This window comes from Tamandua tetradactyla, chromosome X (assembly GCF_023851605.1).
Source record: "Tamandua tetradactyla isolate mTamTet1 chromosome X, mTamTet1.pri, whole genome shotgun sequence".
Classification (NCBI taxonomy): domain Eukaryota; kingdom Metazoa; phylum Chordata; class Mammalia; order Pilosa; family Myrmecophagidae; genus Tamandua; species Tamandua tetradactyla.
This window is the reverse complement of record NC_135353.1, coordinates 161,174,307-161,246,395: the sequence shown is the minus strand read 5'-3', so window position 1 is coordinate 161,246,395 and position 72,089 is coordinate 161,174,307. Positions and strand designations below refer to the sequence as shown.

General features: G+C 42.2%; 1 protein-coding gene across 1 annotated transcript; it reads right to left on the bottom strand.

The window, feature by feature from the left end:
• Positions 1 to 12,028: 12,028 nt before the first annotated feature.
• GEMIN8 (gem nuclear organelle associated protein 8) lies at positions 12,029 to 30,412 on the bottom strand. Its single transcript, XM_077146829.1, has 4 exons — positions 30,221 to 30,412; positions 22,993 to 23,037; positions 21,925 to 22,360; positions 12,029 to 12,620 (listed from the first exon to the last, which is right to left on the bottom strand). Exons 2-4 carry the CDS (start codon positions 23,002 to 23,004, stop codon positions 12,364 to 12,366), a joined length of 705 nt encoding a protein of 234 aa, XP_077002944.1. The 5' UTR covers positions 23,005 to 23,037; positions 30,221 to 30,412; the 3' UTR covers positions 12,029 to 12,363.
• Positions 30,413 to 72,089: the final 41,677 nt, after the last annotated feature.

Here is a 72,089-nt window from a genome sequence, read left to right as displayed (position 1 = left end):
CTTTCCTATCTTTATTCATCACTTATATTTATTTTTCTATCTCTTGTAATGTAATGTTTGTTGTAATATCTATTTTGTGACGGCTGGCTACAGCGGTTTTACTTGTAATTGCAAATATTATTTTAGCTTATTTCCATTCCTTTACTTGCTATCTTATGTTAACTGAGCGATTTACAACACTGCTGTAACCAAAGGCTTGCCCATTTGTTTAGATAGCTGTTATCTTATGTTAACTGAGCAATTTACAACACTGCTGTAACCAGATGCCCTCATTTACAGCCCTCTTTTATAGCCACTTTGTGCTTCCCCCAGCTGGCTTTTGTCAGTTTTCAAGGGCTTCTCTGGCCTGTGCTTGCATGCTCCCTATTAATTGTAACCAAAATAGAACTAATCAACATCTGCCAACTTAAATGACATCACAATCGCTACCTCCCTTTTGGTTGAATCCCATAAAAACCCTCAACTCTTTAGACCTGGAGAGACAGATTAGGGCGGGGTCTCCTGTCTCCATTCCTGTGGACCTCACATTAAAGCTCTGTTTTCTCGAAATCCCCATTTCATGGCATTGACTTCTGTGCAAGTCGGGCAGCGAGCCCTTGCTCAGTAACAGTTGCTGATCAATTTTATATCTCCCAGTGACCTAGAAAATGGTGGAAGTTTAATAAATGTTCATTATAAAAGAAGGATTCATGCAGCCTAAGAGAGAAGTCACTTTTTATGGAAGCCACATGGGTGGCCATTGTGGAGCATGTAGCCAAATAAGGCCCCTATGTGGTTCTCCTTGTTAAAATGAGGCATTATTCAATGAAAATGTGTTTCACTGAAATACACTGAAAATGTGTATTCAGTGAAAAAGTGTTTCTCAAACTGGGTTCCAAGGAGTACTACTGCTCTTCCATATATTAATGCCTATTCTGTGGGAAAATTGTTCTTCAGCCAAAAAAGAAAATTGGGAATTGCTACACACCTCATGAATTCTGCATACCATGCCATGTTTTCCTGCTCTCCTTAACCATGTGTTCTCAGCCTTTTTCACAGCTACTTTTCTTTCTACTTATGCTTCAGATATTGGGTTCTGTCAATGGTAGAACTTTGCTCTCTTTCCTTTTAACCTTTATAGTCTCCCTAAGAGGTTCACTCCATTCTCATGGAATCCACTCGCATGAGTAGACCCATCATTGGTAAATTTCTGCCTCTGGTTCAAACCTCTCCCCTGCTCTAGAACTGTGTACTTATGTGCCCTCTGGACCACCCTGGTTCTACCCCCTACAACCACAGGGAAACCCCTTTTTCCCTTTCCTCTTCTTGAATTCACTCGCTCAGTCAAGGATGACATTTTCACCAATTTCTCGAGCCAGGAACCTGGGTTCACCCATCTTGTCCTTCCTCACCTTCCATAGATGTTATGAGTAGAGCATAGAGGCCATGAGCTTGGAAAGATTCGAAGTTGGGGTTCAAATCTTCACTCTTCACACTTAGCTTTATGGCTTTGGGCAAGTTACTTAATCTAAGTTTGCTTCTCTGTCTGGAAAATGAGAAATTGACCTCTTGGTGTCATGAGGGGATTGAAGCAGGCATTGTATGTGAAGTGCTCAGCATGTAGCAAGCATATATTAGGACACTGTTACTACCAAGCGCATATTTCCCATTAGTGGGAGTTGCCTTTTGCTGCTGTAACAAATTAAGACAAAACAACACAAATCTATTGTCTCACAGTTCTGGAACTTAAAGTCTGCAATGGGTCAGCTGGGCTGCCTTCCTTGGAAGCACTAGGGTGGAAACCATTCCTTGCCTTTTCCAGCTTCTAGAGGCCACCTGCATTCCTTGGCTTGTGCCCGCATCACTCTGAGCTCTCCTTCCCTCATCACATCTTCTTCTCTGACTCTGAGCCTCCTGCTTCCCTCTTATAAAGACCTTTGTGATCACATTGGTTCCAGCCATATATAGCCCAGGATAATCTCCCCATTGCAAGATCCTTAACTTCTTCACATCTGAAACATCCGTTTTGTCATGTCATGTAAGCTTACATAGTCACGGTTTGGGGAACTGGGATGTGGACAGCTTTGTGGGGCCATTATTCTCCCTCCAAACCATCTCTAGGACTTACCTCCATATCCATGCCTTCCCCAGTCATTTTCTATCTGACTTCCCATTCTGCTCAAGGCTAATGCTAAACTCAATTAAATCTAGAGGAGGAAGGGCACCATTTGAAGATCTACATATTAGTAAATATACAACATCTGCACCCTATGTCCAGGCCTCTCACTTCAGTGTCTAGGGCTAACCTTCTCCAGCTTCCCCCCTTCCCATATTATTTCCTGCCCTTAGCTGGAAATAAAATAAAAACAGAAATTAAAACCTCTTACCCAACCTAAGCTTCTGCTAACATCCTGCGTATTTAACTCACTTTGAATAAAATCCTAAAAGCTCTAGATTTGTGCAGGAGCACTTGGCTCTCTGCCCCAGGCCCTGAACCTCTGATTATTCTCTGGGTTGAGAAATGAGTCACTTCTAAAGGACAGGAGGGGCACCAAAATTCACTGTTCGGGTGCAACCCTGGGCCTACCCAGGCAATTTAACCGATTGACCCCGCATTAGGGTAAAATGATAACATGTAAAGTACATATAAATTTTCCTTCTCTCTACCCCTGTAAAAACACAAAAGGCAAAATGTGCAAATATCGTCTTAAAGTTGCTAGAGCTTCCTAGTGACCTCTTCTTCCCCAAGAGTCCAGTGTATCTCATAATATAGCTAAGATTAAATGGGGTTTATATTGAATAAGTGTTTGAAAAGGCTTCAAAATCCATAGAAGCCTTTGTATAGAGATAAGAAACAACCTAAGTGTGTATTGACGAGGAAACCAAGTTTCACAAGTCTCAGTACCACATTCTGAAGGACTGAAAAAAATGTAGTGTGTCCAGAGAAGTTTGATAAGACGGGGGACTCCATGAATTCTATGAAATGGGAACAATGAAAGACATTGGGAATCTTTAACCTGGAAAAGAGAAACCTTAAAACCAACTGTTTTCAAGGATTTGAAAACGTCTGTTGCATAGGTGAGTCCTTGGACTTACTCTGGGTCATTCAAAAGAAAATCAAAACAAGATGGTCCTCATCCTAAATTTGCTACAGAGAGCCCCCTGTTGAGTGGGATATTGAATTAGCTGGTCATAAAAATTCCTACCAAGTCTGTGATTCCAAAAGTCAGACCACCAGGGCAACTGGTATATCCTGAGTCACACAGGTGGTCAGGGGAAGAACTAACACTAGAATCTTAATCCTATGCTCTAGCAGTAAAATTCTGTATGTTAGAGTGTGGAGAACAACAACAACAGAAAAAGGGTATGGTAGATTGCTTACAAAAATGGTAGCAAATTAATTTCTCCCATCCTTGCAGTCATACCCCCTTGCAATGTGACTTTGCAGCTCCTCCCTTCAAGAAGTGGGGTTTGTTTTTCCACCCTTTGAATCTGGGCTTCACTATGTGACTTACGTCAACCAATGTGAAGAAAGCAGTGTGTTGAAAAGTGGTTGAACACTGGGGCTTGCTCTCTTTTGATGCTCTGGGGAACTTCGTGCCTACCACCATGTGAATAAGCCCAGGCTAGCCTGTCAAAGACATGTAGCTGGATTATTCCCATTATGTTAGCAGATAACCAAATGACAGCCAGCTTCAAACCCCAGGCATATGAGTGAGGCCATCCTCGATCTACCAGGCCCCAGCAAACCCATCAGCAGACTGTGGCTACATGAGAGCCCAGGCTAGACCCACCCAGCTGAGTCCAGCCCAAGCTGCTGATGTGCAGACTCATGAGCTAATAAATGTTTGGCTTAAGCCACTAAGTTGTGGGGTGGGTGATATAATGGGTAGCTTTTCTGTTAAAAGGATCACAAAAAGCAGGCATTTCAAGGATCCTGGAGATAAGCAGCAAATTAATAGTCATGATACATATTTAAAGTCAGAGGAAACTTGGCCACTATGAAGAAAAAGCCATGCTTCAGCTCGTGACCCTCAACATGTGGTTTATTTTTACAGTGAATGAATTTGCTCATCAGAAAATTGGAGATCATGCTTCCTAAGGCTGCTATGAGAAACAAAGTAGGTACAGTGTGTGAATGGCCTGGCACTGTAAACAACACACATTAGGTACCTTATAAAAGTGGGACCCCTACTGCACTTTCCCTTTAATCTCTTCATTCTGGTACATTGATGTCAGATCCTATAGCACTCAAGAAAAGAAAAAAGCTTTAGAAAACCTTTCTTGAGAAAAATAAAATAGATCCTCCCCTTTTGAAAAGTGGAACTGATTCAAATACAATTTGCATAAATCAGTATTAATTTCTACTTTAATAAACTTTTTATTTTGGAATTATTTTAGATTTACAGAAAAGTTACAAAATAGGACAGTGAGTTCCCACTCGTAACCACTGTAAGAGACTAACATCGGTGCATCACTGTTAACACTACAGACTTCTCTGGATTTTCCCCATTTTTCGACTAATGTTCTTTCTTGTTCCAGAATCCCACATTGCATTTGGCTGTCAGGTCTCCTTAGTCTCCACTGTGACAGTTCCTCAGCCTTTCCTTGGTTTTCATGACCTCTTGAGAGTGTTGAAGTGTACCGGTTAGGCATTTGTAGAATGTCCCTTAATTTGGGTCTGTCTGACATTTTCCTCATAATTAGACTGGGATGATGAGTTTCCAGAAAACCACAGAAGTGAGGTCCCCTTCTTGTCACATCACATCAGGAATACAGAATATCGACATGACTTCTCCAGGCCATGTCAAACTTTGCTTGCGTGGCTACAGCGGTGTCGGTGGGTCTTTCTGCTGTTGAGCAGCATTTTTCCCCTTTCTCCGCTCTGTTCCTTGGAAGCCAGTCACCAGTCCAGCCCACACTCAGGTTGGGGAGGGGAAGTATCTACATATATTACCTGGACTTTTTCAATAAGGAAGATTGGTCTCTTCTCCCCATTTATTTCTTAATTATTGACTTACTTGTTTACATCACTATGGACATGTATGTATATTTTATAGTTTGGGTACAATCCATTCCAATGCCATGTTACCCACTTTGCCATTCACGTTGTTCCACTTTGCTATGGGGAGGAGCTCTTTCGGATTGGTGTCTGTGTCCCTTTCACATGGCCCCATCCTTTCGTTTTCTTTCTTGTTTCCCTTTTTTGAGTATATAGCTCTTGACATGCACTTTGGTTTTCTTCCTTTCCTGGCCACTGCTTTTTTTTTTTGTTTACATGGGCAGGCACCGGCATGGCAGGCAAGAACTCTGCTTGCTGAGCTACCGTGGCCTGCCCTCCTAGCCACTGCTTTAAGATCCTTTAGATTGTCGTGGTTTCTAGATCATCAGGCCAAAGTCATTTTTTCTGTTCTTACTTTACCAGACCTTTCTGTGATGCTTAACACTTTTCCTCTCTTTCCTTCAAATTATATTTCCTTAAAATATGTATGATGTAATTTTCAAACAAAAACAAAGCTAGAGAGACTAACCTAATGAATTTCCATGTATCCATCCCCCAGCTTTGACAATCTTCTTCCAACTATTCTTCCCCTGGAGTACTTGAAAGCAAATCCCAGGAATCATGTCAGTTTCACTGTAAATACTTTAGTATCTATAAGAGATAAGGACTTTTTTTAAACATAACCACAAAACAATTATTATACCTAACAAATTAATAATTCCTTAATATGCTCCAACACTCAGCCTATGTTCAAATTTATCCAATTATCTAAAATAATGTCTTTTATATATAGTTCATTTGTTCTAGTTACAATCCATACAAAGTACACACATCACTTCTTCTAACAGTCTTCCCCCCTTCTTCCCCAACCCCAACACAGTTTTAAAAAGTCCTTTTGTTGAAGAAACTGGGTCAACTCTCCTTGAGAATTTCTCACATTCAGGATTTGGCTGATGGCATCTTCAAAGTGTCTTTTAACATGTTAGTCTACCCCCGAACTTCCTGTGAATTGGTAATTAGATCTAGAGTCTTGATTACATTTCATTCCCTTTTCTTTCCTTGCAGAAATACTTCATTGGTATCATTATATAGATAGTCTGGAACACAATGTCTCTGCTCCCAATATGTGTAGAAATATGAGCACCTCAGAGAGAATCATTTCCCATCAGTAATTTCTGCTTTGATTTCCTCTTTGAATTATCGGTTATTTAGAAGTATAAGGTTAAAATTTCAGGATGTTAGAGATTGTCTAGTTACATATTTTTATTTATTTATATCATATTCAAAGAACATATTCTGAATAATTTCAATATTTTGATTAAAGTTCTATATATCTCAGCATATGGTTAATTTCAGTAAATATTCCTTATGAATCTGAGATTGCTAGGTCACATGTTCTATAAATGCAAATTAATCAATTTGTTAAATTCATTGTTCAGATCGTCTATATTTTTACTAATTTGTCTTCTTTTTCTAGTTACTGAGTAATTTGGTGTAAAAATCTCCCAATAAAAATATGATTAAAAAAAAAAAGAAATACTTCATTAGTGCTGATAACTTCCTAGCACAGCCCAACAGAAGCCACAAGATCTGGTTGTCCCACTTAAGAGTTTTTGCCTTTGAGACCCCTCTACCTGGTTTTCCTCTTCTTTGTCTTTGCCATTTCTTCTCAGTTGCCTTCCCAGGCTCCTCTTTACCTTGTTTTAAAATCAATGTACTCCAGGGCTCCACTCTCACTGGCCCATTCCTCAGTCTGTGCACCATCCCCTCCTTTCCCACGTTCATAATGCAGAGGACAGAGAAAGCTGTATTTGTACTGCAGACCTTCTCCGCGGAATTCCAAAGCCACATACCCAGTGACTTACAGGGGGTCATTGGACTTCCCACAAGTTCTTCACCTTCATTGTGTACCAATCTGAATTAATTATCTGTCCTCCCAAGCCTGTTTCTCTTTGCTTTCTCTACCACAATGAATAGAACCACACCCTAGACATACTCTAGAACCATCCTAGACTGTTTCATCATCAGCCCCAAATCACCAAGCCATGGAAGGCCTATTCCTCAATATCTCTTGAATGACACTCTCTTCTTATCACTGCCAAAGCCTCCATTCTAAAATTCAGATGAAGGGTGCATGTGCATCATCCAGAGTGTCAGGTGTTCACTGGTGGAGCCAGGACTAGAACCTAACTCTAAGCTCCTGCACAAGAGGCACTCAAATCCCGCTAAGCATAAGTTTGTTCCAGATCCTTCACTGCGCTGTGAACACATCATGCTGTCCACATCGTGAGCCAGAGTGCAGCAGGGAGTAGCAGCTAAAGGCAGGGAGTTTGAAAGTCAAGATATCAGAGTTTGAAATCTACCTCCACCACTTGACGCCACTTTGGTTAAGTTGGTTAATTGGTTAAGTTGGTTAATTTCTCCACGCTTCCGTTTCCTCAACTGTCAAATGGGGATAATATCCATTCACCAGATTTGTGATGTCCTAAGCTCTGGAAACTGGAAGCTGTTTTGTAATGTTTTGGCAGCGAAACCTGACTTGACCATAAAGATTTGGTGACAAAACCTGACCTGAACAGAATTGAGGAGATTTATGGTGTTTATTTATCCCACTTGGAATATTCTCCCATTTCACTGCACAATCATGTCTCTGCTGACAGGCCTGGATGCTGCCTGTGTGGATGAGTTTTGTAATGTGCTGTTTTGTGTTTCAAAAGTGCCAACAAATGAATTCTAAAACTCACTGGACCCAAGGTTTGGGGGAGCAGGTTGTATAGCTGTGATAGCTATCTCATGGGTTTCCCATAGGTACTCAAGCAATTAATACCTGTAAAGAAGTTGGAACAGCCCTACATATAAACGTCTCTTGTAAAATGGTTAACCTGGGAATGAAGTGAGAGAAAATCCACTTTGTGTCTATATAGAGTTTGATGAATTTGGGGCCTCCATCATCTTATGCTGTGTCTCTATTATGGTTTTTCTGTTCTGAAAACACCCCCTTCAATGGCTGCTCTACCCCTCTTGCTGCTCAGAGGTAACTACTGTTCTGAAATTGATGTGAGTCATTTTCCTAGATTTTAGTAGATACATGTGTCCATAAATATGCATTTTCATAGCTCTGTACAAATGCCAGCATGTGGTATGGTAGCCCATGACAAACTGTGGGATCTGTCCTGTAACTACTTGTTGAAGAGTGCTTTGAAAACTATTGCTTTTTTCTTTGTTTGCTTTGTATACATGTTATATTATACAATAAAAAAAAAGTTAAAATAAAATGTCATTGTGCTGGTTTGAAAGGAAGTATGCCCCCTAAGAAAAGTCATGTTTTAATATAAATCCCATTTCATAACGGTAGAATAATACCTGTTCAATACTGTATATTTGAAACTGTAATGAGATCATCTCACTGGTTGATGTGATTTAGTCATGAATGGTTGTTAAACTGGATTAGGGGATGACATGTCTCCACCCATTTGAGTGGGTCTTGATTAGTTTCTGAAGTCCAATAAAAGAGGAAACATTTTGGAAAGAGAGATTCAGAGAGAGCAACACTACAAAGCAGAGTCCACCAGTCAGCGACCTTTGGAGATGAAGAAGGAAGACACCTCCCGGGGAGCTTCACGAAATAGGAAGCCAGGAGAAGATGCTAGCAGATGATGTCGTATTTGCCATGTGCCCTTCCAGCTAGAGAGAAGCCCTGACTGTGTTCGCCATGCGCCTTCTCACTTGAGAGAGAAACCCTGAACTTCATTGGCCTTCTTGAACCAAGGTATCTTTCCCTAGATGCCTTTGATTGGACATTTCTTTAGACTTGTTTTAATTGGGACATTTTCTAGGCCTTAGAACTGTAAACTAGCAACTCATTAAATTCTCCCGTTTAAAAGCCATTCCATTTCTGGTATATTGCATTCCGGCAGCTAGCAAACTAGAACAGTCATCACACTGTATCAATCCTCCTGCAACCTCCTTTCCTTTGCTTGATACTACCATTTTCATGCAGGTCATGCAGCTCAGGGCTCTGAAGCGCCATGTATGAACATTCCAGTCTACTTACCCTTGTCTTGTTGATTGGCGCTCACTTTGCTTCCAAACGTCTGCTATAAATACTGCAGCCATAGCTGTCATGTGCAGGAACTGAACCCACATGGGAGGGTATGTCTCTTGGGCATGTACCTGGGAGTAGGAACACAGGTTCACGCATGCATGCTTTAACTTTACAAGATCATGCCAATTTGCTCTGCAACGTGGCATATTGACCTATGCCCCCTCATGTGGGGGGACGTGTGCATTCTGCTTCTCTATGTCCTTGCCCACACTGGGTATGTTTACCCTTTTTTAAACCTTTGCCTGTCTGAAGGATGTGAAACAGTGCACTCTGGTTTACTTTGCAGTTGGTTCCCCAATGGCCAGTGAGGTCGAACATCTTTTCTGCAACAGCCTCCTGAGTGGTGTCCCTGCCTACAGCCACTTCCTCTGGTCTACGTCCCCTCGGTGGCAAAAGGCCCTCTGTTCCCATCAGTGAAGGTGGCCGCAGAGTCTCCCAGGAGTGGCCAAAGAGCTAGAGGCAGTTAGGAGCTGCCCACCGAGGTCCCCCTGAACTCACGCCAGGGAGTAACCATCAGACTGTTGCCAACAGACAAGCGCAAAAATCAGATTTAGAAGGGAAAGGGGAGAGCAAAAATCCACAGATAGTCTGGGGTTTTTGAGTCTCGTTTTCAATTTTCTGGTATACTGATTTGCTGGCAACTTGTAAGCAAGTCAGACTGCACAGCCCACCCCTGAGCAGGCTAGCATGCACCATCAAACATGCTTCTAGCTCTTTACAGGTTCTCCAGAACTCCCTGAGAGTTTAGCTGGTCTCTGCCAGGCCGATGCCATTATGTCCTCCTCCCTTCAGTGGCTCCCCTTGGTCCCTGCAGGTCTGTGTCATTTCCCAAGCCCCATCAGAATGTTCCCAGAATCCCTGGAGCTCTTCCGGAGATAGTTCAAGCCCATTTGTTATGCAACGTTGGTGAGCTGACCAGTACCTATGCACCATGCCTTCTCTCTAGCCAGCACCCAAAGGTGCACTCTGTCCCAGCCTTGCCAGTCCTCTTGTAGTTCCCCAAACTCAGGGAGTTATCTCACAGTCCTGGGCTCTCCCTGACAGCTAACTTCCTTTTGGCTGAATGCCACTGATTCTCAGCCAGGGGTGATTTTGCCAACCCCTACTCCCAGAGTATCCGGTGGTGCCTGGAGGCATTTGGGGATGTCATGACTGGGGGGAGGGGACTGCTATGACATCTAATAGGTATAGACCAGGGGTGCTGCTAAACACCCTACAATGTACAGGACAGCCTGCCCACCTGCCCCTGACATCAGGGCATGATCTGGCCCAGCATGCCACCAGTGCCAGGGCTGGGAAGCCCTGTCCTCCCACCTTCCTCCTCCACTGTCCTGCAGCAACCCTGGTCACTACCACTGCTGACCCTCCACTTCCCTCTAGAAGACATGCTCCTCAAGGGAGGAGACTGTGAATTAACTTTCCATCCCCAGAGTCTGGAATGGAAGGGGTTGGGATATTTGCTGAACAAATGAATAAGTCACAGACCCCCCCAAGCACAAATCATCCTAATGACACCTGGGAAGGAGGAAGGGTGGGGATAAGGTGTCAGGAAGCCGAGTATGTAAACACCCATTCTAAGAGCCCATAAGGAGCCATTTCTCCCTATTTGGCAGAAGCTTCACACCTGGGACTTCCATTGGCACTCTCTGGCGATGTTTTAAAGAAAGGGAATAAATAAGAGTCAATGTTGATGGACTACTTCCCATGTGGCCAGCACTTTATGGGCATTAACTCAGCATATTATCCCAGAGAGCCCATGAGGGGAAATTATTTATACCTTACTTAAAAAGACGAGGAAGGCAAAGCACTGAGAAGGGAGAGGAACTCGTCTGTGGTCACAGAGCCAGTAAGTGCGGCACCTGCCAGTAAGTGCTTTCTTTAGGGGAGGGTTTGAGAATCCCTTGTAAAGAGAAACGTTTTGACTCAAATGGCTATGAAGCCCACAGCAATTCAGCAATTACAGACAGTTTGGTTTGTACCTGGGTCACATTTACTTTACATGTAGGTGTATAAGTTTAAAAGAAAAAAAGAGAAAAAAGATTTGAAATTTTAGTCGTGTCACTGCAGGGGAAAGTTAATTCTGAATTTTGCCTGCAATACCCAAGTACAAATTGAAACTCCAGTAATAAAACCAGAGCTGGGGAAAAATAAGCGCCTGGGGCTGATGAAAGTAATGCATTTGTCTCAAGGCAGGGGCTGAAACAGAAAGCTAAGCTTTCTTGGGGAGAAACATGTCAATACTAAACCTTTTCACCCACTTCTGATGGATGTGCTCATCTTCTCAGGTCAACACGGCCTCACCCTGGCAACACGCTGTAATGATGTATTCAAAAGGCAACTGGATTTTATAAATGGACAGTTACATCAATTTTCAGATGTTCATCCTCAGAAATGAGATGGATTTCTTTATCAAGCATATAGGTGCTATTTATAGCGAGAGCTCAAGTACATACTTTCTACAACAGTGGGGACTGCAGAGGTGCTCAGGCTTGGGAATCACTGCTCATTGCTCTCTAATTCTGAATGACACCAGAGTGCTGCAGAGTCAGTGATACCAATGTCAAACAGGCGCTGGGCTGCCAGCTCAGACTGCAGTCGAAGCCCGCCCATGGCCAGTGTTTAGAAATAAAGGATTTTTGGAATATGGCCACGCCCATTTGTTTACATCTTGTCTATGGCTGCTTTTGTGCCACAATGGCAGAGCTGAGTAGTCACAACACAGTATGCATGGCTTGCAACCCCCCAAATATTTCCTCTCTGGCCCTTTACAGAATAAGGGTGGTGACTCCTGCATCAGCGAGAAGCTGCCTTTGGTTTGCTGTATGCTCACATCCCTTTCAGCGAGATCTAAAGGAGTTAGCTGGAGAGGGCATCTGGCTCATTTCAGGCATTTGCATAGTTTGGTTATATTCAAGATGGAAAAAAAAATGGGAAAAAGTAGATAGTATCTGTAGGCAAGAACTTTAATGACTTGAACACTATTAATGACATTGAACCCCAGTGTAACATATAAGAAACTATTGTTTCATGTCAAGAGAAAATTTCTCAGGACAACAACAATCTGTCTGGCCCACCCTTCCACATAGCTGACACATTACATCCACCCTCATGATGGGTACACTGAGCCTGGGGTGAACATGTTTATTTTCCCAAATAAAACCTCCTTCCCTAAGAAAATACACAGGAGACATGAAGGAAGGGGGCGTGTCCACATGGAAGTGATTGATGGCTGGGGACACTGCTAGGGAGCATGCTCAGGGGCCCGTGTGCCCAGGGCTCAGAATTTCAGGGGGATGACCGGCCAGTACTTGGGCTGCTTTCTGTCACAGTGTTTGTCGAAGCTCAGCTGCACTGCGGCCTCCATGGCCTGGATCTTGGCGGCGCTGTCCCCGTACAGTCGCTTCATCTCAGCCTGGCGCCTCTCGCCAGGCCTCTCGGATGGGGGTGCCACTGAGCGGTGGGGGTTGTAGTACAGGTCGTGGTCGGCACTCACGTAGTCCTCCAGGCGCTCCTTGTCCAGCTGCTGCTGCCGCCCTGGGAAGGAACACACATGGGAGAGGAGCAGGGTAAATCCTGCTGTGCCCAGCAGCCGGCCGCAGGTCCCCAAGTTCCCTCGGCTTCATCACTCACACTGTGAAATTGGGCCCAGCTGTGCCTGCTGAGGCATTGTGCTAACTAGATTCTGAGGTGTCATGAGTTGAATCGTGTCTCCTAAAACCCTCTTCAAGCCTTAGCTCCCAGTCCTGTGAATGTGACCTTATTTGGAAATAGGGTCTTTGAAGATATTAAGATGAAGCCCGAAACCCTTTTCACAAAGATGTCACTGAAAGCGAAGAAGGCAGTACAGAGAGGCATCCACAGCCACAAAAAGATCCACACTTCACCCACATTCCGCTGCCCAAGACGCTGCATCTCAGAAGACAACCCAAATATCCTCAGAAGAGTGCCCCCAGGCGAAACAAGCTTGACTACTATGCCGTCACCCAGTCCCCCCGACCACTGAGTCAGCCATGAAGAAGACTGAAGACAACAACACACTTGTGTTCATTGTGGATGTCAAGGCCAACGAGCATCAGATCAAACAGGCTGTGAAGATGCTCTATGACACTGACGTGGCCAGGGTCAACACTCTGATCAGGCCTGATGGAGAAAAGAAGGCATATGTTTGACTGGGTCCTGACAATGATGCTTTGGATGTTGCCTATAAAACTAGAATCATCTAAACTGAGTCCAGCTGGCAAGTTCTAAATATAAGCCTTTTGACTATAAAACAAACACACAACAACAAAAAGGTGAGGCCCAACTGGATTAGGGTGGGTGCTAACCCAATGAGACTGGTATCCTAAGCAGAGGACATGTGAACACAGACAGAGAGAGGCAGCCATGAAACGTAAGCAGAGAATGAGTTACGATGCCACAAGCCAAGAAAGGCCATGGACTGCTGACCACCCATCAGAAGCTAAGGGAGAGGCCTGGAATGGAGTGTCTCCTTGAAAAGGAAGCCCAGCCCCGCCAGCACCTTCACTTCAGACCTCCAGCCTCCAGAATCACGAGACAATAAATTCCTGTCACTTACACCAGCCAGCCTGTGGGACTCTGTTACAGTTGCACTGGGAAATGAAGACATTTACTTTACATGTAGGCCCTGCATACTCTCTAATTAGGAGGCTCACTCTTCACTTATTGGGGGGTTGTACCCTGATAAAAGTGGCAAACAGCTCTGAGGTAACATGGCATCAAAAGTCACCTGGGTAGAGAACAATTACAAACCACCTTGGTTTCTTTCTTTTCACTCGGACACCCCAGCCCACAACCTACGCAGGTAGGGATGGGGGATGAAGTGCACTTGGCTTTAAGGAGCATACCAGGCCCCACACAGAAAGGAAAAGGAGCATACCAGGCCCGACACAGAAAGGAAAAGCTTTCAGGAAAATTCAGGGCTGCAAGAAATAATACTAACCATTCCAGATGAGGTACTGGGGGAAGTCACATCGTCAGAAGAGGCATCACTTTTAGTAACTTGAGAAAGAACAAGTGCCAGGAACTAATGCAACACTGAACTTGTCACAATCTCAAAACACAGATCATACCAGGTAATGAAAGATTAAGGAATTCAACACTTGCTGGAGGTAAAAGGGTAAAGAACTGGCAATTCTGCAAATGAAATGAAGACCTCTGACGTCTTGTCTTCCTAGAATGCTAGATGAATCTGCAACAGCCTGTGTTGGAATTGGACTTTCCACTTCATAGGTTAGTCTTGGTGAAATTTCAAGTGATATAGTTGTATACTTTGGAATCCTACTCATTTAAATGCATACTGGTAAAGCCACAGATATTTATTCAATTTCTTCTCTATATTTTTTACTAGGGCAAGTCCTAATATTATCATTTTTAAACTTATATAAATAGTGAAATAAAAATGGCAACAAAACAGTGCCACTGAAGGTAAAATTTAGCCAACTTATGTAGATTTTGGAGGTAGTTTGTCAGGAAGAACAGGGAAGTTGATAGCAGAGTGCACAGATCTCACTGCTTTCACTACCAAAAGAAACACTACTATAGAAAGAGTGAAGATGGGTGTATCAGAATAATAAAATACTGATGTAAGTCATGCTTTGGCTTTGTTCAGGAAAGGAAAGATCAGTAGGAACACAGGACATCTTTCCACAGCACCTGGGAGGGAAGACAGCAGTGAGCTCATCCAGGGGGCACAGCACGCCTTTTCCATGGTGGAAGTGTAGCCATGCTCCACAATCCTGCCCCATATAAAACTGTCTTGGCACTGGCGGGGTGGGGTTTTATACACTTGAAAACATTATTTATTTAAAAAGTGTCTTCATTACTAGTGAACCACAACATCTGTAAATGGGGTGGGTGGTGTGCGAATTAGGGAATCCATCTTTGCCTCGGAACACCTGCAGTTTATTTTTACATAAGGGAGTACGTGCGGATGAACCAAATAACTGCCAAAGAAAATAAGTGAAACAGAACTGTTACCTAATCCACACAGGAGACAGGGAGAGTAAATGGCTTACTGAGGAATGCAGAACTAAACCCAAATCAGGGCCTACTGTGCAGATGAATGGGAGGTCAACAGCAGTTTTCTAACTTCAGATTTCTCGGTCCCATCTGAAATATCAGTATATAAGGTGGGTGTTTAAATTTTGTGCCCCCAAACTGAGTCCTATTGGGGTGGTATGGGAATGGATGAGCTCGGTCCTGATTAGCCAGAGGAAAATGGCCATTTCCAGACCTATTTCTGGCTTCCAAGCTAACTTCCTGGGAGAGCAGAAATAAATGAAGCAGTAAGCTGTGGCTGCAACTGTGGCTTATTTTCACAATAGCGGCTTATTTTCGCAACAGTGACAAGGTGCAATGGCAGCAGCCCTGTGCAGTCCTGGAGCGCTGAATCCAGGCTGAAGGAACCCTGGGGGGGGGCATCTCTCTCTCTCTCCTGCTCTGCCCTGTGGTGACTCAACTACTGCTCTGCATTGGGTACTGACTCTGAAGCAGAAAGATTAGTTTGATGCTTTCCGAAGGAAGAAGGAAGGTGACTCAGAAACTGGTTTCGGGATGGGAAGTAAGAGACCTAAGATATGCCCAGAGCCGCTAAGACGACGTGTGGCACCTCCTGTATGCCTCTTGGAAGAGTCATGAGAACAGCTCTTCCAGGGACCTCTGCCAGGCAGCTGGTAGGGCTGGTGGGCTGCATCCATTGTTTTCCACCCATGAACACGTAGATTCCACTAAAGGATCTCTTATCCCAGGACATCTCTTCTGAAGGCTCTGGGGTGCCACAGTGGTGTAGGACAACAGATTCCTTCTGCCACCCACAGGCAGACCTGGACGAGTGATCCCTTCTCTGGCTCTGGCTTCCTGGTCTGCCTGGAGGAGGTGGTCCCACTGCCTCAGAGGCTCTGTATGGTGAGCACGGGCTTGCTGGGAGAGGTGCCAGGCCACCGTCACACCGCTCTACTGCATGTGCCCAAGACTACCAGCAGCCTCACCCACAGGGTTAGTAACATGACAGATGTTCCACTTTCCGCCTGAAGAGGGGTCCTTGGATTTAGAAGTTTTAATAAACACCAGAATGTCAGCTCTCTTAATAAGTGCTGTTCTCTGCTGTTAGGATGTGTGACTTGACCCATTCAACTTTTGCATCTTTCATTTTCTTTTCCTTCAAGCTTCACATCTTTAGGCTAGCCTCTGACGAAAACTACCTAAGACATTAAGCTGGCATAACAGGCACGGAGAGGACTCTGCTCTTACTGGTGACATCTGTGCATGGAGCGCATGGCAGTACAGAGCAGCCCGTGTGGTTTTCCCAGCTCGGCTGTGGCTCGTGGGCAACCACGGCAGGGTATTCATGCTCAGTTACATCTGCCCAGAGTGAGGCTAAAATATAAGCCCTAGCCCGCGCTCCTGACTCTCTGTGGGGGCCTCCTTCCCAGCTAGGCTTCATGCAGAAAAGCCAGGGCCTAATCCTTGCCCCTCCCTGCCTCTCAAGGGAGCGGGAGATGCCACGGGTTCTTGCAGAGTGGGAGAGAAGCCAGGGTGCGGGCACCACCAGGCCTGCCAGCCCCAGGCCAGTCCACCCAGGAGCCTCCTGGAGGAGGTGCCACGGCCCTTGCTCACTGCCGTGCCCCCAGCACCATGCACCACCTGACATGAAGCAGGCGCTCCGCAAACGATGTAGGATGAATGCACGGACAAAGGCAATTCACTACTATGATTTTTTTTTTGTAATTCACTATTTTTTGAAAGTAACTCCTTTCCTTTTAGATACTGTTCAAGTCCAAGGTAATGACAACCCAGAAGCAGAGAAACAGATGCTCAAATCTCCAATGGTTTTGGGCAGAGCTCACGGATGCATTCCTCAGAGCAGCCACAGCAAAGGGGCTGGGGGAGGCAAGGGGCGCCAAGAAAATGGGGTGCGATCCTGTTCCCTTATAGTAGGGTCGTACTCTTTACTCAGTCCCACAATTAAAAAAAAAAAAAAAAAAAGAGTTCCAAGGCTGGACTACAAATCTGAAGACCAGCTTAAAACCAAAAAGCCTCGGGGCAGGTAGGCACTAGTGGTTCCAGCTAGCATGTGCAAGTTTACCTCACGCTGACTTAGGGGACCAAGCAAACCTGTGAATGTAACATACTCTTCTGAAGGCATCCACTTACTCTGCTTCCGATTTATTGCTTCCCTTCTCCCACTGAAAGAAAGGGTTCTCAATCCCTGGCAGTTTTTCTTTCTGTCAAAACAAGGTGAGGGCTCAGCCAACCAGATGGAGAATCATCTGACTACAGCAGGGAAGCATGAACTTCACACTTCAGATATGATTAGATGGTTCCCTTGTAAATGAGAATTTGGTCATTTTTATTGAAAACAGCTGTAGGATTCAATGCTACCAAGCACTTTTTGCTTGTAGCATATTTGGCGAAAGAAATTTTTTGTTACATACAAAATCAGAAGTAGTCTTTTCGACCCTAGCTTTAAAACAGGGTTAATATGCACATAAGGTTAAAACAAGAAAAAGAGCATTATAAGAAGCTTTCCTAGATTCTACCTGAATTTAGGATACATAATCTTGTTATTTTTTGCCCCAACATTTACATCTACATGATTTTACCAATGTAGACCTCTATAGGGAAGGAAAAATGGGAAATTATTTGGACTTTAGAGAACCTTACATACATAGCAGGAAAACAGTCACTGCACATTCCCTACATAATGAGCCCAAAGACAGAACATTTGGAAGACAAAGCACTAGGATACTAATGCTAAAGAATGTTGTTCCCCTCAGTTTTCTAAAACTAGCAAGTCTTTCTGACAGAATTACTGATCTCAGCACAAAGGAGGGAAAACAGATTTGGTTTATGTTCATGAGCACCTCATTTCTGGGTTAGTGGCAACAAAACCAGAACCCAGGCGCTTACTAGCAGAACTGGTACCATTTCTGAAGGATCTAACATCCTTGCCCCACATCCTGCATCCCAGCTGTGACAGTCACTACGTCAGTGGACAATCACCATATCCACTTTAATAATAAAAGTGCATTTTCTCCCTTCTACTTTTCTTCATGTAGTATCCTTCACATGGCACCTCCAACTTACTGATTTTATGCACTTCTCTACTGGGAACAGTATCTTTTACTAATTTTCCCCCTAAGTAATATGGAACATAACCTTAAAAGTATCAACTGATGCCCTAATTTTTATATCTAAAAAGTAAACTTTTCCTCACAAGTAACTGAAAACAGTTTTATTCTCAATTGAAACTGAACACTCACAACTGTTTACTTTCTCATAAGTAATATTACAGCTGAAATTTTAAATGACGGAAATAACTTATTAGGAAATGATGACATATAATCAAAAGCATGTAGGTTCTCACTGCACAAATGGAGTTCTTCATTTATCTTACTTAAAATTTGTGTTGAAATATGTTAAATTAGAGATTTTCTGGAAGGGAAGTATTCACAAACAAGAATATCCTGTCAATCCAAAGGATTTTATCCTCTGAAAATGTTTAAAAAGACCCAGATGATGACAAATTATATAACATATATGTTCCTGTGGAAGAGAATACTGAAAAGTTCAAAGCTCTCAAATTTAGCTGAGCTTTCCCTTGCTAGTAAAATTGTGTACCATTCTGTGTTCTCTAAAAGATCCATGTTCAAAGTTGAATTTGCACTTACTGAACAAGTAGCTTCTAATGGTTCAAAGAACAAAGCAAAACAGAAAAACTGAGTCTTCACACTACTGGGTTTCTTATCTTTTTATTAAAGCAGTTCCTAATTGTGTATGTAACTAAACCTCCATAAAAGTGTCTTCTGAAGGTAATGGACTGGAAAGTACTACGGGCATTTGATTTACTTACATATGAATTCTTTCACTCATATGTGTGCCTGAAGGGACACATATTCATCCCATACACCACCAAAAGGGTGGGTGAAAGTCTAAGGTCAGTGAATGGCTGCCTTTTATTTTGTTGTTGGGGCAGCTGCTTCTAGTAAGGACCACGTCTTCAGCATCAGGTTAGATTCTGATTAACTGATACACTGTCTGTTCTCAGCCTCATCAGACAATTGTCACGCCTGCCACCAGCATGGTGCTGCTCCATGATGCTCAGAGAAGGCTGCGGGAGATAAAAGCATTGCAGACAGGCTCTTCTGCTCTTATGGACGCAGCGCTCTAGGACAAGTAGTTCTGAATTATGTGCTAAGTACAAGTTTAAAAGCACAAAGAAGCGGAAGCTGGATGTGCTTAGTGCTGTTAGCAGCGATATGGAAGTGGACTCATTTTCTCAGCCCCTGTGTTTTACTCTATTAAATCATATCAAGAATATTCTTGAAACAGAACTAAAAAGTGTGTTAATGACTACTTTTGCAAAACTGTGTGAATGAATAAATCTGACAGATGACAAAAACAATTAAGATTTTAATGTTCTAAATCAGTTTAAGAGTTTAGAAAGTACTACCTAGCACAGAAACGTGAACTTTTTGAAGTCACAGAACATCTACATTAAAAATATAATGAATCTCAATCAATCACTCATCATGGCAAACAGCATCAGAACATGACCGATTTATGGTTAATAATGCACATTAAAGAATGGATTATTCACAATGAACTATAACAACTAACATTTGTTGGGTACTGACATTGTACCAAACACTGTTGTATCAGCTTTCTCAAGTTATCTCATTTAATTTTTTAGATTACGGTAAAAGAAACATGCAACAGACTTTCTTCACAGAGATGGCAAGACCTATAGGATTTATTTTTTGCCTCAGTCACACAGACTGCATTTGGGAATAAAGAAAATTCTCAGAGGGCGGTGATGATAGTGCAATTTGGAGCCCTGAGGTAAAATTAGCAGACATGGGAAGAGTATCAAATTAAAATATGAAGTTCATAACGCTTATAAGGCATTCAAAGCCGAATTCACTTTGTACACTGTCCCATGGAAACACAACACACTAAACTTTATGGAATATGACTTGAAAAACTCTGGTTTAAGGTCTATGATTAATACTGAGATACACCATTTAGTCATTCAAAATAATCTTAAGTATCTGGCATGACTTAGGAAGTAATTTTTATGGCTGCATTTAGTTATGTAGAATTCTACCTAAGTCAAGAGGTAGGAACAGTGATGGTTCTGAACCTTATCTGTAAGTGACCTGCTTAAAAGGTTTTTCCTTCGCTGAGAGGACACATTTCATTATTTTATTTTCATTTCAGTCATGTACACTTTCGACTGATTAACTATTAGGTTTAAGTCAGCAGATAATTTGAAATGGCCTCACAGATGACTGGGGTTTATGTCTACCCTTAATTACAAGTACGATGACCAAAGTTATCAGTCCCTGGGGGAAAAATGTTCTTCTACTTCCTGGTAAGGACAACAAAAAGAAACCCAACTTTGATGATGCTTTCTTTTTCAAAACCTGTAACAAAGAGCATTCCAGTCAAATACGGACATGTTCCACTGCCTATGCTCCCTCACGTGTTGTATACTTTTTAAATAGACTAATAGTTGCCTTTGATGTATTTTGAAAAAAAAAGGTAAAATTTATTTCTGGAAATCAAGGAAAGAAATGGACTTTAACTGCAATAGAAATTACTGTTTTAAAAATCCTTGTTTGTATACACTTTCTCATACGCGTCAAAGAACAGAACAGCTTAATCAAAAGATAAGAAGTAAAGGAGTTGAATGAGTAGCTTAGCAAAGAATCAGGGCAAAAAGACTGAAGGACACAATACTTTACACAAAGCCTATTGCTCAGTTCCTGGCACCCAGAGAGGTTCAATAAATGCTAGTCCATTGTTAGGAAAATAAAGATCATTTAAGATGGAAACTAAATTCTCCCATTCTCAGGCATCTACATTTCTGTTTATAGAAAATTCTAGATAAAAATGGCAAAAATTAAACCACAGTAAGAAAAATATGGAGACTAGACACTGGTTATAATAGGGAGAAAGGCATTTGTGTATCTGCCACAAGCACTTCCAATGTAAATGGGCTGGCGGATCTTAATAGTAAGGAAATCGCAAAAAAGCGGTTTTAGTTCTTTGTAACAAATTAGTAGGAAATTGGAAAAAAGAAAACACCAGCTTTCTGACAGAAGATATAAGACCATTATCACAATTCTCTAGCCCCATGGACAGCCAGCTTGAAAAGAGGACCCAACAGGAGCATTTTCAGGGCAAGGCATTCTTTATTCTATTTAGGTTCCTGCTGCTCACTTCTCTGAAGGGAACTATTTAAAATGCTGTAGCTCTGCTGTACCGGAAAAGTCTCTGAGCTGCAAGCTAGTGAAGTGGCAGCAGCATTTTGGGAACCTAGCGCTCTGAGGGAAAACGCTTGGTGGGGAGTAACAAACACAGGAATTGGAGCCAGGCAGACCATGGTTTAATCCTAATAGCAAATTACTAGTGGTGGACCAAGGAACAAGCCAACCTCTGCAAGGCTTAGATTTCTTATTTGTAGCAGGTTTACTATCTTGAGGGATTGTTGTGTAGATTTGGGATCTGTGATCTCGGATCCACGCACATGCACACATACACACCCATCTGGTGGAGTGTCTGACATTCAATAACTGGTAGAGGTACTATTAAAATAAGCTTTGTTCTATAACTAAAAATAAAGTCCTATACTAAAAGAACTCTCAAAGCTAATATAATCTAGATATGATATCACCATAACTCTTCAAGGTTTAGAACTAGATTTGGAATATTATCTGTACCCAAAGACATACAAAATAACTATATATCAGGAAAGAAAATTGCCAAAGGCAGGGCAAGGAAAGGAAGCGTGAGGAACCGGAAGGCCTGAACTTACTTCGCTCTTCTCTGTGCCTTTCGACCTCTGCAAAGTACTGGCGGAGCTCCTCGGTGATTTCCATATTACTCAGGTCGCATTCTATCTCCCCATCTGACTCACTCTCCGTCTCTTCCTCCTGGACTTCTCTCATGGATGCCTGGACATTAAGGCTGTCATGTAGATAGGGTCCAGTCTTTCTAGAATGTGGATCTCTGCAGGGGGAATTCTGGGAGGCTAAATTATGGTCAAAGGATTGAGGATATTCCCTCTCATAAGACCCATGGGGAGGAATGGCAGAGGCGAAGTACCAGGGGCAATTGTAATAGGATTCCAAGGCCTTCCTGTAGGCATTCTGATGGCTTTGCAACCAAGCCATTGCTTGATGATAATGTTGCCAGTACCTTGCATAGACTGGGTGAAAATACCAAGGCTCAGCATCTACCGATGGTGACTCCTACAAAAGGAAGGACATGTAGGGTAGATACCAAACAGTTCATCTGCAAGAGAATCAACTCACATTTAATCAGCTAATGGAATTTACTGAGTGTCTACTAAATGGCTCTCCTGCTTTAGGAGGTTACTAGGCCAAAAAAGGCATGACCAGCCCATACCCACAATGGACACCAAGTGCATGCACATTAGCTCTCTAAATATGTGTGCATGAAGTACACATGGGACAGTTAGTTTCAGGTTATGGCAGTACGCTGTACAGTGGGGTCAGAGACTAATAACGATCATTTTTAGATAAGATTCAAGGAGAGACAAGGACCCAAAGCTTATCATCTTGGCTACCCTAGCCAGTGCAATTAAGTGCCTAGTTCCAGGTTAAAAATGGTCTGCTAAGAACCACAAGGACTGCTGAACATGGACTCTGGATCCTCCCTCTGTGCCTCCTAAATGCCTGCTTACCCAGTCCACTCCTCGATGCTGGCGAAAAGCATGTCTAGTAAAGGACTCAATAGAAAATTTACTCTTAGTTTTCTGATGTATTTCTTCAGTCTTCTTTGTCTTGAAATGAGAATGCTGAGATTTCAAACAGCAAAATTTACATTTTTCTCTTTTGAGTTAAAAAGATTAAAAACTTACCTTTGCCTCCATCTCTGACTGTGAAAGTCCAAGCAGGCACGGAAACTAGAACAGAAAGAGTGCAGTGCAAACATCCGATCAGTAAGTGGGTGGGAGACATGGGGCTACTTCTTGGTTTGCATAGCCAGCAACCCAAAGGCTGCCCTTCCTAGTAGCATTCCTGATCTTCATACAACACACCACTCCGAGACCCTGGCACCCAAGGTGTGACCTTGTGATCAAAAAACAAGGCATCCCCTCAGGTATGATTAAGTGGGCCACAGGACACTGCAAGGTTTGGCATCCAATGACCTGTTTTCTTATTGAAAGTAAAGTCTGTGAGAATAACCACATAGGAGCTATTAAGTATATAAAAAATAATTCACAGAATGCAAACTAAAACTTTATAACAATCATTTTGTTTTACTAATCCTTAACCTGTTGCCAATGCCTGTTTAAATTAACCCTGGATTTCCCAAGACTTGAGTAAAATACATCTTTCTAGCTCACCAGGAACCTCTGTTGCATCTTGCCTTAGGTTTGGGACCTGGAGGAGCCTCTCTCCAGTCCTGGATGTGTCCTTGGCTTTAATGCCCTCAAATAGGCCTTTCTGTTTTGTTTTGCTTACAATCAGTATCTCAGCATGCAGCATCACAATCTGTTGGCCCAGCCACTCTGCTCCCTGTGTGAGGACAAACTGTCCCATGCAGATGCCACACGGGGCAACCACATAGTGCTTTCCAAACAGCACTGCTCTGCCTGGATTTATTCCTTTTCCCTAGTACCTAACTGCTTGTTATTTACTGATTTCTTTGCACAAAATACCTAAAGGTAAAGTTGACATGCAGCTGTTCCTTTTACAACCTACTTAAAAACAGGCTTTTAATTTTCTTTCCTATTGAAGTATGCTAAGCTATTAAAGTCTCAACCTATGTCAGTATGCATATTTTAAAAAGTTAAACAAAAATTACAACCTAAAATTAATGAGAATTTAGGAATCTGTGAGATGAACCCACTAACATTGTGATGCAGAGCAAACAGTTACTTAGGTTTTGAAAGTTCTGGAAAAAAAATCAGATATTGAAAGAGTCTTATTTTTCCAACTACACTTAATTGCAGGGTAGAATTTACATATTTCCAAGCCTTAAAAAACAAACGACTTATTTAGCAATCTCTATCGGATGTTTTTGCTAAGGTTAATGTTAAAAATTGAGATGTTAAATTGACCATTTTTATCTTTTAAGCTTTAGCCTAAGGTGAATGCTTCATATTCTTTCTAATAAGACAAGCTTCTAGAAACGGTATTTCCGAGAAGACCGATAGGACCATCTGTAAATTTATCTTAAACATAGCCTGCACTTCCAGTTCCTTGTTCTAAATTCAGGAACATACACACATGTAGTGAATGTAGGATTGGAAAGGAGCTAACAGATGCAGTGAGAATATAAGTGTAAATTAAATTCACTTCACTTTTAAACTATAAAAGTTTAAAGCATGAGCAATTACCTGAAGACCAAACTGGCTAATTGCTCAGTGTTTTACAGGCTACTGAAGAAGTACATGAAAAAGAGGATACAATGGAGGGGCTTACCACCCAGGGCAAAAAAGAAATCAGTACAGCCTTGAGTGCTAAGCCATAAGGTGCAGCCTTTGAGTGGCTAATTCATTACAGCCAGGGTTCATATTCCTAGCTCTGAAATCTGCATAGCTTCCTGGGAGCCTGCAGCAAATAATGACATTAAAGCAAATGCCATGTGTCTTAATCAAATTTGTTTTATAGATTAACAAGTAGCAGAGGAATGAAATTAGAAAAGACTAGGAGACATCAGCATCTTCTGGAAATTAAGAGTTCTGAATCCAGAACTCTATGCCTCCTAAGAGATACTTGGAAGCAGATACATTTAAATATTAATTCTGAATTGGGAGGCTGATTGCTGCAAATACGTAAAGGTCACCATTGTGATTGGGCAGTCCTGGAGACCTCCGAAGATCCTGGTTTTATTTAAAATTGGGAAAATACAGTCTGGCTTTAAAGGCGGGAGGAACTGCATTCTGAAAATCCCAGAGAGACTTAGGCATGGGTGCTCTTTTCCTCCCTGCCAAATAAATGGGGGAAGGTGGCAGCCGAATATGCCCTTGATTCAATTCAGAATTGTGGTAGAAGAGAAGCCATGTTATACTGCCCCAGAAATCATGCCAGGTATGCTCCGGGCACTTCACTACTGCAAGACAGAGGCCAGGAAAACGAACTGAGATGACTGAAGAAAGCCAATTCCAGTGTTGGAGAACCAGCAACAGATTCGGCCCAGCACTGCTGACGTCTAGAATATGTACTGACTAATCGGCTTAGGTGTTGGAACCTTTTAAGACCCAGGCCATTATGAAAAGATGCAGTTATGTGAATGATGGAAGACAGTCTGCTTTGTAAGCAATTTTGTTCAGTTTTGATTATGCTTTTCTTATGGTGATGGCCACTAGCACCCTGATAATCAAATTTGCCACTATCCTCCAGAAAGTTTTGAGTCCTGGGCTGTGTGCCAAATATGCTCCCTTTACCTTTGGGTTTATCATTTTTCCTGCTCCAATTCTTTCACCTATGCAGTATTTTACAAAAAATACATGTAAGACTCCTAAAATCCTATTGATAGTCACTTAAAAATAGATTCTGGGCATGGATGATTAATCTCTCAAAAATCAAATAAGGTAAGGTATAAAATTTTTTTTTTAAAGGAATGGCAGCTTGCATAGGGCTTTATGAATTATTATGAGCTCAGCATTTATAGTATTTTTCATTAGTTTATATCTATAAACTTTTTCTGTAAAGCATCAGATAGTAAATATTTTAGGCTTCTGGGCCATATAAGGTTTCTGTGGCATTTTCTGTTTTTCTTTTTTTTAAACCATCTTTTAAAAATGTGAACTCTTAGCTCCCTGGCAGTACAAAACAAACAAACAAAAAAAAAACAGCTGTAGGTCATCACTGGCATACCCCTGTCTTTTGTTAACAAATTATTATGTTGTCTAGATTCTGCCCTCAAGATGCTTAACATCTTAATAATGCCTTGTTTTCTGCTTGGAAATCAATGGAGGAACTGTGCGATTCCCACATGCCTCATAAATGGTTAGGCTCAGCATGAGCCCAGTGGAAGTAAGAAAACTGTGATTCTGACCAACAGCAATCTAGGTTACCAGTGAATATTTGGGACCTCCCCCCAAAAAACAATAGGCTCCATGATGAACTAAGGAAACTGAACCCCTTCTTTTAAAGAGGTATATAAACAGTTAAAGACTTAAAAACAAATAAAAACTCCCTGTAAGACAGTACCATTGACCAGGCTTAGGAGGCCTACAGTCCCAGGCTTTCGGATTGGCACCCTGCTAGCTCCATGTGCTTGCCAGGAACTCAGTAACACTACAAGGACAGGGCGCAGGAGCGCTTTGAGCACTCATTCCCCCAGAGGACTGCATGTCTTCCCCGAGACCCTCCTTACTTAGCTTCCAAGGCCAGGTGAGGAACCTCCTCTGAAAATGGGTCCTGCTAAGTTTTTAAAGCTGTTACTCCTTCCACACAGACAGCCTAAGGATCTCATAAGGTAAGAACGTTCAGAGTTCTGAGAAGCCAAGGTTCAAATAATTTTCAACATCACTGCAACACTTTCAGACATCACCCCCAGCTCAAAGGAAAGCAAGCTCACAGCGGCAGCAGATTTGGGTGCCCTCTGAATGTTATTTAATTTTAGGGTTCAAACCCCACCTCCCTGGGAGGGTTTTCTACTCTTTACTGGCATGCGTTTGAGGGCTGAACAGCACCCTGTGGCCTAATGGGATGGTGGAGTTGAAAGAAAAGAGATGGCCATATCAGGGAAGGCTGGGAGCCACAGCAACACAAACCGGGCAGCCGGCCCCAGGGAGCACAATGGCATAATAGTCACTGCCCAGCTGAGCCCTAGCTAGACAGAGACCGAATTCACTGTCTGTCCTCAACCTCCAAAGAAGGAAGGAAAAAAAACAAGGTTGAGGTCATTCACTAACGCTGGCGAGGCCTATAGGCCAAAGACAGAGCCTCTGAGACTTGAGAGATGTATTTTCCCATACAGCTCTTCTAAAAAACTGCATTCACTCATCAGTGAATCTGTGCATAGCCTGGGTGATATATTTTTAAAGACATAAATATACATGAAGAAAAACAGCAAGAGCTTTGTAGCTTTTGATGGATAAATTGCAATTATTTCCATTTGAGTTATTAACAAATTCCACAAACAATGTGGCTTTTGTGAAAAGCAGTGACATTATATATATTCTTTTGATTAAAATTTATATTCTTGTAGATATAGGATCTAGGATGTGTCATAGCAATCAGATAAATAAAGACCCAATTTCCCCTCAAAACGATAATGCATACTCTGGAACTGGACTGTCCCCTCTATCCTCGCTTTCCACCAGAATTCTGAAAATCAAATACATGAAAATTCACCTGCTTGATCTTTGCATAGAAACATATTAAAACTCAATCATTAATGAACTGTCTGGCTAAAGCACCAAAAATAGAGCCCTTCCTATAAGGCTCCCCCCAGTTTGGTTCTCTGAGCCTACCAGATAAGTTGGGGAATCTAATTAGGTCTCCAGTATAAACTTTCTCAAGGTAGAAGGAGGGTCTGCTGGAAACTGTAGCAAAATAAACAAAAGTAAAGTGAGAAATATGAATTACATAAATTTCTTCCAGATGCAATACCAACAGGTCTTTGTTTATATGGTAATAACCCCACCAGAGAAGATGCTTTCTCATAATACACACTGCTAACTAAGAGAAATAACAAAATGGGGGCTTTTGAGAACATTGCTTTCTGCCACCTACTCGGGCAAGTCCTGTCCCCCTTAGCCTCACAACGAGGCTGGCAAATTCATCTGGCTTGACGTCCCTCATGAGCTCCCTCCTGTGGCTTTGCATGGCCCCTGCTTAGTGATCTGGACATCAAAGATGACTCAACTCCTCGATCCTCAGGAGTCCAAGCTCCATCTTTCGGCCAAAATGGGCCTTCTCCAAGTGCACATGCCATCGTGTTCCTATAGCCTGCTCCTCCCGTCTACAACAGCCACCATAAAAACTGATGGGTGAGGGAGCCAAAACACTCTTTGTTCCCTCAACCCCAAAGTCCAATTTACCTTCTTTTGGATGTTGTAATAAGAAGTGTGGCCACAAAGAATGCACAGTATGAGGAAGGAGAGAAAGAGAAGACACAGGTAACAAGGCTTTGTCTCTCTCTCTATATTTTTGTCATACAAATGACATTCCATCTACAGAAGGGCACTGTTTAATTTGTCAGCAAGGGTGATGGATATGTGAATGGATTTATTTGTAAGTTCACCGAATCCCCAACTGAGTAGTATCAGAATCAGAAGTGAAACATGAGGCCGCACAAAAACAAAGTTACCCTCTGACACATGAACACAACAGGCAATGGGATTACTGAGAACAACAGGATAATACGGTGCAGAAGAGGAAACAGGTGAGTTCACTTCAGTGCCAGCATACCCTTCATAAAGCAAAACCTAGTAGGGCCATAAAGGCAGTAGGGTTGAACAGGCAGGTGTTGCAAATGAAAAGCAAATCAGCAAAAACCATAACGAGTTTAAAGTGGTTGCCACCACCAGCAGATTTCAAGAGCATTATTTCTGGTTTCACCTATTCTATAAACACATACATGAGACTTCTATGAAACCCTCTCTGCTGAAATAATATGGCATATCATCAATTACTTATAGGCATGGATTCTGCAATCTATTTCTTTTAATTTTTCCTATTTCCTCCCAGCATAAAAACAGTCGTTAGTATTTCTTGTCCTTGGATGCTCATGACTGACTGTTGTTTCCTGATAGTCTCTCTCCTCCTACCTCCATCCCAAGAGAAAAATAATAAAGTAGCTAGTAACTGGAATAACTCTACAAGCCCTCAAATCTGTTCAGAAAGACATTTTCAATCCATCCGACTTCTGATCAATTTCAGATAAGCTCTTTGTTCACTTGTCCAAGTGTTGTACAGCCAGACTGGAGAGAAGTAGTTTCAAGAGTTCTGTTCCTAGTTTGTAAACTTTCTAACCTCCATTCTACCCTTAACTGTTCTATATGTTTCCCCTCTTCTTTTCACAAACGTAAATGCTTTGAAAAACAAAATAAGCCTTCAACATCTGTAAAACATTTTTGAAATGAAAATTTCTCTCTGGAGTGTTGGTTAATATTTGTATACTTTTCCAGCACACAGTAGTGAACACACAGAGGGGACTTGTACACGTTACTGTGACTGCCTTCAGTTGGGCTTTTCCAGAGTTACTAACCAACAATCTCTTAAAATATATACTTTCTGCCCACATCGGCACCCCAAAGGGACTGCTACTCTGAAACACTGTACTAGTATCCATTGTTTTTTCATAGGGTATTCCTCGACCCGATAATTCATGGGAACCCTGAGAGTAAATAACCCCAGAAGTGCTATTTGCGTTTTTAATCTTCAGTCTAGATTTTCAAGTAATGTTGTTTCAACATTTGGACAGGAGGTGAAAAACAGCTGAACAGAGCCTAGCTTGTGAAACAAGTTAAAAAAAATCATTCGTGAAAAAAAAATTGTTCAGAACCATCCGAACTTTGCTAAAGGAAAATCTTAGGATTTCAGAGCTAAAACGTTCTTCAGTGGCCTCTGGTTCAATTCCACTGCTTTAGGGATACAGAAAGGCAGGCCAAGGCATTCTTCACCTCCAGAGGTAAGGAGCATAACCAACCGCAGGTACCAAGTGTTCTCAAGGTATCTTCCACCAAAACCTCGGATCTCCCACAGGGGTCAAAGTGAGAGGGAAAAGAAAGAAAACCCCAAATCTCGAGAAGGTGAGATGGGCAAAGTCCGAAGTGAACACGGCGGTTCTCGGCACATCAGAATCATCCGGGCCCCACTTTTAGAGCTTCTGATTTAATTGATCTGGGGTGGGTGACCAGGCATCGGAAGTCTAAAAAGCCTCCCAGGTGATTCTGATGCGCCAGAGAGCCGAGAGCCTCTGGAACTAGTTCCTTCTCGCACTTAACTAGCAATGACTTAGGAATCTCCTGGGCCCCTGGGCCCATCTTTTGCCACGGGATGATCATTACGCCGACAACGTGACCGCTCGAGAGCTCGGCTCTCAGGGACTCAGAGGAAGCCAGACCCCCGGCCTCCAGGCTCCTCCCCCACTCCCAAAGGAAACCCAGCCGTCCCTAGAGTCACCTCGTGTGAAGGCGCGCAGCTGGCAGATCTCGGGCGGTGGGCGAGCACGGCTCTATTTTTCGGTGGGGAAACAGAGGGGGCGTGAGCGGGAGGGGCGTTGCCCGAGCGACTAGAAATCCGCTTCCGCTGGGGCTCACACGGCCGCGGGGAGGACGGAAGTACTGGGCCGTGACGTCACGCCCGCGCCGCGCGCTGCGTCGAGAGAGCTGAGGCGCGCGGGGCGGGGAGCGCCCCTCCCTCGGGGCGGGGCTCCGCGGTGCTCGCCGCCCCTAGACAGCGCTCAGGGTTCTGGATTTGGATTCGCCCAGAGCTGGGACGGATGCGGTTCCCACGTTTAGCTTATTTAAACTCCCTGAGCCTCGGATTCTCACCGGTAAAATGTGAATAATACCTAATGCACAGTGCCTGATACATTAAAAAATAGTAGCTGTTAGTCTAAATTCTGCCAGCAACAGCAGCAAATACTTCCCCTGTTAGCATGGCAGGAAGAGTCCATAATAACTAAACATAAACTCCTGGAAGTGTAAGTGGCAGCTCTTTTCTGGGGCAATTTGGCAAAATGTGTCGAGTTCCCTAACAGGACATAAGAAATGTGAATCGGATGTTCATTGTGGAATTCTTCTAAAAAATGAAAAAATGGAAAAACCTAAATGCCCAATAGGAAGAGATGGCTACCACCTCAGGCTATAAGGATGATGCGGATGGTATTTTCATGCCATACTATTCCTATACTACAGAAGAATCAAAGTAATATGGAGGAATATTGACATATTCATATTCATTTAGCAAATATTTATTTGATGCCTAATGTGTGCCAAATATTATTCTAAATCTGCGAAGTCCAGTGTGGTAGCCACTAATCACATGTGGCTATTGAGAGCTTGAAGTGGTAGTCAGAATTGAGATGTGCAAGTATAAAATGTCAAGTGTCAGAATCAGAAGTAAAATTTGAGGCATTCAGGGAACTGAAAGGAGGTCCATGGGACTGGAGCTTAGAGAAGGCACAGGAGAATGGCTGGAGGTGATGTTAGAGAGTCAAGTGGGGACATGCCACTGCGGTCACAGTAAGGAGTTTATTGGCAATGAATTGGGAATCCATTGAAGAACTTAAAGCAGGGGAAAGTGATGATCTGATTAATGCTTTACAAAGAGCATTCCAGGGACGAAGCAGAGAATGAACCAGTTAGAAGATTGCTCTGGTCTATACAGAGATGACGTGACTTGAGCTAGGCTGACAATGGTGGAGATGCTGGGGAGTGATCAGATTTGGCATACATTTTGGAAATAAAGCCAACGGAATTTGCTAAGCCATTAGACATGATGAGTATTGGAAAGAGAAGGATTAAAGTTGACTTCTGAGATGAATATAGTGAGGTGTTTTGTTTGTTTTCTTTGTTGAGATTGGAAAGACCAGAGAATGATTCAGTTTGAGGGAAGTCAAGCCTGGAAAATAGGGTTCTCTTTTGACCATGTTCAGTTTGTGGCAGGAACTGTGAGCAGTTCCAAATCCCTTCTCCCCTTCTTTGGGCACAAAGACATTACCCTGGCAGGTAAGGCATGATCTTGTGATGGATGCTCTCTAGTAGATGTGAGCAGATGTGATGGGTGTCTGGGTGTGGCCAGCAAAAACCTAAATATACTCCTGTTAGTTGGATGTCAATGATTACAAGGCTTGAGAGGATGACAGGGTCACAACTTGGAAGAGCCATCATCAGCCTGGGTGCCCCATGGAGGAGGGGCTTCCCACTTCCCCACCTTCATCTTTCTGCACCTGAACTTCGGAAGTCTATTTGTTTCAGTGGCTTTGTCTAGATACAGTGGTAAGTTCCTCTCCCTCCACATGTTCCAGTAGTCCCCTCTTACATTGACTGGCTTTGGCCATGTGACTTCCTTTGGCTATTGGGGCAATAACAAATGTGACACCAAGAGAGGACAAAAGCTCTTGCATTGGGGCTTACGCTCTCGCTGCTGGGAACCCTTCTGTCACCATGTCAACAAGTCAGCACTGGCCTGGGGAATACGAGTCTGTGCCGTGTGAAGGAGGCCATCCTAGACCTCCAACCCCAGCCAAGCTGGCCAAGACTGGGGGAACCACCCAGCTAACCCACACACTCAGAAGCAACAATAGGTGTGTACTGTTGTGAGTCAAACTCACTAAGTTTGGAATTGTTTGTTACGTAGCAAAAGCTAACAGATACAGGTCCTACCAGACATCCAAGTGGTGATGTGAATAAGAAGCGAGATGTAAAATCTGAAGCTTAGGAAAGAGGTTCGGTACAATATTTATAGTTGCGAGTCACCAGTCTATAGAAGATATGAATTTAAAACTATGGGTCTAGCAAGTGGAGGTTTTCACAGCATATGGCTTGAGTTTTAAAAACACTATACGCTAATATACTGTTTTAATAATACTGTTTAATACATAGAAATAAATCACATATGGGTAGACATAAAGAAATACAAATAATCACACCATTTGGGAGAAAACACATAGAAATAAATAATATCATTTGAGGGAGAAATTAGTAGTGCTTACCATGTGTTAGAACTGGTTCTAAGTGCTTTACGTGTTTTAACTCTTAAGCCACAGAAGAACCAAAAGCCTGTTTTCTTCCCTATAAAATGTAGGGTAAGTAACTTGCTCAAGATCACACTGTAAGTAATGGAGCCAGGATGCGCTCAGCTACCACACTCTACAGAATGGCGCTGTCAGGCCGTGGCAGGCGGGACTGCAGGGCAGAGGAGAAACGGTGGGCTTTGGGGAAGCCATGGAGAACAACAATGAAATTGGACCTCGCTCTCTCATACCATACCCAAAGGTCAATTCTAGGAGATTAAGTACCTAATCTATCTAAACGAGGAAGACAAACCAAAGAGTTTTACTTTTAGTGGTTGCTGTTTTTTGTTTTTTGCATGGGCAGGTTCAGGGAATCGAACTCTAGTTCCTAGCAAAGCAGGCAAGAATTGTGCCACTGAGCCACTGTTGCCCACCCCCAAACCAAAGAGTTTTAAGAAGATAATATAGAACAGTTTCATGACTTTGGTCTCGGGCAGGATCCTTAGACAAGGCCAAAGACAACCATAATGGAAAAGGTTGATAACTTAAGGTTAGGGACGCGTGCTTATGAAAGACGACAGTAAGAGAGTAAAAAGTAAAGCACAAGCCACGGAGTGGAGAATTATACTTGCAATATATGAAACCAAAAAAAAAAGGGTTAGTATCCAGTCTACATAAAAAACAACAAATCAATAAAAAAAAAGACAAAAGCACAACAAAAGGTAGACAAAATTGTAAAACTAAACCACAGTTTGTGACTGCATCCGCAAATAAGAAAACTGGATGGGAATGATGGCCATGGCGGTCGGGATATGAATCACCCCTGAGGAAGGGGGAGAATCATGGCCAGGAAAGACCACGCCAGTCTTGTTTCTTGGTCTGGGTGGCCGTCACATCGGTGTGTGTTTCGTATTTAACCATCCAACTGTACACTTGTTCCATTAATTTTAAAGAGTTCTATTTCACAATAAATAAAAGTTTAAAAATGGGAAAGTGACATCTTCCAGGAATAAGGGAAAGAGTAGTATTTGAGGGCTTAAGGACATAGGAAAAAAAGGTGAAGGAAGGAAGAAAAGAAAGGAAGATCTATGAAGCACCTACCAGGTGCAAACATATACTATCTCCTGTATTTTGTGCTACAACTCTCTAGTAAAAATTATTATTTCCACATGGACACTAAACCTAGCAGAAGGGTCAAAACGGGTTTTTCTGAGAAAAGCATAGGACATCAGTGCAGGATGGGGAAAATGGTCATGTGCCAGTGGCTTAGTGATTCCTCCAGAAACATATTGAGGCTCAGGTGAAGCATGGGGCAGTTAGACTACGGGGCGGACCTCAGAACTGGGATTTTTATGGTTTAAGACCAGGGGAATGAGAAGCTCTGAAATGCTGATGACTGTGGTAAAGGGATTGAGCTCGCATTGGGTTTGGAACCAAGCATGCAAAATGGTGTGATGGTTGTGATTTTACGTGTTAACTTGGCTAGGGTGTGGCGCCCAGTGCTCAAGCACTAGATGTTGTTGGGAAAGGATTTCGTAGATGTGGTTAACATCCACAATGAGTTGAGTTTAAGTAAAGAAGCTCACCTTCAGTCATGAGGGTGGGCCTCATCCAATCAGTTGAAGCCCTTACGAGCAAAACATAAGGTTTCCTGCAGAAGAAGGAATTTTGCCCCAAGACTGCTGGCATCAATTCTACCTGAGTTTCCAGCCTGCCCTATAGATCTCACATGATTTGTTGCCTGGGCCCACATGGTCCAAGATGGTGCCCACCAGCTACCTCCCAGACAGGGGGAAGGGGAAGGGGAAGCCAGGGACGTGCCCCTTCCCTCTAAACTAATTTCTCGACCTTGGCACTCTTGACATTTAGGGCAGGGTGATTCCTTATTGGGAGGGATGTCCTGTGCATTATGGAATGTTTAGCAGCATCCCTGGCCTCTACCCACTAGATGCCAGTAGCAAGTCCCAGATGTGGCAACAAGAACATCTCCAGACCTTTCCAAATGTCTCCTGGTGCTGGTTGAGAAAAACCACTTTAATGATACTACCCAGAAGTGGCCCACAACACTTCTGCTCACATCCCATCGATGGCCAGCAATGCATCACTCGGCCAACCCAAGGGTCAGGGAGGCTAGGAATTGTCTTTTGGGTGCCCATGTGCCCAGCTGAAAGTCAGCTCCAGGAGGCACAGAGCTAGCGGCTTCTCCCACCTCCTTGCTGCTCAGTGAACGCAAATTCCAGGATGAGTTTTAATAAATTGCTCATTTTAGCTCACTTGCATACAAATATTGGTGGTGGGGAGCACTAAGTACCCATAAAATGGCAATCCCATTTGATAAGGATAGGCATTTGTTACTCAAGAGGGATGACCAGGGAGAGAAGCTGGATTCTGAAATGGGGGCTGGCGGTGGTTAGCTTTTTACTTGTGCTTTGCCGCCACCTGGTGGAAATGTACAAATCCTGCCATTACCCATCCCTTTGCTATTTTCTTTCATTTGTACTAGGCATAAACCTCAAATTATAAATGAACAGATGATAGCAAAATTCTAAAGGGTTCTTTCAGCCAAGGGAACTCTTTAAATCAGGGTTTCTTGACCGGGGCACTACTGATATTTGAGGCCGGATCTCTCTTTGCAGTGTGGGGCTGTCCCCACTGGATGCCAGGAGCACCCCCCCATCCACACCCCTCCCAGTTGTGACAGCCAAAATGTCTTCAGACTTGGCCAATCGTCCCCTGAGGGGAAAACTGCCCCCTGTTGAGAACCACTTCTTTGAACAAAGTACCTGAAATGACACTATCTGGGCTGTGCCCCCAGCAGTCCCCCCTCCGCGTTTCCTGGCGGTGGGAAAGGCGACAGTGAGGGTGGGGGATTGGGGGACAGTGCTGGGGGGAGGCGGCTCGGCAAGCAGCAGGAAATGTCCTCTCTCTTACACTTGGGAGAACTCTGTTTTGAGATTGACAGAGAGGGGGGTAAAGGGCACAGGGAGAGGAGGCAGAGTTTCTTTAAGTCCCCACCGGAAGGAAGTTGACCAGAGACCGTTCCCTAAGGCACAGGGTAAAGCACAGAATGAGCCTGGACTGAGGTGCCAGGGCCCCTCAGGGGTATCCAGGCGCAGATGATCCTGCCAGGCATGGGGTGCCTCCGCTGATCTCACAGGGCCTTTGGGATGCTTCTGGAACTTTCTGTTACCTGATAATGTAGAGGACCTGGCTGGGACCCAGTTCCCTCACTGGGGTCGCAAAAGTGGTGCTAAACCAGTCCCAAAGAATCCTGAGTTCCTTCTTCAAAACTGAGTGAAGCCAACGTCAACTTCCCAGGAGCATCCCCTAGCAGGCCTGGGCTTCAGGTCTGTCTGAGGTCCTCTCCTGAAACTTCTCTTTGATTTCATCTCTTCTCAAGCTCCTGCCGCAGCATCAAGACCCTGTCTTTCAGCAGATGACCTCACCGTCTATCGACAAAATTAAGACCAGCGCCGATTTCATCACTTGGAAACACATGGCCTTCTGAGGAGCCCACTCACCTGCGCCTCTTGTTTTAGGGGAACAGGAACCCTTGCTTCTGTCCAGGCCGGTCTTGGTCTCTGGATTCAATCTCCCACCCCCACCCCCAGGCACCCTGCTTCCTCAATTAAGCACCTGTCTCAATGTCATCACTCCCCTCTGTTCCCTGGCCCCTTCTCCATCAGCGTCCAACTTACTCAGGTTCTCTGATGGTTAAAATGTTATTGGCTGGTCTTTCCTTGCCCTCTCCTGGCTGTGCTGCTGGGCTATCTTTGTACCTCTCTTTTTGGTCATATGTCTGTAAAAAAGTGGGCTACCTTTATTTCCTCACCTTCTTTCCACTCAGCCCACTGCCATTTCTCTTGCGACCCGTCCATTACACCAAAACTGCTCCAGGCAAGATCACAAGGGACTTTTCTCCTCTCCACTATGTACTCTTTGCCCAACTCCCATTATTTGGCCTCTTGGCGGGATTTGATATTAGTAACCAAGCCTTTGTTTTTTGCAAGGATGTCAATCCCCCCCCCCCCCCGCCCCACCAAACTGCAAAGGTAATGTGCTTAATGCAAAACACAAAAAGAGAACAAACACAAGAACCAAAACAAGGATCTCCGAAAATGCAGGCATTGGGTACCAAGGAACACAATCAGACTTGCTAGCAACACCATTACTTGAAACCAGCCCTTCTTCATATTTAGTGTTTATCCTTTCAGTGTTATTCTGTAGTAATAAATTCACACACATACCTCCTCTGTCTGCCTCATACACAATACATATATAGAACCAAATGGTTTTCCATTGTAGATACTATGGTGTAATGGTTGTAGACTGGGTTCCCCAAGGAGCAGACCCTGTGAGAAGTTTAGGGTATAGGATGTTTACAGAAGAGTGACCTTAGGATATACCTATGAAAGGGAAGGGAAGGGAGCAGAATTGGGGGAAGTTGGACTTCTCCACCCGGCAGCCCTGGCATGTTGGACCTCCGGCTCTTTCTTTGTTGGGGGGGGTCTCCTGTGTGTTGTGGGAGGTTTAGCAGCTTCTTTGGCCTCTCCCCGCTAGGTGCCAGTAGCACTCTTTTCCAAGTAATGACAACACCAAATGTCTCCAGACATTGTCAACTGTCCCTTGGGGGCAAAATCACCTCCCATACACCCAGTTGAGCACCACTGGGTAGAGGGAAGAGTTGAGTTGTGATGTGCCCCAGTGGCAGCCTCGGTGGTCCCCGGGGGGCATCTCTGCAGCTAGAATGGGCCCTCAAGTTGTCAGAAATCGGGCCAAGATAACTGGTCTTTATTCTCCTGAACTAATCAACCATCAGCCTGGGCCCCCTGGGAAGGAGCTGAAGTTGGGCGAGGCGGCAGACTGCGATTTGATCACCAAGTCCTTCCCTGAAGTGGGATCTGAGACATCTCAGTACCCACGTCACGTGTTACACTAATTTGTTCATTTTCCTTTCAGCATCTGCTATTAAGTGACAATGTCCTGAGAAGGGGGGCCGTGCCTCATCTGATTCTGCATCATCAAACCCAGAGTACTACACTGGGGTAAATGAAATAATGAAATGACGTGGGATGATAATCGTGGTCATTTGGATATTTGCAAACTTAGAGACTTTAATGGAAGGCTTCATCATGCATTTTCTTCAGACTTGGGAAACTCCCAAAAGATTAATCCATATGTACATTAGAACATTTAATGACGGCTACTTTTTTGCAATGTTAACAGGAGTCACCATCAGCTGACAATTCTGAACGGCACTGAGCTCATCTTTAACAGCGCCTTGAATCTTCTGTAGAAGAGATTCTTTATCAGTAATTTTAAAAGAGAATTAAGAGATAGGTGTGGAATGGAACCAACCAATTATAGAAATAGTATTTGGAATTCAAGTAATGAAATTTTTGCTTTAAACAGATATGACTATAAAGCATTATACTGTGTCTACAGTTAACCTCACAAAATAGTACCACCTTCCATCCAGCAGAGGGCACAGCTGTACATCGCCACGGATGGAGAAGGTCTTCCAGAAGTAAAAACGAAGGGGTTCACCTCGCAGTCATACACTATAGTGGCACACGTCACTCACATGTAGATGATGTGACATTTGCAGATGACTTTCCATTACTGCATTTCCAGCTCTATTCCTTCACATTGTTTGAAAAGTGATTACACATTCAGCAAGATCAGGATTCGCTTAAAGTCCATCTCTACACAACATTGTTCATTTCAGCTGGCTAAAGTCATTCCAGTGCAACCAGGGGTGAGGCTTTTTGAGAGCACAGTTTCACCCATGCTATGTTTTCTGTCATCTCAAGATGGTTTACGGGTTACTGACATAAGTCAAGCACGCGCACATGCCCTGTGCAGCCTCAGCCTTATCGGTGAAGAGAAATCCGGTTCGTGGGGTTCACCTCCACATCCATACTTGCGGACTGTGTTGGGCACGGAGCTTGCCCGTGATGGGCCGGTGTGGTGTACCAGGCAAAGCTCTGTGCCGGGGGCTGGGTGTGTCATCTTGCTCAAGCTCCTTCTCAAAGCCTCTCTTTCTTTCCCTGTAACTAGAGGGACAGTGCTGCCCACCAGGCCCCCTTCCCAGCTGGGCCATCCACATTCGGGGAACTGTGGCCGTGGCTTATCAGCTGCCCGAGGCCACGCGTGGGCTCCCCATGGCTACTGCGGGGGGTGCTGCCGCGAGGGCAGCTGCCAGCACAGGCCCACCGCACAACGGAGGGACCCTCCAGTTTTCTCTCTGTGGCTGAGTCTCCAGGTTTTGGGGCAGCACAGGGGAGTGAGTGGGAGGAAGCAGGGCCTGAGTGCGAGGTGAGGGGTGTGCTACCCTGGGGGGGGGGCTTGAATATTGTCACCCCAGCTTTGTAAAGCAGGTCCTCCTTGGAACACATTTCTTACTTTACTTTAGCAGTATTTCTAGTTCCATTTTGGGGAGTGTATCCTTTGATAGTAGCTCAAAACCATAAAAGGACAGAAAAGCTGTATATATACGAAGATGCTTATGACAGTTCTGTTGATGAATAGTTCATGAAACTGGAAGCAACCTAGGCACATGGACTTTCAGGCAGCCCTCAAAATGAAAATTATGAATATTAGGTAGGTGCATGGAAAGTCAGTCTGATGAATGATAAATAAAATGAGAGCAGAATAAATGACTGCCCATGTTTATAACTATGTAGAAATTGAGAGCATATGTGGTTGGGAAAAAAATGGCAAGGAAGATGGAATGATAAAAATACCTGATAAGAAAGAAAAAGAAAACACCTGATAAGCTGGGGAGTTAGTGTGTCTCCCTTCCCTCCCCTCCCCACCCCTCTCTCCCCCTCTCCTTTCTACATCGCATTATTGCTATTATAGTGATATCTGTAGAATGATGCTGCTCTAAAGAGATTTTCATGCTTTGTTCAAAATGCAGCAATGCCCAGTTTATCCAGTATTATAGGGAATAAGTGGTATACTTAAATGAATTTGATTTTACCTATTAACTTATGTTTACTCATCTAAACATCAAAAGAACACCACTACCACCTTTTGAGTTAGAAATCTTTCTAAAATGCATTGTGTACTTTCCTGCCTCCTTCAACAGTCTCCTGAACATATTTTATTCTTTTCTTTGAATCTCAGGGAAACCATGCGGAATGCCAATTTCTCTCCCCGTCTAGAGTATAACGATGCCCTTAGGTGCAGTTCAAGGAGAGGGTTATTCGTCTCTACATGGAGTGATCAGATCTTTGATTTTTTATTCCATGATTCTTATTTTTACTGGTTTTCTTTTTGTTGTTGCTTGGTCTTTTTCTCTCTTTTGGTCGATCAGGTATCATTTTTGTGGTTGCCCATGTCCCAGCCTTTGACCGCCCTCCTTTCCCAACCTCCTAACAAATTTGCTGCTTCTCACAGGCCTTGTTAGAAAATCACACCGTTGAGTTTACCACATTCCGTGCAGACAGCTCCAAAGGACTTTCCACTTTACATAAGCGTGTGCCCATCAGAGTGCAGATGTGGTGGGATCGATTTTGGTTGCTCCGAGGTATTTTTGGCTTACTTCTTAGTTCTTGGCAGTTTCGTGGACAGGTTGAGGTCTCAGGGAAGTGACCTCTGCCTAAGGGAGAGGCTGCTGCAGGGAAAATAAATACTGGTTCGCAGAAGCAAAGTATAGTTGTAGTAAATCCAGTCAACACCAACAAATCAATGGAAACTGAAAGCAGAGCCAAGCAATCAATAGTCATAAAAATACCCATGTTTACATCTGCTCAATTCTATTTCCATGTCACTTCCTCCTTTCCATTCAAAGACTCTGTTCTAGTACAAACACTTCCATTTTAGAAAGGTGCAATGACACGAGGAAAGGTGGAAGTTATAAAAAATAAGAGAACCATAATTTATATGATTTGAAGATCCTTTCCCTTAGCCAACCAATAAGTAGAGACATTTTAAATTTATGCAGCCTATTTTGAACATATAGGGTAGGTTGCTAGATACTGTGGAAACAACTCAAAAGAAGTATGCATTTATATGCCTCACCTGCATCTTTTTTTGCAAAAAGCATATAGGGGTAGGGTGGATCATTTGTGCAATTAAAATGTAATGATAATTTACACAATTTTACATTATACACAACTCTCTGGGAATATCCCTGCAATGCAAAGGCAGGTATGTCTGCTACCCAGGGTCAATGCTGTTTTCTTTTGGCTCTGGTGTCTAAAGTAACACCCAGGTTCAACCTTAGCCACAATGGCTACGTAGATACTCCTTTGAATAGAGTTTCTACCATAATTTGTGGAATTCCACCCCACTCTTGAAGGCATTTATGCACTTCCAAGACTCAGAAAAACTTATGATACTTCCTGGCCTTTTCTTTCTTCCAAAACATCCAACATAACTGGCAATAACAACAAAACAAATAAACAAACCCACCCCACAATCTTTGGAGTGGTTGTTAAAGGATAATTTATAATGGGACAACACTTTTGGTTTCTATTGCTTCACTCTCCAGAGCCTTACAGCATCCACGGATCAATCCATGGGAAGTGACCGTACACGTAGATAATATATGAGAAGTGACCGTCTTCTAAGAATCGGTGCAAATTACTGGATACATTTTTGCTCATGGTGATTGGAAATGAACATCAATCCTAGAGAAATGATCCAAGGGTCCATACTGTTTAATGATTTGCACATGCAGGTGCAGACTGTTCAGTGAATGAGGGAGAGTACATTCGGAGTGAACTGCAGTGCTGTGTCTAGATTAGGCAAGGTTCGCTAGGCCATTGTGATAGAAAACTACTAGAGAAGGTGGTTCTCTCCTCCATCTTTGAAGGCTATATTAGTGAAAACCTACGATGTCCTGTTGTGTTACTTAAATAAATCACATACTAGAAAGTGATGCATCCACTGAATTCTGGATTATTCATGGTGGTAGGGTCAAGGTTAGCTTTTAGAAAAATCACCTCATCAACCATATTGGGATAATCCAAAATAAAGTGTTACAAGCCCTGAAATTACTTGAAAGCATGTTTCACCCAATCATTAAAAAAATTCTTTCATCATGCTTTTACAATGTTGTGAAAAATTATGAAATATTCTATACCCTTTTCATCTTTTTTTGCTTGTTTTTTGCTGGACATAATGATGAGAGACAAAATGGCGCAAAGGTTCAGAACTAGGGAATATGTTTCCTTCCATTTGTAGGAGGTGATGCATGTCTATAAAGTTGATGATCAATAAAGAATCACTGAATGTTGAGGATAATGTATGTACTCAATTTATTAGGTAACCATTTGGCTTGCTATTAAGGTAAACACGTGCAATCAATTTGATATGCATAATTAATAAGACTCATAAAAGTAAAGCTCTAGTTTCATCCCTCATTGCTGTAGTTTTTAGCCTTGGCTTCACATTAGAAGCACCTGGGGAGCTTTCAAAAACCCCTAACCTAGGCCACCTTCTAGTTCAATTAAACCAGAATCTCTTGGGGATGGGACCCCACATCTGTATTTTTAAAGCTCACTAGATGATTCCAATATATGGCTAAGGATTGGAAACACAGGTTTATAGAATATCCCTGCTTATTCTTAGTTAAACTTGAGTACTTTAGGGACTGTTTCTTTAAACAAAAGCAAATCGTTCCAAAAGAATAATCTTATTTGACTTCTTTTAGTTTTCCTCTCATTTCCTTCCCAATAGCATATGGAGTCAGGTCATCCTAGTTTGAATAAAACTTGGGCTACTTACTAGTCGTCGCAGATTGGCAATTTGTTTAATCGCCAAGCTATGATTTTTCCCATCTCTAAGCTATGTCCTCCCCCCCCCCCCCCCATCTATCGGGGAGGTGATGCTGCAAAATCTATCAATTTTGTCATCCAGGAGACATCTAGCAATGTCTGGAGACATTCTGGCTGTCATAACTGGAAAGGCAACATGCTTCTGGCATCTGGTGGGCAGGGGCCAGGATGTTGCTAAACATCCTGCAGTGCACAGGGCAGCCTCCACCTCAGAGGTGCCCGGGCCCAGATGTTAGAGGTATTGGGGTGGAGAAGCTCATCTATAGAGTGAGGGTCTGAGGTCTGATGGCCTCCATTCAGATTCTGGTTCCACCACTTCCCTGAGCAAACGAGCCTGCCTGCCTGAAAACGCAGATATTATTAGCACTCACCTTGGAGGTGACGTGAGGTTCAAATGGGATAACGCACATGGAGCATTTACACAGCGCCAGGTAGTAATAGCACCAAAATATGTCTTGTTCTATTTTGGGGCAAGATCTATAGTGCTTTTATGGCCTCTTGTCAGCATCCTTGAGGTCATTTGTTTGACCCTTGTCTTCACAATCACAGCAATAATATTTCATGATGTGGCAGGAGGAGGGGTTAAAGGGTGGGATTGTCTTTGCACATGCACCTGCTTTAGATTGCAAATGGTGGTTCAGAGGAGAGAGTCCTACAGAAGACTGTTCAATTTCTTCCCCCACCTTTCACTCTCCTATCACCTTTCACTCCCCACCCCCTGCCTTATCACTGGCTACAGACTTGTGTTGAGGTGGAATATTCAAGTAAACAAGCTCATATTGAGTCAAATAGAAAGTCAAAGATATTCTTGCAAGTGTTGATTCTAAGAGAAGAGGGCTTAATGGCAACAAATATGGTTTATTAATAAACTTCATATTTATTACTGATGGCAGGCAGAAGGCTACAGGAGCCTGAAACTCAAGAATGAGTCCCATGATGAAAACAGAGGCTTGGGAATCATTTCTATAGGAGTCCAAGAAATGGAAGAGAATGAACTTGGAGGGAGGGTGTAGGGAGAAGAGAGAAGAGGGCTCAGGATATACTCTGAGAAATAGCAGCTCAGCTAGGAGTTATTGCAACCCTACTGTGAGCTTCCCAGTCCCCTTTTCTGATCTATTATAGTACATTTGATTTTCAGTGAGTGTCATCCCCTACTTCCTGAGTCCTTGTCCCCAAATGTTGTAAGTCTTCCTCTAAAGTGAAAAAATGAATCTCCACTGAAAACAATACAGAATGCTCACAAAGATAAGCTGGAAATCCCAGCACTGATTGCTCTCCATTAATCAGTTTCATTTAAAATAGTTTTGCCATTGTGGTGATAATATAATCATACACATCATTAGAAAATTTAAATTTTTCTCTATGCACATGCTTTTATCCTATTTTAATCCTAATGTACATGTAACTAAATATGTTGGTGTTTTAAAATAACAGCTTTATTGAGATAGCACATATACCATACAATTCACCCATTTAAAGTATACAAAGAAATGGATTTTAGCATATTCAGAATTGTGTTAGCATCACTACTACCAGCTTTAGAACATTTTCATCACCCCCCAAAGAAGCCCCATACCCATTAGCCTTTACTTCCCATTTCCCCTCCCCAGCCCCTGGCAACCACAGACCTACTTTCTGTCTCCATGGATTAGCCTATTCTGGACATTTCATATAACCGGAATCATGTGATGTGTGGTCTTTTGTGAGTGGCTTCTTTCACCTACCATGAGTTAAGGGTTCATCCATGCTGTACCATGCAGCAGTACTTCATTCCCTTTTATGGGTGAATGATAGTCCATTGATGGACCACATTTTGTTTCTCCTTTCATCAGTTGATGGGCATTTGGGTTGGTTCTACTTTTGGGCTATTATGAAGAATGCCGCTATGAACATTTGTAGACAAGATTTTGCACGGACAGATACTTTCATTTCCCTTGGAGAGCTACCCCGGAGTAGACTGGCCGAATCATACGTTAACTCCACATTTAACCTGCTGAGGACGTGCCAGGCTGTTTCCCGCAGAGGCTGTCCCGTTTTACACTCCTCCTGGCCGGGTGGGAGGCTTCCGCTTTCTCACACCCTCGTCAACATTTGTTAGTCTGTCTTTTTGATTAGAGTCATCCTAGGGGATGCGAAGTCGTATGTCATTGTGCTCTTGATTGTGCATTGTTTTTTAAAAAAATGTTCTTTGATAGGCATTTTCCAGGTTGCAACTTATCTTTCATAATCAACATTTAAAATGACTTCATAATGTTCCTTCAAATGGCTATATCTTAGTTTGCTGAGCCATTCTTTTATCTGTGGTCATTTAAGTTGTCTTCAAATTTTTACCAGTATGAATAGATTTTCCTGCATATAGATTTTCTAATGTTTGGGTTGCTTTCTTAGGCTGGATTCAAGATTCATTTTGAAGTCTCTCTGTAAACATGAAGAATGCATGAGGGATACAAAACTGGAAATTTTTATGTGATGGAGAAAATATTCTAGCATGGATTAAAATTTATCCTCAAAGTTTTAAACTGGCAGAAAATTCCCAATAAAGGGAAGGATTCCAACCAGGCAGTCCACACCAGTTTGGCCACCTAATCTATCTTTAACCAGAAATGAAAAGCTCCTTTCTACCTTTCACTTGAATAAAACGGAACTGAGGTATGTCCCAGTAGTCACTTTTGAGCTGGCACACTTTATTTTTATGTAAAAATAGATTTTTCATCTGTGAAATTCAGGAAATACTGTGCAGATAAGTGAAAGGAAGGAAATAAAACCTGCTCCCACGAGGAATAAGCCTTGCCACCTTCTAAAGCATCCTTGCATCATCCTTCTTGGATCCACTTTCTAATTTCTGGATGAATTACTGCCTGAAGTTGATCACAAGGAAAATCACCTACAGTCAGTTCCAATAAATGCCCCTCCTCCCTTGGAAACTGCTGGGCTTTCTCCAAGGAAACGCCCTTGGAGAAAAGCAACATTTGTTTCTCTTTCCTTACGTTTTCTGGTTAGTTTAAATGTATTTAAGAGCAAAATGCATACAAATATGTGGAAGAAAGTTTCAGAGAGCTCATCTGCTTCAGAAAATTGATATAAAACCAGAGTGACATAAATTCCCAATGCATTAATTAGACAGCTTGCAGGGTCCTTCCTCTGTTAATTTAAGTAATTTCCCTAAGTTTTACTTTACCTGTTTTGTATGCAAAAATGTGTCACCGAACTAATTTGATTGTCACCAAAGGGACTTATTTGGATTGTTAAAAAACAGATCCTTACAAAGATTCTGAACGTCAAATTATGACTACCAGAATACTTCAAAACCTTTATCGTTCACATTCGAATATTTATTGAGCATCTACTGCATGTAAGGCAAGATGCTTAGGGACTATGGACTTGACCGATGACAAAATGGGTTGGGTCTATGGAGAAACAAGACAAATCTGGAGGCAGAAAAGTTATATTATGAATGGTCAAGAGCCCATTGCACAGGGATTCTCTGAGGATTTTCTAGATGCCAACTTTCTTTTGGTTTGTCTTTTTAGAAAGTAGAGATACAATCCAAATATGATGGAAGCGGGGTAGGGGGCCTGCCTGGGAGCGGTGTGTAGGCTGCAGAGTGCACAGTGGTGGAGGGGGGCCTGGAGCCAAGGCTGAAGGGCCCAGAGTGGAGAGAGGGGCAGATTACTCTCACCTCCCAGTTTTGCCCTGGTCCCCATGGAGCAGCAATAGCCCTAAGGCAAGTTTTTGCAAAGCTGTCTTTCTTCCCATGGAATCTCCTGTGCCTCTTTTTAAAAAAATACAAAGAACTTGACTGGAGTCCCACACTGTGACTCAGATGGCGGGAGAGGAGCTGGGGAACGTGCATTTTTATCAAGACTTCCCAAGCAATTCTCGTGTACGGCCAGGCTTGGGAAGGGCTACAGCACTGCCATTCAGTCTAAGTGAGCCGTGCCCTTGGTCTCACCTGAGGATGGTTACAAATGCTGATGCCTGGGTCCCACCCCTGGAGAATCTGATATAATTGGTCTGGGCATTGAGAGTTCCTCAGTGGGTGGTTCCAATGGGCAAAGAGGTGAATTACTGGCTCCAAAGCACCTGCTCTGATGACTCTTGCCAGCAAAATGCCAGATGGAGCAGTGGTGGTGGTTGGAGTAATGGGAGAGTTACAGAAGAAATGGTTCAGAGAGGGCTGTTAGAGAGGGGGTCGATATGGGGCCTCCTCACCGGTACAATACAGTCCGGTGCCCTTTCGAGGTGCACTTTATCATTCAAAGATGGGGGGTGGTGGTGGTCAGTGGAACAACCCTTTAAGAGACCTGCTCTTCTTTCAGGTTCAAAAAGCGAGCCAGGGCCTTGACTGTGCAATGGGGCCTGTGTTTCGGCAGGAGATGCAGCCTCAGCTGTCTTCCAGGACCGGCAGAAACATGGGAGGCGCCCGTTCGGTCGTTTCTTCACCCCAGAGGCAGGACAGCTGCGCACAGTGAGAGGCAGCTCCACACACACAGCAGAGAAAACAGGCTGAGGTTTGCACGTGCTCCGTCCTCGTAAGCACACACTGCATTTCTTTTCATTTATACTTGGCACAGGAGAGGGCAGCCCAGCAAGAATGACTTGGATGTGTCATCATGTCCAGTGGTGGCATGTGGGCAAGAAACAGCAGAGCCTGCAGGCCGTACAGGATCTGGAGAAGCGCTGTCAGGTGGGCCTGTCTGGGGGGCTGGAAATGTTCTAGATCTGGGCCGTCAGTATGATACCACTAGCTGCGGGGGCTCTTGAACACTTGAAATATGGCTCCTGCAACTGAGGAACTAAACTTTTTTTCTTTTTTTTATCATCACAATTGACTTTTTTGTGTGAAAAATAACATATATACAAAAAAGCAAAAAATTTCAAAGCACATCGCAACAATGGGTTGTAGAACAGATTTCTGAGTTTGGTATGGGTTATAATTCCACAACTTTAGTTTTCACTTTTAGCTGCTCTGAGATACTGGAGACTAAAAGAGATATCAATATACTGATTCAGTAATCATACTCATCTGTTAAACCCGACCTTCTCTGTATAACTGCACCATCATCTTTGGTCTTTCTCCCACTATTTAGGTGTATTTGGGCTATGCCCATTCTAACTTTTTCATGCTGAAAGGGGCTATCAATAATATGGGATGGGGGGGGATGCAACTAGTTGATATTCTGGAGAGGCTGGCCCCTCTACATTTCAGGACCTATCTGGTCCAGGGAGCTTGTAGGTTTCTGGAGAGTTACTGTAGTGCATGGAACCTTTGTAGAATCTTATATAATGCCCTAGGTGTTCTTTAGGATTGGCAGGAATGATTTTCATTGGGGTGTGGCAGGTTATGATAGGTAGCAATGTCTACCTGAAGCTTGCCTAAGAGTGACCTCCACAGTAGCCTCTTGACTCTATTTGAGCTCCTTCTATCACTGATACCTCATTTGTTAAACTTCTTTTCCCCACTTTGGTCAGGATGGCATTGTAGATCCCATGGTGCCAGGCTAATCCCTGGGAGTCATCTCCCAAGCTGCCAGGGAGACTTTCACTCCTGGATGTCATGTCCCACTTAGCGGGGAGGGCAATAATTTCACTTGCAGAGTTGGGCTTAGAGAGAGTGAGGCCACATCTGAACAACAAAAGAGGTCCCCCAGAAGTAACTTTTAGGCAAACCTCAAGATCAAGGGCTTGGCCTATTGATTTGGGTGTCCCTAATGCTTGACACAGTATCCAGGATTTCCCCAGTGGTAAAGTTTAATAGTTCCATATTTTTTTTCTTCCATGTGAGAAACTAAGCTCTTAATCTTATTTCATTTTAATTTAGTACATTTTAACTTTAAATAGCCACATGAGGCCAGTAGCTTGCCTATTGGACAGCACTGCTGTCATTTACTACCCACTTAACCTGGGGCAGGTTTCCAAACTTCTTCAGTTCCTTCACCTGTAATTCTTATGGGCTGGCACCAGAATTCCTCCTAGGGATGGAACTGTCTTTGGAAAAACACTTTGAAGAGTAATAAGGCTATGAAAATATAGGTCTCAGAGCCCTGAGAAGGGCTGGAAAGGAGAGTAGGTAGGCTCCTTGAGAAAGGGCTTCCCAAGGAGCCAATCTCTGGGACAAAAGGATCTCAAGAGTCAAGAACAAGATGGTGGTTCCAAGACAAACTGAGTCCTGACCCAAGTGACCTGCCCTAATGGCCCCTTGATTAGCTCAAGTAATGGCTCAGTGTGTAACAGTAAATTCATTTTCCTCCGAGTATGGAGAAAAAAGATTTGTACCACTTTCCCCCAAATCAGAAATCATCTTTACATTGGATATTAAAACACTTTTTATCATCATGACCATTCTAGGAGAAAAGTAGTTGCAGCCCCAGATATTAGTGTTAATTTCCAGTTTTACTTTAGAAATTAATAATTGAACCAATAAAGCTCAGGTGCAGAGACGTTTGCTATTCATTTGTAGAGCTGCCTGGCTTTGAAGTAATGCTTTAAAGAGTGTAAGAAGATGTTCTTCAAGATAAACTATAGTAAAAATGATTTTATGGAAAGTTGGAGGCCACACAAATTGTTCTAACTGTGAGTAAAGGAGTGGGGATATTTCAGAAGATAAAATTTAGTCAAGAGTTTCCTCAATATAGTTATTTGGAAAAGATCCAGAATGGCAATTTCTTGTCTGTTTTCATGATGCCTTATAGTTCTAACTAAATGTATTTACCTATACAAAAGATTTATTAAACATAGAAAAAGTGAATTAAAAGAAAACAAAAAAAATGTAGGCATCAGAGAAGTGTCTAGAAGGGATATGCAGAATACTGTCATTTTATATGAGAACATGGGAGAAATGATTCATTTACTGCTGGACCTACGTGGGTAAGGAAAGAAGGGGAAGAGGAGCCAATCTGAAGGGTTGGGGCCACACGGAAGGTTGGGGTGGCCTAAAGGACTCTTAGAACAGGGAATGTCAATATTAGTTTAAGTAACTATGTTGTAAGATGACTGTCTTTCCAAGCCTTTGGTAAAATATGTTGTAAACACAAATGACTCTGGTGGGTTTGTGTGTTTATGTGTGTGTGTGTGTGAGAATTAAGCAGAGGGAATGGGCTCAGTGTATAGAGTAGAACGGAATAGAAAAGAGAAAACAAGCATGGACCCATCAGACAGGTGTTAATCTAATGAAATTCAGTGAAAGCAGGAGCTCAGGGGAAGAGGAAAACCTGAGAAAGCAAGCTCCCTGAGGAAGTTTTAGAAAGAATGGGGCTAACACAGATTTTCCAATAAATCATGATGTGAGGGTTCACACCAAGCTTTTATAGACAATCATAAAGGGCAGGGCTGTCCCCCACTGATACTTGCATTATATGTAAAATAGGAATAATAATCCCTACTTGAAAGACATTGTGAGATACACTGAGATAATGCTTGTAAAGTTACACAGAATAAGAGCTTAATAAATGGTAGTCAAACTTTAGTTTCATTTTTTAAATGAATATAATACCCCCTCCTCCTTTTCTTTTTGGCAGAAGGTTAAGTGAAGTAACATGTAAAACTCCTGGCTCACTGTAAGCATTCTCTTCATGTCGTACTTCTCCATTCTTAGGAAGGGAATCTTCTTCCAGACTCTGATTTGTTGGCTATCTCATTTTATATTGTAGAACCAAATGGTCCCCAGAAACTTCTTTGGGAACATATGAGGTCTCTCCTCCTGTTCTTCTCTCGATTACACATAGGTATCGTTTTTACGAACAATGAGCTAAAGCAAAATGTTTTGCAGCAATACAGAATTTATATTAGGCTGCTGTCCAATGCCCAGGTTTGTCTTTCACTTTTCCCCACAACCATCTCTCAGTTTTTCCTTCTCTTATAACTCACTTCATTATCACTTTATACCAATAAACCCAACTTCCACTGCGGAGCTGGGTGTCTTGTTTACCCAGTCAATTGTCCTTCTTTTTCCTACAGCAGCCTTCATTTTCCAGTTGTTTTGATGAATCCTGTTTTGCAAATGGCACCATTTGGGTATTCAGTACTTTCTACCTTTGGTTGAAAACTATTGTAACCTTCATTTTTAAATCTCTCTTGTATATTTAGGCCTAATTCTTGTTGCTGAGTACCTACAGATCATTCTTGCACCTTAGAATTAAACTTCTTCCTAAGAGCAGGCTGGGAAAATTCTGACAGTTAAGGTACATTGATGACAGCTCCTGAAAATCCAAAGAGTATGGGCCATTCTAGTGGTGGTCACGAGACCGATGTCTAATTTTCCTCATGGATGATGTGATAATTTAAAGCTTGAAGATTCCAACTAAAAGTGTTTTATTCATCCCTAAAAGAAACAAACAATAACCCCTTCAAAACAAAATTATCTCCTCACCTGCAATTCAGCGATCTTACCTCTAGGTGGTGGTATTTTGTGCAAGTCCTTGATCAGCATTTATATATATATATGGTTTACTGAAGGTGTGTTGAATGCATTAAAGATATAAGATACCGTTTGTCCTTCAAAATATATGTTTTTTAGTAAAACATCTCGATGTAAGCACTACAGCCTAATTTATTAAATTTATTACTTGTACATTCAGCCAGCAAATTTCCATCCAAGCAAAGGAGAACGGCAGTGGGATCCTTGTAGAACCTGAGCCTGACTATTTAATGATTTAAGGCCTGGAGAATCTCATATTTTCCAGTATGCTTAGGATTTTAATGCAGGGGCTCAGGTGTCTTGAGTAAAGATGATTGCAGCTCCATTTCTGAGCCCCCAAAAGCATAATGATAATCCAGGGAAAGCTGTCTCCCACATTCTGATAACTCAAGAGAGACCTCATTTTGTAGACATTTGATTTCAGCTGTTTACTTTCCATGGTGAATAATAAACCCGGGCAAAAAGTGTAGAGGGAGACAGTCTTTTCCAGGAGATGGAATTGCCTAGCAAATTCTGGAATTAAAACAGTAAAACCTGAATATAAATCTTGTCAAACCTGATAACTTAATGCTTAAAATCTTTGCTCTAAGTAGTGAGAGCTGCCAGAATGCATTAGGAAAGCACCCCAGTCTGTCTCAGAATAGATAGGTTGTGTATCAGTCAGTATCATACGTAAAGATGACCCACAGACTTAGCATATCCTGTCAAGCTCTCTTGCTTTACTGTGTTTGTAAATCACAGAGTGTGTTTGAAATATAAAGTAAGGTTGACCTCTGATGAGTGGTAAAGGGTTGCCATTAGTGTCAATTTGAGTCCTACACCTTTTCCTAGGGCTCCCAGGAAGAAAATACTAGGGGGTAGAGAGAAAACATACTGAGGGATGGAAGGTATCTGAAAGGTGCATAGAATTCAATTTGTTTGAAAGTGGTTGCCTTTAGAATCTGAGTCACAGTCTTTGAATTATCCCTAAGGTTGGTATTGCAGTTAAAGTACAGCCAGGATACAGAAATCACACAAGTTATTTGAATTCTCAGTGGAACTGTTTGTGACGTTCTTAATTTTCACAAAAAGTTACTTAATATTTCCCTCTAGTCATTCTTCATGGTGCTGCAAATAAGGCTGTCATCACAATCTTAAGAGGAAACTACAGTTAGGTATTTTAGAAGTTTCCATTATTCACATACAAAAGGTAGTGAGGTTTATTTGAAAAGTTATAGTGGAATTGGAAAAATTATATTGTAGAAGAAAACCCTAACTACATAGTAGGAAAATATTCAAGCTAAATTGTTAAGTGAACAAAGCAAATCCCAAACAGTATGTACAAAGGATTTCCAGTTTTAGCTATGGCAGTGTAGCTTGAATTGGACTAATTCTCTTACGTATATAAGTTGTAAAGTTTTGACAAAATATTTACAAGACAATTATTTGAATACTGAAGAGTGACCAAAAGACGGCAGAAACTGGATTTGATTCTTGAAAGAAGGGAACTGCACTGGATGAAATTCAAGTTTATATAGTTTTTCTTCTGAAGCTATTCTCCAGCCCATGCTTAAACTCAAGTAGAAAGCTGAAGTCATATTGACTAGAGGTGTCAGAGGACAGAGTTAAGAGATGCAAGAGTGGCTGGAATTTGAGGGTTAAAAACTTAGAAAGGAGGGAGTCACAGAGGTAGAGCCCTCAAATCTGCATATAACTTCCCTTTAAATCCTCAGGTAATCCCTGAACTGAAATTGCACCAAAAAAAGTCTGAGGAGACCAGTGACAGGCAGAGATTTAAGCCCCTGCTCATCACAGGGGAGACAGCATTTGGACTTTGAGCCCTGTCAAGCTATATGGGCTTGATGAGTACTTCAGGGTTTCCAGTGACCCCCTGAAAAGCCATGCCGAGGGTGTTGAAACTAAGATTAGCCCTAAGACTAAGGACAAATCAAAACGGATTCATCTTAAAAGTATAAAACCAAGCTTCCACAAGTTCAAAGTTAGCAGCCAGTTTTAGCTACCTGGTAAAACAAACATAACCATTTTTCATGGAAGAAAATAGAATCTGGAGTCTCTAAAACACACTATCCTTAAGGTGCATTACGATAAAAAATTACAAGATATGCGAAAAACATGAGCATGTGATCCAAAGTCAAGAAAGAAAGCAGTGAATAGAAACAGCCCCAAACTCACAGAAAGGAACATTGAAAGGGCTATTATGTCACATTCAATAACTTAATAAAAAAAATCATAATGCATGAACAGATGAGGGAACCATAGGAGAGGAATAAAAAAGTATAGAAAAGAACCAAATGACATTCTAAAACTAAAACACGCAATATCAAAAATGAAAATTTCACTGGATGTGCTTAACAGTAACTTGGAAGGGGCAGAAGAAATGATCAATGAATTTAAAGACAAATCTGTATAAATTATCCGAATTGAAATCTAAGGAGAAAAGAAGACTAAAAAAAAAATGAACAGCTGCAGTGACAGGTGGGACAATATCAAGTGATATCAAGTGTAACTGGTGTCTGAGAAGGATCAGAGAGAGAGAGAGGCAGAAAGGAATATTTGAAAAAATAATGGCTGAAAAGTTGCTAATGGTGAAAATGATCAATTTATAGGTTTAAGAAACTCAGGAAACACCAAACTGGAAAAAATACAAAGAAAACTACATCTAGGAATATCACGGTCAAACTGCTGAAAACTAAAGGCAGAGAGAAATTCTTAAAAAGAGCTGGTGGGAAAGGGAACATGTTACATAAAAAATCAATGATATGAATGACGGCCGACTTCTTATCAGAAATAACAGAGAACCAAAGACAATGAAATGAAATTTTTAAAGTGCTCAAAGAAAAAAGAAAAATGAAACAAAACACAAATTCAACCAGGATTCTACATTAAGTGAAAAACAAAAAAAATCAACATAGGAATCTATATCCAGAGAAGGTGTTCTTTAAAAATAAAAGAAGAAAAAAAGCTAAAAACATTTTCAAATAAACAAAAAAGTTAAGGGTTTTTGTTGCAAGCAGAACTACACTACAGGAAACGAAAATGGAAATTATTTAGGCAGAAGGGAAATTATATCAAACGGTATAGCTAATACAAAAGCAATAAAGAGCACCAGAAATTATAAATATTTGCATAAAAATAAAATAGGGTTTTTTGTTTTTAATTTTAATGTCTTTATAGATGACTATTTAAGCAAAAATAATATTTTATCTTGGGGTTTATAAGGTAAGGAGGGGATTAATAGAATTATACTGTTACATGGTTCTTTAAATCTTATGTAGAGTGGTACAATATTAACTCTACCTAAATTCTGATAATTTGGGGATGCATACTATAACTTTAGAGTAGCCACTGAAAAGTAATACAAAGAGGCATAGCTAAAAAAGTTAGAGGAATTAAAATGGTATAGTAAAACAATATTTGATTAACCAAATAGAAAGCAGCAAAGGAGAAAGAGAGGAACAAAAAAAACCCAGATAGGCTAGTAAAAAAATTAGCAAAGTGGTACACCTAAACATATTAATAATTAAAAATGATATTAAATGTAAATTAACTGTCTGTGAGGTTTAAAAGGCATAGACTATCAGACTGGATAAAAAAGGACAAGATTCAAGTATATGCCATCTACAAGAAAGAGACCTACTTTAAATATAAGAGCAAATATAGGTTGAAAATCAAAAGGATTGGAAAAAACAGACTATGTAAATTGTAAGCATAAGACAGTTGGCATGGTCATAGTAAAATTAGACAAAGCAACCTTAAAGACAAGGAGTATTTCCAGAGAGGAGAGGGCCATTTCATGCTAGTAAAAGGATCAAGTCATCAGGAAAACATACTAGTGTGTATGAACCCAATAATTGAGCTTCAAATTACATGAAGCAAAACCTGAGAGACATCAAGTTGTAGGAAACCTTCGATCGTTTTTGGAGATTGTCATATCCTCTTCAGTAAGATACTAATTAACTACTAAACAACAAGAACAAAAATCAGTAAGGTGTAGAGTAAGTGAATCAACTGCCTTGACCTAATTGACATTTATAGAACTCTACATCCAACAAATTCAGAGTACAAACATTTTTCCCCTAAGAACACATGCAACCTGACTGATCATATGAAGGACCAGAGAATGTTTTCTGAGTACATAAAAAATATATCAGAAATAAATAACAACTAGTTATAAAAGCCCCAAATATTTGTAAATCAAACAATACTCTCCAAAACCCATTGGTCAAAGAAGTCACAAAGGATATCAGAAAATGTTTGTAACTGAATGTTAATGAAAATATGACCTATCAAAATTTGTAGGATACAAATAAAGCAGTGCTTTGAAGGAAATTTATAGGTTTAATTTTATACTGTAAAAGAAGAGAGGTTTAAAATTTATGATGCAGCTGGTTTTGAGGCTACAACTGACACTTACTAGCTCCCTCCTTTACTATCCATTCTAGATTCTACTCACACTCATCTAGCAATATAAGAATGGGTAAACAAGATATGGTATAGCCATATGATGGAATACTACTACATTCATATGATAGAAAATAGCTCAGAAATAAAAATGAGTGAACTGCTTATATAAGCAACAATGTGAATGAATGTCAAGACCATTATGTTGCGTGTTACATACTCTATGATCCCATTTTCATGAAGTTCAAGAACAGGCAAAACTAATGCATGGTGATCGAAATTAAAACAGTAGTTACTATGGAGGGTGGGGACTGACTGGAAGGAACAATAAGAGACCCTTCTGGAGCTGATGGAAATGTTCAACATCATGATTTGGGTTGGGGTTACAAGAGTGAATGTTAAACCAATGCTAAGTTCCAGAGAAAAAGAAACACTGCGTACCTTATAACGAAATTTTATAGGTAACAAATACATCTGTATAGAGAAAAGCCTGGAAAGACATAAGCCAACATGTTAACCATGCTGTGATCAAATGACTCTGTTTTCTTTTGGGGGATATTTATGTTTTCCAAGTTGTCCTCAATGAACATGTATTTCTTGAGTTAACTAGAATTAATTTTTTTACAAAAGAAACTGTTTTATTGTTTGGACTGATGAGCTATTTTGCTTCTTTTGTCTGATTTGGCCATTTATAGATTTATATCGATGCAAGGTCACATTTTTTCTAGATCTTCTCAATGCTCTGTTTGTATCAGCATATTGCCCACAGAGGAATCCAAAGCTCCCCCAAAATCAAAGATTTTGTATGGCTAGAAAGTAACTTGAAAAATCAGCTGGCCCAGAAGATTAACATTCCTAGCATTCAGGAGAGGTGGCTATTGATTCTCTTCTGGTCTACCTCTAGGGATAGAGCCTTCATCACTTCCTTTAGCCAGCCACTTTTAATACTTTATCATCTTGATGAGTGGTTACTCAGAAGATCTATTCGAGGCAAGTAAAAGCCAGACAGAATATTATTATATTGAGGACAAAGTGGGGTCACTGACTTCTACAATGTTCTTCCACTCACCTGAGCCTATTGCTCCATCAATATTTCTATAGTTTGATTTTTCTATCATCTATGGTGGACTTAGAGAGCCCCTGCATTTGTAAAACTCAATTTCCTTTAAGGACAACAACTTCCTTTCATTATTTAAATAAATCTGTTCATAGAAGGACCTCGACTCCATAACGATCTTCGCCTTTCGTTCGGAATAAAGACACTGTACCCATCTGTGCCGCCTTCTCTCTAGGAGACTTTCATGTACATATTCAGTGAAGCGGGGATATATCTTGGCAAAAAACTCATATGAATTATTTGCACTCTTAGGAGGACCATGTGTTCACAGAGGCTCATGGCATATTGCACTGTACGTGAGTCAGTGTTTGGGGCTCCCTCCCCTTTTCCTTCACCCCCCTCTCTCCTTCTTTTAATTTACTCTCTTGCCACCCACCCCCTTTCTTCTTCCATAATCTATTCCATAAACCTTCTGTGTGCTAGCATCTGAGAGGTAATTCCAAAAGAAGTTTGGAGATGTTCAGGAATGATAACTGGGATTCAGAACTCCTATTATGTCAGATCCCAAGAGAACAGAAATATCTGTTGGAATCCTTCAGTGGGGACACAATAGAGGGACCAAATAATTTGGCTCAACAGTCATAAACGGGACTATTCCAGGCAATGACTTCATCGAAACTGCTTTAAACCAACCTAAGGATGATGGTTGCAGTTGCATCTGTTTGTGCACTGGCGTGGGGTGAGGGAACAGTGTCCCAAGAGAGGGAGTCCAGGTAGAGGCAGGTTTTGTCTTTGCCAGGTTAGGTAAAGAAGAAAAACAGTCTATGTTTCCGCTGAGGCCCACAGCTGTCCTGAATATTGTTACAAATACAGCTTTAATTATGTTTTTGTGGCTCTAAATCTAAATATGGGTGTGGATGTGGTTTGATGGGCATCTCTTTTATTTTGGGGTGATCAGTCTTCTCCTGCAGTTTGCTGCATGCAATTGTGTATCTGTTTATGAGAGACAATCCATTTGTCTATTCATGAGAAAACCTCTTTCCCTTCGAGTCTTTTTTTGTGGCTTGCTCAGCGCTTCCCTGCACCACTGTTGGCTTTACACTAATCACAATTGATAACTCGATCAACTCTGACACGATTCTGATTTTATGAGTGTTTTTCCAGACAAACGGCTCCTTGGTAAGCCTATAATTGGAACAGCGGCTGCAGAATAATTTTTAGATTTAATTGGTTGTTTCTGAGTCATATTAAGTAGTTTCCTGTGTGCAAAACAACTACTGAATATAGTCTGATGAGAATACCATTCACCACGTTTGAATGTGTTTAAAAGGGGGGCATTTTAGATCGTGTGTATGTTACTAGAATAAATTTAAAAAACAACCCATGAATCTGCACAGCACCAGCAGTGACCTCTAGGTTAAACCATGGACTATAGTTAACAGTACAATTATAAAATGTGCTTCCATCAATTTGACCAAATGGTCCACACCAATGCAAGGTCTTAATGGTAGGGTGGTATATGGGGATCCTGCATTTTATGTGTGATTGTTCTGTAAACCCACAACTTCTCTAATAAAAAAGAAAGACAAAACAAAGCAAACAAAAAAGCCCAGTCACATTACTCGGTCTGAACTGAGAAGGACGAGGTGGGTTAAGGAAAAATTTGAAGACCATAAAGTGGACTCTCAATGCTCAGTCATGCCTGGGAGCAAACAAGGGCAATATGAGTCCAATGACTTTCACTTAATTCAATCACCTGTTAGTTCGATCCTATTTAATTTGATCAAAAACCCATGAAATCAAACCATTTGTAATAAGGGCAACACAACTCCTCTTTCATTTTGGTGGATGTTAATTACTGCAGGCAGGAGCTATGGAGTAATTCAATTACTGGCTATAATAACTTTGTCATTTAATTAATAATGCATGTCCCTTATCTGAGTGAGAGGGAAGCGTGTGGAGGCTTTGGAAAATGATTACCACAAAATAATTTAATTCAGATACATGCAATTGCAATTCTAAGAACGATCGCCAAGGGTAAACACCTGCTGTAGCCTACAGAGAATGGAAATGATGGGCCATGTCCAGTTGTTTGGTGAATAAACTATTACTTAATAAGATGTGGTGGAGGCATTTGGGGACAATTATTAATAGTGAGATTGCCAGCCATGAAACATGGAGATATTAATAACAACAATAAAATAGCAACAATAATAGTAGTAGTGACAGCAAACACATATGGTGCTTATTATAGGCTTGCATATTAAAAAATATATAGTTGTTCACTTCTTTCATCTTTACAACCTCTGTCTCCATCCTTCCTGATATGGAAAGACATTGTCTTAGGTTGGTTTCCCTCAGAGGACTCTAGAGACAAGAACTTCAATTTGAGTAGTTTATTTGGGTGATGAAGGAAATGGTTAAAGAGTTTGGAAGTAATAATAGGGTGGTTAAAAATTATTTTTTTAAAGAGTTAGGAAGTGAGGCAGGAAATGACAGGCAGCCAACGACGGATTAACAAGTCAGGAGGCATCTTGAACGACAATGGGGGACATTCTGGGAACTGATATGAAACCACACCTCGGAATCCTCTCAGCCAGAGTTGGGAAGTAATAATAGGGTGGTTAAAAATTATTTTTTTAAAGAGTTAGGAAGTGAGGCAGGAAATGACAGGCAGCCAACGACGGATTAACAAGTCAGGAGGCATCTTGAACGACAATGGGGGACATTCTGGGAACTGATATGAAACCACACCTCGGAATCCTCTCAGCCAGGAGACAAGGGAATAGGGTGTCTGTACAGTAATGCCTCTCAGTCATTTGTGGAGTGCTCTTCCCAAGAAACATTAGTTCCCCGGAATTTCTAGCCCACTGCATGGGAGTGGTGGGAGCAAGGCAGTTTTGATATCAAAGAGAGCCCCCCAGAAAGGAGATGCAGGGTGTGCTGGTTTGAAGGGAAGTATGCCCCCTAAGAAAAGCCATGTTTTAATATGGATCCCATTTCTTAAAGGTAAAATAGTCTCTATTCAATGCTATGTATTTGGGACTGTGATGGGATCATCTCCCTGGTTGATGAGATTTAGTTAAGAACGGTTGTTAAACCGGATTAGGGGATGACATGTCTCCACCCATTTGAGTGGGTCTTGATTGGTTTACTGGAGTCCTATAAAAGAGGAAATATTTTGGAGATTCAGAGAGACTCAGAGAGAGCAGAGAATGCTGCAGCACCATGAAGCAGAGTCCACCAGCCAGCAACCTTTGGAGATGAAGAAGGGAAATGCCTCCCGGGGAGCTTCATGAAACCAGAAGCCAGGAGAGTAAGCTAGCAGATGACGCCGTGTCTACCATGTGCCCTTCCAGCCGAGAGAGAAGCCCTGACTGCGTTCGCCATGTGCCTTTCCAGATGAGAGAGAAACCCTGAACTTCATCGGCCTTCTTGAACCATGGTATCTTTCTCCGGATGCCTTTGATTGGACATTTCTATAGACTTGTTTTAATTGGGACATTTTCTCGGCCTTAGATCTGTAAACTAGCAACTCATTAAATTCCCCTTGTTAAAAGCCATTCCGTTTCTGGTATATTGCATTCCAGCAGCTAGCAAACTAAAACAGATTTTGGTACCGGAGAGTGGGGTGCTGCTGCTGCAGTTTGCAAATACCAAACATGTTGGAATGGCTTTTTAAATGGATATGGGAAAGATTCTGGAAGAGTTGTGAGCAGCTTGATAGAGAAGGCCTAGATTGCTTTGGAGAGACTGTTGGTAGAAATGTGGACTCTAAAGATACCTCTGATGAGGCCTTAGAAAGAAATGAGGCACATGTTATTGAAAACTGGAAGGAAGGTGATCCTTGTTTTGAAATGGCAGATAATCTGGCAAAGTTGACTAATGGTATTGGCTGGAAGGCAGATTTTAAAAGCCATGAACTTGTATATTTAGCAGAAGAGATCTCCAAATTAAATGTTGAAAGTGCAGCCTGGTTTCTCCTCACAGCTTATAGTGAAATGCGAAAGGAAAGAGATAAGCTGAGAACTGAACTCTTGAGTAAAAAGAAACCAGAAATTGAGGTCCCAGAAAATTCTGGGCCTACAGAAAGGGAGACTACAGAGTATAGTGTGGATTTAACCAAATGTGGAACTAGCCAGCCATTTCAGAGAAAGTCAGGATCGGACATGGAGTTATCCAGGAAGGATTTGTGGAAACTCCTTATGTCTGATGGGCATGATCCAAGGCTACTGCATAGAAAGCCGACGAGAGTGCTGTGGGACCTGTATAAACAGAGCCGCTGCCAGTCTGGACTGAAGGGTTCAGAGAAGGGACACATTGGAGGAAAAATAACTTCAGAGGCAAAACCGTGGAGACTGAGGTCTGAAGTCAAGAAGCCTCGGGCAAGGAGAGCGGACCCACCCAAGCCCATGGAGAGGGTGAGTTTGCCCCAAAGGCAGAGAATGGGCCTTCCACCTCGTTGCAGTGGAAGAGTCATGCCGCCTCAGGCCTTGGAGAAGGTGAAGCACATTCCTTGGGGTTTGGGGAGAGCCTGGCTGCCACCACATGGAGGGGTTGAGCATGTGCCCCGGAGATGGCAGAGAGCCCGGGTGCAGCCCCAATGCTTGGAGAGGGTGGAGCCGAGAGAAAGGTGGTCTCCCCAATATCCCCCAAGGTTGCATTCAGAGAGAGGCAGGCGTAGGCATTTGGAAAGGGTGGGACTGCCACTTTCTGAAACCCTGAGGATAAATGACTCTCAGACTTTGAAATCTAATGGACTTTGCCCTGCAGGTTTTCGAAACTGTATGGGTCCGGTGACCTCTGTGTTCCTTCCTCCCTATGGAAATGTATATATATATCCTATGAATGTTCCTCCTTTGTATGTTGGCAGCAAATAACTTGTTGTGAGTTTTCAAAGGTCCAGAGCAAATGGAGAGAATTTTGCCTTAGGACAGACCATGCCTGTAACTGACTTGATGAGATTTTATACTATCTCTAATTTTTTTACTTCATTGTATTGCTACTGATAGGTTTAAGGATTTCTGATATTGTTATGAAATTAATGTATTTTGTATTTGGGAAAAACATGTCTTTTTTAGGGGCCAGAGGGTGGAATGTGCTGGTTTGAAGGGAAGTATGCCCCCTAAGAAAAGCCATGTTTTAATATGGATCCCATTTCTTAAAGGTAAAATAGTCTCTATTCAATGCTATGTATTTGGGACTGTGATGGGATCATCTCCCTGGTTGATGAGATTTAGTTAAGAACGGTTGTTAAACCGGATTAGGGGATGACATGTCTCCACCCATTTGAGTGGGTCTTGATTGGTTTACTGGAGTCCTATAAAAGAGGAAATATTTTGGAGATTCAGAGAGACTCAGAGAGAGCAGAGAATGCTGCAGCACCATGAAGCAGAGTCCACCAGCCAGCAACCTTTGGAGATGAAGAAGGGAAATGCCTCCCGAGGAGCTTCATGAAACCAGAAGCCAGGAGAGTAAGCTAGCAGATGACGCCGTGTCTACCATGTGCCCTTCCAGCCGAGAGAGAAGCCCTGACTGCGTTCGCCATGTGCCTTTCCAGATGAGAGAGAAACCCTGAACTTCATCGGCCTTCTTGAACCATGGTATCTTTCTCCGGATGCCTTTGATTGGACATTTCTATAGACTTGTTTTAATTGGGACATTTTCTCGGCCTTAGATCTGTAAACTAGCAACTCATTAAATTCCCCTTGTTAAAAGCCATTCCGTTTCTGGTATATTGCATTCCAGCAGCTAGCAAACTAGAACACAGGGCTTGATGAGAAGAAGTTGGGCTGCAGACTTTGAAGTGCTAAGACCCTAATAGCATTTACTACAGTCCTTCCTAATAGTTAAAACCAAGAAAGCAGGATATGAAACAATATGCATGGAACGGTCCCACTTTTGCAATGCCTTCCCACCCACACAAGCATGCACACTTACAAATATACAGAATCTACCACTGGTTCTTGTGGTTTCCTTCCTTCCAACACCCCCCACCCCCTCATGATCTGGGTCCTGTCCCTTATATGTATAAAGGAGGGGGGGGAAGGATTCACATTTCTTTTTTTTTTTTTTTCTGTCTTCTTATCTGCATCCCATCCCGTTTTGGCCATTAGACCCTGGCACACAGACCTACTACAATGGGCTAAACAACTTGGAAATAACCCCATGAATGAGTTTTCTTGGTCTTGTGACTCTTCTCCACCCCAGCAAATCAGCATTCTTTCACCTTCTTAATGCCTGGCCAAGTCTTAGTTGAAAAACATCTTCATTTTCATTTACAACCCACCTCTTTGACACACAACAAGGAGACAAATGCGGGTGACACAAACCCACGCTATATTTAGGACTGTATCAGTCCCCCACACTTCCTTTTGTGCAGGGAAAATCTTCAGATGATACAGGAGAAACTGATAACATGGGAAGGGAAATGAGTGGGTGGGGGATGTGGGTGAAAGGAGACTTTTTGCTGTGTGGTCTCTTGTAACTTTGAATTTTGAAAATTGAATATGGATTCCAAAAATTAAGTTTAAAACATTATCTACATAATACTTACAGAGGCAGAATTCTTATGTGGATATAAAGGCTTAACTAAATTCCTTCACCCCGGACTGTTTACTGCAACCTCAGGACTCTTTGGTCTCGAGATGCTACTGCTGAGAGGACAGATTTCTGGTGTATTATGTGAACATTCTAGAAAAAATTTCCCATAGAAATATGTGAAATTAGTTGGTGTTATAATAAAACTATTTATGTTATATTTAGCTACCAAATGGGTTAACGAGACATTTTTATTGTCTCAACCTCACCACAATGTATCCTAGAGTTTCTATGGGGTGACGCAGTCTGAGTTCCATAAAATATAGACGTATTAAATGACTATAACTCAAACTTTTGTAAGTTGTCATCACTTAGATAAAATATACCCATGACTAATTTAAAAAAGCATTTTGTACATCATTTTCTCCATGTGGGTACAGCTGCTAACTTTTGGTGTGGGAAAGGGAAAAGTCAGTCTTTCATTTTAAAAGAGAAAAACGCCTTTCTGGATGATGACAGGAGTGAAGAGTGTTAAAACAGAATTCTATAATTCAAGCAGATGCAGGAAGCAAAGAAATTCTTTGATGACCCAATTGCCTCCTTAAAAGAGGATTTTTCTCCTTTTCTGTTCTCTCTAGGATAACTGGTATTATTCACCTGAATAGAACATGGCTTTTAAGAGGATGAAAGGATGCACTGTGCTTTTGCACTTAGTATATTTATTTCAGTGGCATTTCTTCCACTTACTCCACTAGAGCGAAATAAATGATCTTGCTCCTTGGTGTCACACATGGTCATATCTATGGGAGGGCTTTATGTTTATCTTATGACTATTTTGGTTGAAAGGCAGCCAATGAAGTCTTCAGCTTCTTTAAATCCTTGGGAGTGAGAGCTGACAGCCAGAACGGCTCTAGAAACGGCATGAATAGCTGTGCTGTTCTGGGTCTCAGGAGCCTGGTCAAAACCCTGTTTTGGTTTGCTAACACTGTCAGAATGCAATATACCAGAAACGGGTTGGCTTTTATAAAGGGAATTTATTAAGCTACAAATGTACAGTTCAAGGACATAAAAATGTCTGAACTAAGGCATCCAGAAAAAGACACTTTGACTCAAAAAAGGGTCAATGATGTTTAGGGTTTTGCCAGCTGGGAAGGCACATGGTGTCATCTGCTAGCTTTCTCCCTTGGCTTCTCATTTCAAAATAGCTTCCCCGGGGGTGTTTTCTTTCTGTATCTCCAAAGGTCTCCGTCTGTGTCAGCTCTGAAGCTTTCTTCAAAATGGTTCCCTCTTAAATAAGACTCCAGTAAGCAACCTCATCTTGAATGGGTGGATTCACAACTCCAAGGAAACCACCTAATCAAGAGGTCCCACCCACAAATGGTTGGGCCACATTGCCACAGTTAGAACTTAATCAAAAAAGATCTTACCAAACAATACTGAATCGGGATTAAAGAACATAGCTTTTCTGGGGTACACAATAGTCTCAATCCAAAACATACCCTACCATACACCCCATCCTTCCTTAATTCAAGCATTCTGCTCTGCAAATCATGGCTGCTCTTTTGCTTTCATGTTTTCATTCCAAATGAACTATCAGTTGCCCTTTCTGCTCCACAGCAAGGAAGTAAAGGGGCTGTTTTGTGGGATGAAACACCCAACACCAGGCTTGGTTCATGGCACGTGCCCAATACACAGTTTCCCGGGAACAGACCTCATGATGTGCATGTGAGAGCAAGAGGTGCTCGTAGGAGAGTGAGGGGAGCAGGCCAGAGGAGGCCAGCTTCCACCTGATCCTCTGGGGAGCTCTGGAGGACAAATGGAGCCTCCGAGATTGCCTCCCCTTAAAGAAGGGAGCCAGGCATCCAGCTGCCCTTGGGAGGAAGGGACCGCCCAGGCACTTCTGCTCTCTGTTGGAGAGCAGTCGAAGGGCAGTGCTCTGAGGCTAACGGGGTGCCAGCCTGCAGACACGGAGCCCGCAGGAGCCAGGGCACAGCTGCACAGAGCCTGTGAGAGCCCCGGGGGCCAGGGCAGGGTCAGCATCACATACTGGGCCCCACGCTCAGGGCTTAAAACTCCACTGTCACCCTCTGGAAATTCTTAATAATTTTCCTTTTGAATTTGTGTTCTTTCAGTGAAGTCTGATGGAGCCATTAACATGCGGCCATTAATGAGGCTAAAATAAGAATGTGTAGACGTGACATAGGCTCATGAGATACTAAGTTCAAAGAGTAGGTTTTGGAATATTGACTATTGTGTGATCCTCCTTATGTTAAAACAAACAAACAAACAAACATGAATCTTCAAATGGTTAGTTAATAGTGGAAAAATTTCTCCCTAGGGAGTAGAATTTGGGCAGATCCTCCCATTCCTTTGGTGGCAGCTGAGGGCAGTTTTTAGGAGCCAGACTTCTGCAGTCAGCCTGTGGGGTCTAGTGCAGGCTCTACTCTCAACAGTCCTTCTATCTTCAGACCTGTCTCTTCACCTCCTTCAGTCACTATTTTGTCATCTTTTCAGATGTGCATAGACGCAGTGTCCAGTTTTTAGGGTTTCTGTAAGGATTCAGCTGATACATAAACAGTTTCAGCCCGGCGTGCCAAATGGCCAGGGCTTAATATGGGCAGCTGCCATTAGGACACAGTTCTCTATGCCTTGAATTTTTACAACAGAGACATATCACTTCAACAGTAAAAAAGCATATATATCTATACAGGGTGGCCCTGAAGTCTGGAAGCAGACAAATATACATAATAAAATGGTTTATCGATATTGTATCACAATACAGTAAACTAATATTATCCATTTCCAAATGCTATGACTAGCCTGTAATTAATTTTGAAAACAAAGAGCCTTCCCCTTCCTTTGAACACTTAATGAGACTCCTCCAAAGAGCCTAGTAATGGCCCCAGCTATAATTTTCTGTCTCCACCTGCAGGATTCCTGAATTCTCTTCCTCTTTCTGATTTTAGACTTTATTATACAGTCCTGAGGTCAGCAAACTACAGCCAGAGGGCCAAATCCAGTCCACAGCCTCCTTGTGTGTGGCTTTGTATTGAAAAATAACAATAAATAAAGGAGATCATGCAATAAAGACTGGATGTGACCTACAAAGCCCAAAATATTTACTCTCCAGCCCTTTACAGAAAACATTTGCTGACATCCTGACTATCCTTGAGGCATGCTTGAAGAAAGCATGGTTCTCTGCAAGGCCTTAAATACTCAAAATGATGGCCCTCAGTCACGGAAACTTCTAGTATTACGTCACGGAAACTTCATGTTTTCAGTCACAGAAACTCCTAGTATTCAGTCATGGAAACTTCTAGTAATCAGTCACGGAAACCTCTAGGATTCAGTCATGGAAACCTCTGGGATTTTGCATTTAAAAACAAAATGAAATAATATGATTTGGAAAAAAAAAATCTTTCCAAAATGATCATGACCAAAAGAGTTCTGAACTTCAGATTTTAACTTTATTTATTTGGACACTTTACCTGTTTGGAACATCTTGTTTTCTGGTACAGTGGAATAAATGAGGTGTTCCTATAATTTTGTTCACCAGACGTGGATGAGCTTTTAGGAAAGCATTTGGGAAACAATTTCCAGGCTTCGAGCCCTGGTGTCAATATTTAAGATCAAGAACATCGTTACCTTTTGGCCTGTTGCCTTTCTCATTTGCTGCTGTGGAACCCTGAGATCCCTGGTACCCAGTGTTGCTCAATTTAGGGCTCAGAGATGGAATGGCTTGAGCAGTTACTTTGCTGATAGCAAAAGGCATGCAACGTGCCTCGGAGGTTTCAGACTGACAGGAGACAGGAGAAATGTGCTTAAAAATAAGGCATCTATTTCAGAGATCTTCAAACTTGGACATTTCCACACTGAAAGCCCCATCTAGGCCTTTCTTATGCATCAGAAATAGCACAGTGAAAGGGGCACCTTGCCCTTTTCTTGGCTGTTTTATTTTTAAGTTTTTGTCCCCAGATGTGTGTTTCTTAGGCCTTGGCAATCAGATTTGGATTTATGAACTGATTGCAACGTAGAAGAGGGAAATTAAAAGTTGTGACTGCATTACCTTCTGGTCTTCTATGTGAACGGCTGAGATTGGTATTCGATTCTAATTAAAAACAGGCAGGAATTACTGAGCTGGAAGTAAAAGAGAACTAAGAATTTCAATTGAGGAAGCACAATTGCAAAGGCTGGTACTAGTGGGGATAGGGGAAGCACACATTCCATGGGACACTCAGCAAACTTTTTCTATAAAGGGCCAGATGGTAAATATTTTTTGGCTTTGCGGTCACAACTCTTCAACTCTGCTTCATAAGGGGAAAGTAGTCTTAGGCATTACGCACGTGGATGACAGAGGCTGTATCAATAAAACTTTATTTTCAAAAGTAGGGCTGTGGCCAGATTTGGCCTGCAGGTGTTTAGTTTGCCAACTTGGGTTTGTGCAATCAGTCTGGGGTTGGGCCAAGACGAGGCTGCTCCTGTTTTTCCTCCTGCTGACACAGTTTTTAGCATTTCTAGTGTTTACAACCCATTCAAGGGAGGTGGCCAGGGAAGGGAGAGGGAGATGCACATTTTCTATTATTTGGCAGGGGATGGGGCTAAAGTCATGGCTAATATGGCACTGATGATCTATGGAGCTCTAGCCACATTCTGGTAGCAGAGTCAACTGGAAAAACCAAGTCTTGATTGTGAATTGTCTCCAGGCCTAACATAGATGAGGAGACAATTTCTCCCAAAATAACTTGTGCCCCACTTTTCCCCTCAGGTCATTTTCTTCTTTGGGGGCCCAGATTTGGTTCTTTTCTCCAAGTAAGTGCAATGTCAGTTGTCTGTGCAAAGATGATTTCTGTTGCAGATTATTTATCTGGGTTTGCCTTTTCAACCAGAAACACCCCCAAGTTGGCCTTCAATTTCTTTAGAGAATTAAGAAGTTGAAGTAAGAAAGTGAACTATTGGCCTTTTGGCACACACTTTAACCCTAATAGATATTCAAATGCATGCTATGAAGACAATATCAGAAACAATGTCAAACAAGTGTAAGACTTTTCTTACAGATGGGAAGTGGGATGACTTCAACAGGCCAACAAGAGACCCTGGTGTTAACATACGGGGAAGGATATATCACATATCAGTGGGGGGAGAGGTGGATTATGTAATAAGTGGTGCTGGAAAAATGGACTTGGAAAAAAGAAACAGTTTAGGACCTCACCTCACACCATATACCAAATGAATATCACAGTATATGAAGGTGTAAATATAAAATATGAAACGACAATAAAACCCCCATGAAAATTTGGTCAACTATTTAAATGATCTTTGAGTAGAAAATGACCTTCTGAGCATAAAAGGAAGGGAAGAAAGCAAGATGGAAATAAATGACAGATTTTAGTTATGACATTTAAAATCTTCTCTGTGACTGAAAATTTCAAAATAAAATGAAAAGGCCAACAAATTAGGAAAGTATTTTCCAAGAATAAAAAGAGTTAATATGCCCGATACATGAAGAATGCACATGACTTTAAAGAACAAACAAAAAAACCAAGATTTTGGTAACATATGGGCAAAGGGCACAAAACAAGTCACAGATGAGGAAATGCAAATGGTTAGTAAACATGAAACACTGTTCAACCTCTCTAGTAATGAGAGAAATGCATAGCAAAACACATTCTCATCTTTCAAATGATCAAAAGTTAAAAAGTGCAAAGTACAATTTCAACATGTACCATTAACTGAAAATCATAAACTGTGACTGAATTTGATTTTGATAAAATCATTTTTTATGTAAGATATGTTTTGTTCTAAATAAATATAGCTCTGCACTGTAAAAAATAAAGGTTAAAAAGTGATAATAGTTGAAGCCAGTATGGTTACAGTGAAATGGACACTCTTGGACACTGCTGGTAAACATATAAATAAAGCAATTTAGCAATATGTATCTGGCTACTGATAACATTCCTATTCTGGCTAGTTGCTCAGTTCTAGGAGTTTATTAGGAATCTACCCAAAGGAATCAATCAAAAATTCAGACAAAGATATTTACTCCCAAATGTCCAATATAATATTATCTAAAATAGGGCCAAAAAGCAAACATGAGTCAGCAAATTACAGCCCATTGGCCAAATATGGACCACCACCTAGTTTTGTGTGGCCCATAAGCTAAAAATAGTTTTTACAGTTTTAAATGGTTGAAAAGAAATCAAAAGAATATTTGTGTGAAAACTGTATTAAAGCTTTATTGGCCCACAGTCATGCCCTTTCATTTATGTATTGTCTAAGGTTTTTGTGTGCCAGAGGCAGAGTCATCAGACAGAGACTGGTCTACAAGGCTTCAAATATTTACTCTCTGGCCTTTGTAGAAAAGTTTGTCAAATGCTGGTATAATAAATAAAGGTATGTGCATATGATGTAATGTCTGTGGCTATGAAAATGGTATTTGCTATTAATTTTTAGTACCATGAGAAAATACCCAATACATCATTTTAGGTGGAAAAACAAAAATGAACAGAGGTTTTTACACCAGAGTTTCCCATGGTATAATCTGTTGAACAATAATAAAATTCATACTATGAGAAAAATCTGAGTTTAAAAAGTTTTGGAAGAAACAGGACGTCTGGGAAGATGGCTGACCAGAGTGGCTAGAGATTGGCCCTGCTCCATGGAAAGGTTGGAGAGGTGACAGGAGGGCGACTGAGGCGGGGACTTGGGAGTGCGGCTGAGCTGGGAGAGCCTTCTGCTCCACCCGCGGCAGCTCTGGTTGCGGAGGCCGAGGAACTGAGAGGCAGAAAGCTCGAGCCTGGTGAGGAGGCACAGAGCCGCGGAGCCCACAGGAGCGCACTAACGGGAACACAAGACTAGGAAGTAAGCCAAGCCTTGTTCCTTGGGTGTGTTACCCTCACGGGCGCAGCCCTGTGACCAGTGACTCACCCCACACCCCACGCACTGGAACCCCATCACCCGCGCACGTTCCCCGCACTTCAGGCACCCCCACCCCACCAGCCCCCAGTGCACTTACCTGTCTCATACCCGCACCCCAAATGCAGACCAACCCACCTCCCCTGCACCCCTCCCGAGCACTACCTCCCGCTCCCTGTTCCCTGCAGGCTGTTACCAGCACATAAAGGCTGCGGGCACTAACCTCCATACCTAGGCTATCCTTCACCCTGCCCACAGTGTCGCACAGCCTCACTCCGCCCTCCCTGAGCTCAGCACATCCCTCTATGGCACTCCCAAGCTCACACATGCACACGGGCCCCCAATCACATCATTCAGCTCTGGGAACCGCACATTACAGCAGTCCTAGAGCCGCACATGCGCACAGCCCTCAGCCTCATTTCCCAGCTCTGAGAAAGTGCTGACCTGCACAGCCAAGTCACATCTGCCCCCAATCCACAAAGGTGTAATGCCGACCTGCTGCCACAGCTCTATGCATGTGCACAAAGGGCCCCATGCCTTAGACCAGTGCACACCAGGGTTATGTCCCCCAGACCAGTGCACCTGCACAGCCACATCCTCCTTGGCCGCTGGCCACCCGCGTTCACAACCATCAGTGTAACATCCGCAACCTGCGCCCATACCTGCCGGGAAACACATCATCATACTGAGTGCCCCACCCTGTGCCCTACTCCCTGCTGTACAACCATCCCAAAAACACAAGGCCTTAAACTACTGAAAGAGATCAACTCCCAAAGTAATGTGACGAAGACAGCAGTATATCACTAAGCATACCACAATATGGACAGATATAGCCCTGCCTAATGACCAAATTAAATCTCAAGAGGAGACACAGACATTGGAAGAACTAATCAAAGGTGTTCATACATCTCTACTTAATAAAATAAGTGGGATAGATAGCAAATGATATAAAGGAGCTCAAGAAGACAGTAAAAGAGCACAAAGAGGAATTTGAAAGAATAAATAGAAAAATAGTGGAAATCACAGAGATTAAAGACCCTGTTGACCAAATAAAAGCATACTAGAGCCACACAACACCAGATTTGAAGAGACAGAAGAAAGAATAAGTGATATAGAGGACAGGATAATTGACTTCAAAGACACAAAGCAGCAAACGGCAAAAAAAAAAAAAAAAAAAAGATGGAAAAAATTGAATGGGAACTCAGGGAAATGATAGACAGAACAAAGCATGCAAATATAAGAATTGTTGGTGTCCCTGAAGCAGAATAGAGGAGTAAAGGCCTAGGAAGAGTAGTTGAGGATATAATGGAGGAAAACTTTCCAACCCTCATAAAGGACATAAATATGCAAGTCAAAGAAGCCCAAAGAACTCCAAACAGAATAAATCCAAATAGGCCTTCCCCAAGGCACATACTAATCAGTCTGTCAAATGTTGAAGCAAAAAATCCTGAAAGCAGCAAGAGAAAAACAATCTACTACGTACAAGGGAAATCAAATAAGACTGAGTTCACACTACTCAACTAGCACCCTGGAGGCAAGAAGGCAGTGGTACAATATATTCAAGATCCTGAAACAGAAAGACGTCAGTCAAGAATTCTGTACCCAGCCAAATTGTCCTCCAAAATTGAGGGAGAAATTAAAGCTTTCACAGACAATTCCTGAAAGAATCTGTCAACAAGAGACAAGTCCTACAAGAAATACTAAAAGGAGTTCTGCCAGCTGAAAAAAAGAAAAAAGACAGGAGAGGCAGGTCTGGAAGAGGACACAGAACTGAAGAGTACCACTAAGGGTAATTGAAAGAATACAAGGAGTAAAGAGGGAAAGAATGTATAGATCTGACAAATAAAATAAAAAAGATAATGTGGTGGATTCAATAAATGTCAAGAACAAGACAAGGATGCCCACTGTCATCACTATTATTCAACATTATGCTAGAAGTTCTAGCTAGAGCAATCAGGCAGGACAAAGAAATAAAAGACACCCAAATTGGAAAGGAAGAAGTAAAACTCTCATTATTTGCAGATGATATGATACTATACTTGGAAGATCCTGAGAAATCTACAGCAAAGTTACATGGTGGGATATAAAATTAATGTGCAAAAATCAGTAACATTTCCATACACAAGCAATGAGCTAGCTGAGGAGTCAGTTAAAGAAAAAATTCCATTCAAAATAGCAACTAAAAGAAGCAAATAATT

Excerpts from the sequence above, each read along its gene's own strand:
- GEMIN8 (XM_077146829.1), bottom strand. Across the intron at positions 12,621-21,924 it reads AAGGCACAGAGAAGAGCGAA|GGCGGCAGCAGCAGCTGGAC; the intron begins GTAAGTTCAGGC and ends GTTCCTTCCCAG.